This window comes from Bufo gargarizans, chromosome 1 (genome assembly GCF_014858855.1).
Source record: "Bufo gargarizans isolate SCDJY-AF-19 chromosome 1, ASM1485885v1, whole genome shotgun sequence".
NCBI classification, from domain to species: Eukaryota; Metazoa; Chordata; class Amphibia; order Anura; family Bufonidae; genus Bufo; species Bufo gargarizans.
Window position 1 is genome coordinate 266633545 of NC_058080.1, and position 72089 is coordinate 266705633.

General features: G+C 45.2%; 1 long non-coding RNA gene across 1 annotated transcript; it reads left to right on the plus strand.

The window, feature by feature from the left end:
- Positions 1–29078: 29078 nt before the first annotated feature.
- Positions 29079–29420, plus strand: LOC122925675. The gene is made up of 2 exons (XR_006387639.1): positions 29079–29125; positions 29233–29420. It is a non-coding gene; the product is annotated as an uncharacterized LOC122925675 (long non-coding RNA).
- The last annotated feature ends 42669 nt before the right edge of the window (positions 29421–72089 follow it).

Consider the following 72089-nt stretch of genomic DNA (forward strand, 5'->3'; position numbering starts at 1 on the left):
CACCTGCTCATAAAATGCACCTAGGTTTTAGAGGAGGAAAATAAGAAACAAAATATTTAGAACCAAAAGGTGTGCTTTTGGTGGGTTTTGCACTAATGGTTTTCTGTGGATGACACTATTATGGGGGATCTGTGGATGACACTGTTATGGAGGAGATCTGTGGATGATACTTTTATGGGGGATCTGTGGATGGCACTGTTATGGGGATCTGTAGATGGCACTGTTATGGGGGATCTGTAGATGGCACTTTTATGGGGAGGGGGATCTGTGGATGGTACTGTTATGGGGGATCTGTGGATGGCACTGTTATGGGGAGAGAGATCTGTGGATGACACTGTTATAGGGGATCTGTGGATGGCACTGTTATGGGGAGGCGGATCTGTGGATGGCACTGTTATGGGGAGGGGGATCTGTGAATGGCACTGTTATGGGGAGGAGAATCTGTGGGTGGAACTGTTATGGGGAGGGGGATCTGTGGATGACACATATATAGCATCTTATGTTATATTTGTGTCATCCACAGATCCCCCCCATCAGTGTCCTCCAATACATCGGGCCCCATCTCTCACAGCAGTATTCATATGTAAACTGTAATCCTTAACCTCTTCTTAACTTTAGTTAAAGTAGCGCTATCCCGTGTACTACTACTTACTATCAAGCTCCCATATCGTAGCAGGCAGAGCGGCCGACAGTGTAACCTCACTCACTCACGTCACGCGCCTTCATTCATAAAGTGGGAGGAGCATGCGCGGGACATGAGTGAGTGACGTTACAGCTGCCGGCCACTCTGCCTGCTACGGGAGCTTTATAGTAAGTAGTAGTACACGGGATAGCGTTACTTTAACTAAAGTTAAGGACAGGTTAAGGATTACAGTTTACATATGAATACTGCTGAATACTGCTATGAGCGGCGGGGCCCGGTGTAATAGTACAGTGACTGCACCTGGCACCACCTTGATTACAGCAGTTGTCAGCCTCCAGCCCCTCCCCCTGATACATCACCGCACTGTGCAGCATCGCAGCCGGCAATGTATCAGTATTAGCAATGTAAAAATGGCAGCATTTGCCCCATAAGACGCACTTCCATTTCACCCTCACTTTTGGGGGGGGTTCTTCTTATGGCGTGAAAAATACGGTATATATCCACGTTCACCGGCAATTGACTATATCTCTGGCACACAGTGTCAGTGCCAAGATACATCTGACCATAGACACGTGATCTAACAAACACGGGCAGGGAAGGTACATGACTTTTACTGCCCACTGGATGAACCTTCTGACGGCCGTCAAGCATGTAACCTGTGGCATCCATGTGGATATGGTGTTACCGCCACGGATTGCATGCAGACCTGCCTCTTCTTCTCCTCCTCCTACTCCATCCTCCGTCTTATCCTCAGCTGACTCCTCCTTTTTCACTGCCACTGCTTCTTCTGCTGCACCCCCCGAGCTCCCCAGAACCTATTCGACGTGCCAGGTAAGACTTTGCCATGCTGTGCTGCGAATGTTGTGCCTGAAAGCCAAGAGCCACACCGGTCCTGCACTGCTTTCAACTCTGCGGTCACAGGCCCATCAGTGGCTAACCCCGCTCAATTTGACAGTTGGTAAAGTGGTGTGCGACAATGGTGCCAATCTGCATGGCACACATCCTCAACTTAGTCGTGCATTGATTCGTTGCCAAATACCCCGGGGTCCAGGATGTCTTGCGGCAAGCCATGAAAATCTCTGGCCATTTTAGAATATCTTACATGGCCATGGCTCGCCTTGCGGATGTTCAGCGGCGACACCATCTGCCCGTCAGACGTCTAATTTGTGACAGCCCGACGCGTTGGAACTCCACCTTGTATATGCTTGATAGGCTGCTCCAGCAGCAACTTGCCGTTAACGACTACCTGTACGAACTCTGCAGCAGGACAGTTTCTGGTGAGCTTGGTTTCTTTTCACCGCGCCAGTGGCTGCTCATGCGTGACGCATGCATACTTCTGCAGCCATTTGATGAGATCACCAAACTGGTCAGTCGCAGCCAGGGCACCATCAGTAACATTGTACCTTACGCCTTCTTTCTGGAGCGTGCATTGCCTCGTGTTATTGATCGAGCTGTCGAGGAGCAGGAGCTGGAAGATGAGGAAGTCGCAATGCTGAATAAATTCCCAGAGGGGGCTACTCCATCTGAGACAAGTCAGTAGGAGTCTGAAGAGGAGTCAGAGGAGGATGGTGGCTGGGGGGAGGAGGATGAGGAACAAGATGAGCAGGTTTTGAGGGGGACTTTAAACTTTTCGGGGATCCCTGGTGTTGTCCGTGGTTGAGGGGAGGAGACCGAGGATGTCATTCTCCTGGGCAATGATCACTGCTTCCAATTTAGTGCAAATAGGGGCCTTCATGCTCCAGTGTTTGAAGAGGGCCCCCCAGACCCCCATATAAAAAGCTTAAAGGGCAAGGACCAGTACTGGGTGGGAACGTACTTAGACTCCCAAAATGGAGGACATGTTACCAGCATCACAGAGGGCTGTCTGAATGCAGCATTTCCAGGCCTTGCTGCGAGAGATGCTGCATTCTGCTGTTGCGGGTTCTGGAAGAGGAATTTCCACCCACAGCGAAACAGGTTCAGGTACCAATCCTACCGTGCCTGCAAGAAGAGGGCAGTTTGAAGATGTATTGGTCACTTCGGATATGAGATCATTCTTGCAGCCAACGCATCGAGAACCGCCCTCCGGATCCAGCATCAGGGAACGCCTAGACTGACAGGTATCCGACTACATCGGATTAACGGCTGATGGGGACACTCTGAGAACCGTGAACAGAGCTGGCACAATTTGCCATGGAACTCTTGGCTTGCCTTTCGTTGAGTGTCCTGTCCGAAAGGACGTTCAGCGCAGCAAGGGGGATCGTGACCGATAAGCGCACTCGCCTAGCTCACGACAGTGTGGACTACCTCACATTTATAAAAATGAATGAGGCATGTGTAATTGAATTTCCTCATGCCAGCCCACACATATTTTCCACTACCCAGAACAAATAATGGTCCTTGTCTTATGTATAAAAAAGGCCTTTTCTGTCAGGTGAATGCCTAATTTTGGGGGCCTGTACTGGCCTACAGTAAAATAGTTATCCAGTGACCGTCTAATATACCTCCAGCCACATAATCACTTGTTCTTTTCTGTCAGGTGAATGCCTAATTTTTGGGGCCTGTACTCCACTGGCCTACAGTAAAATTGTTATTCAGTGACCTCCTAATGTACCTCCACCAACATAATCACTTGTTATTTTCTGTCAGGCGAATGCCTAATTTTTGGGGCCTGTACTCCACTGGTCTACAGTAAAATTGTTATCCAGTGACCGGCAAATGTACCTCTGGCCACATAATCACTTGTTCTTTTCTGTCAGGTTAATGCCTAATTTTTGGGGCCTGTAGTCCACTGGCCTACAGTAAAATTGTTATTCAGTGACTGCCTAATGTACCTCTAGCCACATAATCACTTGTTCTTTTCTGTCAGGTGAATTACTAATTTTCGGGGCTTGTTCTCCACTGGCCTACAGTAAAATTGTTAATCAGTGACCGCCTAATGTACCTCCAGTCTCATAATCACTTGTTCTTTTCTGTCAGGTGAATGCCCAATTTTTGGGGCCTGTACTCTACTGGCCTACAGTAAAAAAAAATATTCAGTTACCGCCTAATGTTCCTCTAGCCACATAATCACTTGTTCTTTTCTGTCAGGTGAATGCCTAATTTTTTGGGCCTGAACTCCACTGGCCTACAGTAAAATTGTTATTCAGTGACCGTCTAATGTACCTCCAGCCACATAATCACTTGTTCTTTTCTGTCAGATGAATGCCTAATTTTTGGGGCCTGTACTCCACTGGCCTACAGAAAAATTGTTATTCAGTGACCGTCTAATGTACCTCCAGCCACATAATAACTTGTTCTTTTCTGTCAGACGAATGTCTAATTTTTGGGGCCTGTACTGGCCTACAGTAAAATTATTATCCAGTGACCGTCTATTATACCTCCAGCCAAATAATCACTTGTTCTTTTCTGTCAGGTGAATGACTAACTTTTGGGGCCTGTACTCCACTGGCCTACAGTAAAATTGTTTTTCAGTGACCGCCTAATGTACTCCTAGCCACATAATCACTTGTTCTTCTCTGTCAGATGAATGCCTAATTTTTTGGGCCTGTACTGGCCTACAGTAAAATTGTTATCCACTGGATAATCCCGGCCTATGTTTGTCCATCACTTATTATTGGCAGTTCTTTCCTAGAGAGAAAGGGAGAAAACTAGGTAGAAGACTGTCAATCACCAGCAGGTGGGTAGGGAGAGCAAGAATTTATGAATAACCATGACTCTTTTTAGGTGGCCGTGACTATTTTCTAGGCCCAGTCTGCAATGATTGTGATGTTGGTTCTCAACAACTATTTACTTTTGAATTTTAAATGACAGACCGCTAAAATCAACTCACCTGTCTCTACTTTATGCTGCCATAAGTATGGGCAGCATAAAGTAGATGACAGGTTCCCTTTAATGTTAGGTATACATCAGTGTGCAAGACAAGAGGTCAAGTGGCCCATGAATAGATGATGCAATGACCAGGCCCAGTTTACTTAAAAACAGATAAGTCTCTTTACTAAGGATGATAGGTGATGTAATACAAGCATATAAAGTAGTCAATGCTGAATATCAAATAGCTGACTTTGAGTCTCTTTCTAAATACACTTTGCAATCTTCCTGAATAAGCAAGGCATACAAAGCTCTGAAAAATGTGGTAGACACCAGAGTCTACAACCCATTCCAAATGCAAAAGTGTGGTGAGCACCAAAGACTACAACCCATTCCACATGCAGCAAAGTCGATGTTATCTTTTCTGTACCTGCACTCACCCAGTTCTAAAGAGTCTGTGAAACTTCTTTACTTCTTTCCTCTTAGAGCTTCAGGTAGAGTTCTTAAAAGCTTCCTAGGATGGTGTCTCTCACTGGATAGACAGGAGGAAGCCTCCTTCCAGCTCAGATGCATAGGCCAGACTCACTGACTGATGCAATCAGACTATATTAAACAGCACTTTAGATGGGGCAGTGTCTGCCTCCTGATTAGAGCACAATGATTAAGCTGTGTTCTCATATTCAGCTCTTGTAAGCACACAAATGGCATAGAAAAGTACATTAACCCTTTTAACAACAATTTACCCCTTAGCAGTGATCTATTGGGCCACTGCATTAACACACAAACAGTTGTATCGTTTATATCTTTTATTGAGCACTTTGAGCAAACATCCACAGGGCAGGAAAAAAATAAGTGAACAATTCAATTTAATAGCCTATATATATATATATATATTTATATATATATATATATATATATATATATAAAGACAAGAAATTCCACAGCACATCCAGTTGTAAAAAGTAAAAAAAGACGGCTTTATTCACCAGACACGCGACGTTTCGATCCGCTCAATGGGATCTTTTTCAAGCAGTGACAAAAGTGGGCAGTGCATAGTACATATTTATGCGGTTTAGGCATCATTAAACAATTAACAAATCAAAATACATTTATCACATATAATGTAGTGAAAACAACAGTAAAATAATGTTATCATTTGTGTTTGAACAATCAAAATCTGCAATTCAATCAGTGCATTGCAGTGGCATTAATCCTTCTTATACAGTATATCATAGCCATTAAAAATATGACATAATACATTAATTGTGATGATAGTGAATACAGGTGCAGATCTATCCAGTACCTTAATAACCTAAAGTGCACAGGTGCGTCTTCAGTTGGAGATGACATGGATCGCGGGAGTATATGGTGCAGTCAAACACACGTGGATCTCGGCGTATCAATCTATGCACTGCGCATGTCAGAGGACCTTTCCAAGTAATTCAGTCACATGATCGCGCGTACACCGGTCACGTAGTGCGCATGTCCAAGGACCTTGGAGCATGTGATCGCATCACGTGATCACGCACCCGGTCATGTGGCCCAATATGTCACGTCACAGAAAAGAAGGAAAGGAATCCTAGTTACTCCGTATCTCGCGCTGTCAATAGACAGCCGATCGTGTATCTGATCATATGTTCAAACACACGAACATCTCATCGTAAAGAGTATGTATATATAGAACACCTAGTGAGGTGGTATATTAATCTAAATACTGTCCGCATCCCAGCACAAGAGGATTCCACCCGCACCAGCATCCCATGATCACCGCATGTCAGTATTGGTTGCAATTGTCGGATCCAATATAGGAGGCAAATAAATATGGGTCAGTGGTTCATCAGGGAACTTAGCAGGCAACGTCTTAGACGGAAGTACCGTTGTTATAAAGACAGTGGACTTGATTTTACTTAATATGGAGTTTCTTCAAAAAGATCTGGCTGACACCACCGAAAAACAGGATGCTTTACAAGCAATATTATGCTCCCTGTTGCCTACAGATGAATATCAGGAATACTTATCTAAATTTCAACCGTTCCTGGATAAATTAAGGACTGAAATACAGGACACAAAGCGCAGCAAATGGCAGCGTGACTCATCCGATTACAATACAGGGAAGGTCTATAATTGGACAACGACTCATCAGCCGCCACAACAACGCACTCAAAAAGCCGGAAAGAAACCTCCTACCAGGGACTTATCCCAAACGCAACAAAACAACCTTGTCTCTGAGCCTTTTTTAGAGCAAACAGCAACTGTGTCAGGAAGAAACGAACGCGACGCGGAGGACGAAAACGCCACCGCTACCAATATAAAAACAAGGAGCAAGAGGCCATTTGTCAAAAAACGCAATTGAGTGATGCCAACATTGTGGTAAATATTTCATCACATGTCTTGTCAGATATGCAATTGAGTATGTTGGCCAGGGGTTTGAGTTTTTGTCCCAATAGTAATACAGATTGGTTACAACTTGAAGCGGACTTATATCAATTTTTCCGCAGACTTAAACTCAAAACCTGGTTTTCAACACATTCATCTATAGATAAAACTAGTACCCATACTGAATTGAAATTGAGTGATTATAACCTGTTTAACAAGAGTGATTTTGTTCCACCTGTTTCTTCTCCAGCAATTGAGTTATTCATTGATGCAGTGATTAAAGATGTAAATACATTGAAATCGAATGCTCATAGCAAATTTACACATCCTAACATGACAATATTGGAGTGGCGTGCTGTTGATGAGTTGGTCCATGACCACAGTCTCACCATTAAGCCTGCTGACAAAGGCGGTGCGATTGTGGTCATGGACACTCATCAATACATTGCAGAGGCCAACAGACAGTTGGACGATTGTGAGGTCTACCAAAAATTGAATACTGACCCCAGATGGGATATTGAACGTAAGATAAAAGTGTAATACAGGGAGCTAGCAATGCTGGCATTATTGATGACAAGCTTAGAGATTTTTTAATAATTTCATATCCCTTAACACCTTTTTTATATTTGTTGCCGAAGATCCACAAAAATCTTAAAACTCCACCTGGGAGACCCATCGTCTCGGGCCGTGGTTCCATTTTGTCCAATATTTCTATCTTTTTGGATAGGATATTGCGACAATACGCAGTATCAGCTCAATCTTACATTCAGGACACCTCAGATTTTTAAATAAACTGGCAGTGACCACCGTTCCACCGAATGCAATTTTAGCATCGTTGGACATTACCAGTTTATACACCTCAATCCGACACAATTTCGGGATTGAAGTAGTCACTAGGGCCTTGACCCAGTCGACTCTCAGCTGAATGCCAAGATTTCATTTTACAATTGTTACATTTGGTACTGACATGTAATTACTTTTTGTTTGGAGATTCTTTTTATCTTCAGAGGAAGGGGACCGCCATGGGGTCCAACGTGGCCCCTACGTACGCCAACATGGCGGTCTCCTTCCTCGAAGAGATGTACATCTATGTGTCGCCCCACTTCCGGCATGTCCTGAGGTGGTGGCGATACATAGATGACATTTTTTTGATTTGGACTGGGTCAGAGAATGCATTGATTGACTTTTTTCAATTTCTAAACACTATTGACATAGATATCAAATTTACATTAGAACATTCAAGTGAACAAATTCACTTCTTGGACACTGTTGTAACTATCAAAGAGGGTGTGCTGTCGACGAGCTTGTACTCCAAGCCCACTGATCGCAACACCTTATTGAGTTACAACAGTGCACATCCAAGAGCCATGGTGAAATCATTACCTTTGAGCCAGTTCTACCGAGCCAAACGTATTGTGAGTAATAATGATGAATTACCAGATACTCTCAAGCGTATGACACAGGCCTTTGTTGATAGAAACTATCCCTTGTCTCTACTAAAAGAACATCTTACCACGACACAGAGAAAATCACGTGACGATCTTCTCAAAAAGAAGGATAGGAATAACAATAAACATGCTAAGAGAATTCCTTAGTCACCACTTACACTGAAGATAGTACACAGATCAGACAAATTATATTAAAACACTGGCCGGTACTAAAGAGTGGACATGGGGGAATTGAAGAATTTCTTCTTCCTCCCCTCATGTCATACAAAGAGCTAGGAATCTCAAAGACAAAATAATACATACTGACATAGGTCCACAAAAAGAATCTGGCCAGACATTTCTACGTTGCCCTAAATTGGGAAGTTTATCCCTGCTTAAACTGTATAAATTGTCGCTACATGCAGAAAGGCAGCTCCTTTCTGCATCCATCGACACAGAAAAAATACCAAATTAAACACTATTTAACTTGCGAATCCTCATTCGTTGTATATGTTCTTTGGTGCCCATGTAAGTTGTTATACGTGGGGGAAACCTCACTGGATTTTAAAAGTCGAATCAACCAACATCGATATACCATCCGTAAAAAACGTATGGATCTTCCAGTTCCAAAACATTTCACTGACATGGGCCACAAAGAAAGGGACCTCAAATTTATGCTCATAGATCACATTCCTACTCCTCGTAGAGGTGGGAATAGACACACTTTACTTAAAAAATGTGAGATCCGATGGATCACTAGATTAAACACCTTGAAACCCGAAGGGTTAAATGTGGATTATAGGCCCTGGCTTTTGTCTTGAATGGTCACGTTGGGATTCTGCTCGCCTGTTTCAATTTGAGGTTATTTGTGGTAGTGTTCCTTGTTGAATCAACAGGGTAATTCTATATATTGTTTTTATTGTTCTCAGGGGATGGTGACAATGGATCTGGTTTTTGCCAGGGGATAACGGTGCAGGGTCAATCGACTGGATCTTCATGGGACCTGAACTAACCGTATTACGAATTTTCAATAATTTCTTTTCGATACATAATTTTTTTCTATACATTATTATTTATTCTATTTTTGAACATTGAGGTATATGATCTACTTTTCCGCACTGAGCGCATGAATTACTCCCATGCACAGCGTTTTCATGGGATGCCGACGATGTTCAGTAAGCGACCTGCATTCTCTGGCCGATTATGGAGGTTGCTTTTGGAGTCAGTGGTATCAGAGGGAGAGGCGACATTAGGAGTTCTTCAATAGGTGGTTCCTGCGATTGCCTCACAGTCTAGAGGATGACCCCGGACTGTTACACCGGATTTCCAGGAATGGGATCCTATGAACAGGGGGTTATTTCAACCTGGGACTGAGCGGTGACAACCGAGTCACTTTGGTTGTGTTCCTCGATATGACTGGAAGGCATTATAATGACCATTTTGAGCTGATAACTCGAATGGGTATCTGGCGGTACAACCGCATATTAGACACTGTCTTTATAACAACGGTACTTCCGTCTAAGACGTTGCCTGCTAAGTTCCCTGATGAACCACTGACCCATATTTATTTGCCTCCTATATTGGATCCGACAATTGCAACCAATACTGACATGCGGTGATCATGGGATGCTGGTGCGGGTGGAATCCTCTTGTGCTGGGATGCGGACAGTATTTAGATTAATATACCACCTCACTAGGTGTTCTATATATACATACTCTTTACGATGAGATGTTCGTGTGTTTGAACATATGATCAGATACACGATCGGCTGTCTATTGACAGCGCGAGATACGGAGTAACTAGGATTCCTTTCCTTCTTTTCTGTGACGTGACATATTGGGCCACATGACCGGGTGCGTGATCACGTGATGCGATCACATGCTCCAAGGTCCTTGGACATGCGCACTACGTGACCGGTGTACGCGCGATCATGTGACTGAATTACTTGGAAAGGTCCTCTGACATGCGCAGTGCATAGATTGATACGCCGAGATCCACGTGTGTTTGACTGCACCATATACTCCCGCGATCCATGTCATCTCCAACTGAAGACGCACCTGTGCACTTTAGGTTATTAAGGTACTGGATAGATCTGCACCTGTATTCACTATCATCACAATTAATGTATTATGTCATATTTTTAATGGCTATGATATACTGTATAAGAAGGATTAATGCCACTGCAATGCACTGATTGAATTGCAGATTTTGATTGTTCAAACACAAATGATAACATTATTTTACTGTTGTTTTCACTACATTATATGTGATAAATGTATTTTGATTTGTTAATTGTTTAATGATGCCTAAACCGCATAAATATGTACTATGCACTGCCCACTTTTGTCACTGCTTGAAAAAGATCCCATTGAGCGGATCGAAACGTCGCGTGTCTGGTGAATAAAGCCGTCTTTTTTTACTTTTTACAACTGGATGTGCTGTGGAATTTCTTGTCTTTATATTGTTGGAGGTGGATCGCCTCCTCAGCCGCTGGCACTCCAACCGTACCGTCCAGACAGCTGTGCTGCCCACATCCTTCTATCTACACTATATATATATATATATATATATATATACAGACGTGGACAAAATTGTTGGTACCCTTTGGTCAATGAAAGAAAAAGTCACAATGGTCACAGAAATAACTTTAATCTGACAAAAGTAATAATAAATTAAAATTCTATAAATGTTAACCAATGAAAGTCAGACATTGTTTTTCAACCATGCTTCAACAGAATTATGTAAAAAAATAAACTCATGAAACAGGCATGGACAAAAATGATGGTACCCCTAGAAAACACAGAACATAATGTGACCAAAGGGACATGTTAATTCAAGGTGTGTCCACTAATTAGCATCACAGGTGTCTACAACCTTGTAATCAGCCATTGGGCCTATATATATGGCTCCAGGTAATCACTGTGTTGTTTGGTGATATGGTGTGTACCACACTCGACATGGACCAGAGGAAGCAAAGGAAAGAGCTGTCTCAAGAGATCAGAAAGAAAATTATAGACAAGCATGTTAAAGGTAAAGGCTATAAGACCATCTCCAAGCAACTAGATGTTCCTGTGAGTACAGTTGCACATATTATTCATAAGTTTAAGATCCATGGGACTGTAGCCAACCTCCCTGGACGTGGCCGCAGGAGGAAAATTGATGACAAATCTAAGAGACGGATAATCCGAATGGTAACAAAAGAGCCTAGAAAGACTTCTAAAGAGATTCAAGGTGAACTTCATGCTCAAGGAACATCAGTGTCAGATCGCACCATCCGTCGTTGTTTGAGCCAAAGTGGACTACATGGGAGACGACCAAGGAGGACACCATTGTTGAAAACGAATCATAAAAAAGCAAGACTGGAATATGCCAAACTACATGTTGACAAGCCACAAAGCTTCTGGGAGAATGTCCTGTGGACAGATGAGACAAAAATCGAAGTTTTTGCCAAGGCACATCAGCTGTATGTTCACAGACGAAAAAATGAAGCATATCAAGAAAAGAACACTGTCCCTACTGTGAAACATGGAGGAGGCTCTGTTATGTTCTGGGGCTGCTTTGCTGCGTCTGGCACAGGGTGTCTTGAATCTGTGCAGGGTACAATGAAATCTCAAGACTATCAAGGAATTCTAGAGAGAAATGTACTAGCCAGTGTCAGAAAGCTTGGTCTCAGTCGCAGGTCATGGGTCTTGCAACAGGACAATGACCCAAAACACACCGCTAAAAACACCCAAGAATGGCTAAGAGGAAAAAATTGGACTATTCTAAAGTGGCCTTCTATGAGCCCTGACCTCAATCCTATTGAGCATCTTTGGAAGGAGCTGAAACATGCAGTCTGGAAAAGGCACCCTTCAAACCGGACACAACTGGAGCAGTTTGCTCATGAGGAGTGGGCCAAAATACCTGCTGAGAGGTGCAGATGTCTCATTGACAGTTACAGGAAGCGTTTGATTGCAGTGATTGCCTCAAAAGGTTGCGCAACAAAATATTAAGTTAGGGGTACCATCATTTTTGTCCATGCCTGTTTCATGAGTTTATTTTTTTACATAATTCTGTTGAAGCATGGTTGAAAAACAATGTCTGACTTTCATTGGTTAACATTTATAGAATTTTAATTTATTATTACTTTTGTCAGATTAAAGTTATTTCTGTGACCATTGTGACTTTTTCTTTCATTGACCAAAGGGTACCAACAATTTTGTCCACGTCTGTATATATATATGTTATTATTTAACAGCAATCAATTCCACCAAGCATTTCCTGTAAATACTATTTGTACAATGTTGAGGGAAAAGTTTGGATCATTCCACCCTGCAAATGTATTTCAATTCATCACGATTTCTAGGGTGCCATGAGTGCACAGATCTCTTCGAGTCAGGACTCTGATGTGGCCATTCCAAGACAGAGTTTCTTTTCAACCATTCTTTAGTTGAATTACTAAAGTGCTTTGATGTGCTTTAAGTAATTGTCTAGGTACAAATCTTATTCCAATGTCTCTTCAGCTTGAGAGCATGGACTGCTGCCCTTACATTCTCTTGTAAAATATTTTTATACACCTTAAAATTCATTGTTCCCTCAATGATCTCAAGGCGTCTATGCTGTGAGGCAGCAAAGCGGCCCCAAGCCATGATACTCCTTCACCACCCTTTACAGTTGTGACAAGGATTTGGTGTTGGTATAAATTGTTCTTTTCCTTCCAAACATAGTCTTATAAAGAAAGGTGCTGCTGTCCACTTAGATATTCTAAGGGCAGATGTGACAAAAGTGGATTATACAGGGAGTGCAGAATTATTAGGCAAGTTGTATTTTTGAGGATTAATTTCATTATTGAACAACAACCATGTTCTCAATGAACCCCAAAAAATCATTAATATCAAAGCTGAATATTTTTGGAAGTAGTTTTTAGTTTGTTTTTAGTTTTAGCTATTTTAGGGGGATATCTGTGTGTGCAGGTGACTATTACTGTGCATAATTATTAGGCAACTTAACAAAAAACAAATATATACCCATTTCAATTATTTATTTTTACCAGTGAAACCAATATAACATCTCAACATTCACAAATATACATTTCTGATATTCAAAAACAAAACAAAAACAAATCAGTGACCAATATAGCCACCTTTCTTTGCAAGGACACTCAAAAGCCTGCCATCCATGGATTCTGTCAGTGTTTTGATCTGTTCACCATCAACATTGCGTGCAGCAGCAACCACAGCCTCCCAGACACTGTTCAGAGAGGTGTACTGTTTTGCCTCCTTGTAAATCTCACATTTGATGATGGACCACAGGTTCTCAATGGGGTTCAAATCAGGTGAACAAGGAGGCCATGTCATTAGATTTTCTTCTTTGATACCCTTTCTTGCCAGCCACGTTGTGGAGTACTTGGACGCGTGTGATGGAGCATTGTCCTGCATGAAAATCATGTTTTTCTTGAAGGATGCAGACTTCTTCCTGTACCACTGCTTGAAGATGATGTCTTCCAGAAACTGGCAGTAGGACTGGGAGTTGAGCTTGACTCCATCCTCAACCCGAAAAGGCCCCACAAGCTCATCTTTGATGATACCAGCCCAAACCAGTACTCCACCTCCACCTTGCTGGCATCTGAGTCGGACTGGAGCTCTCTGCCCTTTACCAATCCAGCCATGGGCCCATCCATCTGGCCCATCAAGACACCACCCTCTCATTTCATCAGTCCATAAAACCTTAGAAAAATCAGTCTTGAAATATTTCTTGGCCCAGTCTTGACGTTTCAGCTTGTGTGTCTTGTTCAGTGGTGGTCGTCTTTCAGCCTTTCTTACCTTGGCCATGTCTCTGAGTATTGCACACCTTGTGCTTTTGGGCACTCCAGTGATGTTGCAGCTCTGAAATATGGCCAAACTGGTGGCAAGTGGCATCTTGGCAGCTGCACGCTTGACTTTTCTCAGTTCATGGGCAGTTATTTTGCTCCTTGGTTTTTCCACACGCTTCTTGCGACCCTGTTGACTATTTTGAATGAAACGCTTGATTGTTCGATGATCACGCTTCAGAAGCTTTGCAATTTTAAGAGTGCTGCATCCCTCTGCAAGATATCTCACTATTTTTGACTTTTCTGAGCCTGTCAAGTCCTTCTTTTGACCCATTTTGCCAAAGGAAAGGAAGTTGCCTAATAATTATGCACACCTGATATAGGGTGTTGATGTCATTAGACCACACCCCTTCTCATTACAGAGATGCACATCACCTAATATGCTTAATTGGTAGTAGGCTTTCGAGCCTATACAGCTTGGAGTAAGACAACATGCATAAAGAGGATGATGTGGTCAAAATACTCATTTGCCTAATAATTCTGCACTCCCTGTATATCATACTAGCTGAAGGACCCAGCTTTGCTTGGGTATATTTAATCTATTTAATGTTTGTGTGTGTCGTTAAAAGATTTCAACACTATCCACTATAACAGTGACATCTACAGCACCCTGCCCCCAAAACAGTGACCTGCACAGCCCCCCACCCCTTAACACTGACCCCCAACAGTGCCCTATCCCTTAAAATTGGACCTTCGCAGCAGGCCACCCCCTTAACTTTGACCTTTACAGCAGCCTTCGTCCTTAACAGTGGCCCTTACTGGATCGGGGGCGTGTCCTTTTGAACAGCTCACTCTAAGACAGCAGCACTGAACTGAGTGTGAGCTGCAGGGAGAAAGTCAGCCTTCCTCCCACCTCTGCATCTGACAGAAGTTGATTTTTACCTTCATTTTTTCAATCCCTATCGACTCAGGAGTGGGAGGGGGCGTGGCGGAACCAGATCAGGGGCATGGCTTAGCGGGACCAGGGGGCGGAGTGTTAAGTCTTTTGAGGGTGGACACATTGTTGCAGGGGGCGTGCCTGGGCTCTTTCCTGCAAGAGTGATGCCCCTCTGGGCACCTTACTGGCTCCTTTGCATATCAAATAAACTGGATTTTCAGAGGATAAAAACATCTATTGCTGGAACAAAGGCACATCTTGAAATAAGGTACTAAGTGCTATTAGGCAATGGCTTTACTTCAATAGCGATTATCCTGGTGACAGATTTACTTTAAAGCTCTCCTACAGCAGTGAAGATAAATGGCTGGGTTGTTATGGAAACCTGGAGTAAAACTGTGTATGTGGAGGCTGGAGGACCTATGAGCTTCTATTGGCTGATAAGGGTCACGTGACCAAGCTCTATTGGCTAATGCATTTTTTTTTTATATCTCAGGGACGGTACGTCCTAGGGAGCTGAGACCTGATCTAAAACCTTACCGGACACCTGATATACCTGTGCGCCAAATTTCGTGATTACAAATGCAATGTTGCGGATTCGTTTAGCGGAAATACATACATACATAGATAATGTAAAGTTATACAATCTTCCAATATACCATACCTCCTGTATTAATGCCTCATAATTTTCAAGATCTTTGGTTGCAAGACCCTTTGTTGTTTGCACACCTTGACATACATTATGTGCATTGTCACCTCTCCTCCCAAAAATGGAATGAAAATGTATCAAAAGGTCATATGTATTGTACACCAAAACAGTAGTAATAAAAAGTATGGTTCACTCCACAAAAAAAAACTCTCACATAGGTCTATTAATGTAAATATTAAAAAGTTATTGGTGTCAAAATATGTCAACACAACACAGGCATGTGAGAGCACAAAACAAGGAAGTGCTGCACTTCCGGATCTGGAAAAGCTCCCCAAGCGAGGGCCTTTTGGGGGAGCAGTTCATTGTCTTTGAAAGGCCCGGACCTGCTGAGGCTCCAATTCATTTTACAGCAATATTCCAAAGTAGGCCAGCAGGTAGCAGCACTGTATTAGAATATACCAATCTTTGTATTTTGTAATGGATAAAATTCCATAACTTTATGCAAAAAAGTAATACAAATTTTAAAATATAAAAAAAATGAAGTTCAAATCACCCACTTTCCCCAAAATGAAGATAAAAATAAAGAAATAATAAAAAAATAAACATTATAAGCATTGCCACGTAAGAACTGTATTATTAAAATATTTAAACAAAATGTGTCCCATATAGTGAATAGCGCAATGGAAAAAAAAATTCTAAATGGTCAATTCACAGTTTTTTTGCATTGCTTCTTCCACCCCTAAAATTTAATAAAAAGTGGTTACCCATAATGATATCAGAAAAAGTACAGATCACCCCACAAAAAATGAGCCCCCACACAGCTCCTTAGATGTAACTATTAAAAGGTTATGGGGGTCAGAATATGGCAATATAAGTTAGTTTTTTCTAGTATTAAAACATAGGAAATACTATAATATGTGGTAACACCGTAATCATACTGACATGGAGAATAAAGAGCACAAGTCAGTTTTACCGCATAGTGAATCCCGTAAAAACAAAACCCATCTGAAATTTTGTTTCCAGCTTCCTACTTAATCCTATGCAATATTAAATTATGCCATTAGAAAGTATAACTTGTCCTGCAAAAAACAAGCCCCCCAACGGCTATGTGAATGAAAAATAAAAAGGTTATGGTTCCAAAAAAAGCAGGGAGCAAAGAACAAAAATGAAAAATTGAAAAATCACCCAGGGTAGAAGGGGGTAATGTAGTAACACTATAAATATTTGTTAATGCCATAATTGTACTGACTCACAAATTTAGCTTTTCACATCATTTCTTTTCCGAATTATATGCCATAAAATGAAGCTCATAAAAATGGTGGAATAGCATTCTTTTGCAAATCACATTGTATAGTGCCCTTATAAACTACAACTCGCCCTGCAAAAAAAAGAGGCTTCTATAATTCTTGGAAGGTCCTTCAAAGACAGGGAGGAAAAAGTGAAAATGTCATTGACAAAATTGGCTTCTTCCTGGAGGGGTTAAAAGTCAGAGGTCTAATAACTGCACTTGAAAAACCTGTATTTGCTGAAACAGTAATACAGTATTCATTATTATCCTGTTACTTTTATAAATATCTGTGCTGTGTTTTAATCCATAGCTCAAATTCTCTGCTCAGTATCCACAGCTTATCTTGCCAAGTGTAAAAATTCACACGTCATGCTGCTAGTGGATGCAGATTTTACCTTCTGTCCTTTAGCCACTGAAACCATCACAAATCTCCAAGTAGGCAGCAGATATTGAGCATCAAGTTCTGAGCTTTGATCCCTATATACCATATTTTTCAGACTACAAGACGCATTATTTAGCAAGAATAAATCTTGTTATAAAGTCCATGTGCTTTATAGTCTGGACTCAAAGATGCAGAGAGACGTTGAGCTTAGCCAGTGAAAGAACCAGCCACCAACCTACACCTCAGGGGCCTGATCCAACCACTGTACATTATGGGTGAAATTTATCAAAGACTTTGATATCCCCTGTGCCACCACAGGATGCGCTTAATTTATGACAAGCTGCAGGCCACATCATAAATTAGGCGTATTCTCTGGAAGTCCATGCGCCTAAAATGAAATCTAGATTTCAGTCATCATTTTTGCTACACTCTGCCCCACCATGCCCTCTTTTTAGTAGCTAGTTCACCAAAATGATACTTGCGCCTAGGTTTATGAGCAGGGGCATTTAAAAAGTCGCAATTTTTTTTTGGGTGGGGAGGGGGGTGACAAATTCTCCATTACATCTGTGGTCTCCTCATGCTGCCAGACTGGACTACCTGCTGCTCTCCTGCTTTGGAGGCCTCACAGGGAAGAAGCTGCACACAATGAATAGTGTATTATATGGGGCTGCTTTCATAGATACACAGTGGCTACTATGTAACCTTCAGCACAATCTTTAATTTATTTCATTTTAGATGCAATGGAGCAATAACATAGATTTGGTTGCAAAGGTGGACATAGCATGTAAATGTTTTCTGTCTAGTGGTGCCTTGCATTGACATTTTTATCTAACTGCAGTAGTGTCTCTCCATTCTCTAACAATCCAAGTAGACCCTGAAGGCATGGGCTGTCTGTATATAATTGTACACAAATTGTGTGATAGAACAATCACAAACAATTCTCTTTATTTACTCAAAAATGGCTATGCCTTCAACTTCCTCATATGGCTTATACAGGAAGAGCAGCTCTAAAGCATAATATTCTATAGCAAGAGAAATAATATTGTGTGGACTACAAACCTGCGGCTCTCCAGCTGTTATAAAAGTACAACTTCCACCATGCTCTGCTGTAGGGTGATAGCTGTAGGCAGACTGGCCATGCTGGGAGTTGTAGTTTTGCAACACCTGGAGAGCCGCAGGTTGGCCATCCCTGCTGTATTGTATAGTGTTTTTAAAACTACAATTTCTTTTGTCATTTAAAGTGATTCTTCTATTAACCTCATGTAATTTTATCTCCATAATTCTATGCTAACTAATACCTTATAATATCATAGTAGGGACTACAGCAATGTTCTTCACATAAAATGCTATGACTCTTCTGCATAGACAGATTTAAAAGTGCTAGGTGCGCAGCTGACTGCATAGTGCCTTCTTATTGACGTCAAAGAGCAGCAAGCGTCTTAGTACATTCTAGTGGTAGATGTAGGCAGCTAGAATACAGGGTGCACAGGTGAGTGTTCAATGTCACAAACTGTGCCAAATTTTGGCACAATGTGTTGCAACTTGACTCAATTGTGTGCATTTCTGGTGTAAACTGGTACATCTACTTTTAAAAAACAGGACCCCACTGATCAGCTGTTTGAGAAGGCAGTGGCGCTTGCAGTAGTTCCACAGCCATAGGCTAAGTATGGGTAGGAAATAGGTAACTGGGAGTCCTTAGAAATAGTTGCTGGGTAGTGGTATGGACCCGTTTTCCAAGGCTGCAGAGTCTTCAGGTAAGCAAGCTAGACATAAGACTAGTTTGGTGTGTGCTGCTGCCAAGTAGGCCAACACAGAACCCTTCTCCAGGAAGACACCATTCCTGGAAGTGAAAATGCCAGAAAAGCAACTTTTGCTGGGAACTAACTTTCAAAGGAAAGAAGCATTGAATTGTTGCAGACAGTTGATGAGCATTTAACCCCCTTGGCAGCCTCTGTCGCACCCCTAGGCTGATCGCATACATTTAACCACAGCATCTGAGTGGTGTAGAAGCGAGAGCCGTGTGCTCCCGCAACAGTGTTCCTCAGCTGAGACCGGGGAAGCTGTAATATACTAGTAATGGCTCAGAGCCTCAAGCAGATATATACCAATACAGGCCACCAGGTGGCAGCACTGTATTAGTATATAGTAAATGGTGTGTTCTTTGATGGATATACAGGGTGGGCCATTTATATGGATACACCTTAATAAAATGGGAATGGTTGGTGATATTAACTTCCTATTTGTGGCACATTAGTATATGTGAGGGGGGAAACTTTTCAAGATAGGTGAAGATATGCTGTGAAGATACGATATGTGCAGCGCCTGAAACTACGGATACTGGAAGCCTGTGCTAGCATTTCTCCTGCGGTGTTGCTATCAGTGTGTGAAGAGTGGGAGAAGAGGGTTGCATTGACAATCCAACACAATGGGCAGCACACTGAACACATTTTATAAGTGGTCAGAAACTTGTAAATAACTCATGAAAGAATAAAGTTACGTTAAAACCAAGCACACCATTGTTTTTCTTGTGAAATTCCCAATAAGTTTGATGTGTCACATGACCCTCTTCCTATTGAGAAAAACAATTGGAATCAAAATGCTTGACTTCAAAATGGCCACCATGGTCACCACCCATCTTGAAAAGTTTCCCCCCTCACATATACTAATGTGCCACAAACAGGAAGTTAATATCACCATCCATTCCCATTTTATTAAGGTGTATCCATATACAAAGTAAATGGCCCACCCTGTATAACCATCACATAACACAATTGGCAATCTAATGCCTAATAAACAATAAAAAACACTGCTATCAAAATATAACAATATTTATACTATATGGTGAATGGCAAAACAGAAAAAAATTCTAAATGGCCAATTGGCCATTTTTTGTCACTTCACCTCCCCCAAAATGTTATAAAAAGTGATCAAAAAGTCACACACACTTCAAAATTGTATCATTGAAAAGTGCAGATAGCACCGTAAAAATGAGCCCTCATACAGCTCTGTACACATAACTAGGAGTTAGAATATGGCGATGAAAAAAATATATATTTTGTTCAAGGTTTTTATTTTGTTTTCAGTATTAAAACACAATAAAAATTATACAAGTGTCTTTGTAATCGTACTTACATGGAGAATGCAGGTAACAGGTCAATAACGCATAGGGAACATTATAAAGAAACAAAACATAAAACCGTGGCAGAATTTACCTTTTTTTACAGTTCCACCCCATTTGGATTTTTTTCCCAGCTCCCCACTATATCATATGCAATATTAAATAGTGCCATTAAAAAGTACAACTTATCCCACAAAAAACTAACCATTGTAATACTATGTGAACAGAAAAATAAAAAAAAGTTATGGCTCTGGAAAACCAGGAAGTGAAAAACGAAAACGCAAAAAAATGAATTTCGCAAGGTCCTCTAAGGGTTAAAGGCCATGCTTGGACAAAGTCATTAAAGGTAATACATGCATAAGGGTTTAGACTTTACTGCATATGGTTTGGGTTATATTTCTTTTAATGCCAAAACACAACTGAGACGGACTGGTCATTCGCTCTAGGACTGCACCCTGCAGTTGGATTGCAGAGAAATATTCAGAGTGATTGCTCTCCTTTGGTCAATTAGGAAGAGTTCTAGTATCTATCAAGAGAGATTCATGGAGGAACCATCATAGCTACCTCCTATAAACAGTCCTTGGTAAAAGCCTACTCTGTGTAATACTTGAGAGCTATGCTTACTGCAATTATTTGTTGTGAGAACCCCATCATCTATTCAGTAAAGGAGAGACTTTATTTTATTATAATCAAGAAAACCCGGTCATCCTGGTCATCCCCTAGCCACCTCCATACAGGAGACCTGGAAGTCCAGGGTGTGACCCAAGGGGAAGAAGAGTTTCACCCTTCCACTCCGATGCTCTTACGGCCTAGGAGAGCACTGGAGCAGGGTTACCCACCATGATGACTATGACTACCTTCATTGCCACCCCACCACTCTCATCCTCTCCACTACTCCTACGCCATCCCTCTGTTGCCAGCATGCTGACATCAGCCCCTAGATAGGTCTAGAAAGCAGGCCTACAGGATTGGTAAATCTGCCCCATTATGTTTTATTTCTATATAAAATATATAAAACAACATGGATCCTGTAAAAAACAGATTTGAGTCATTTCTGTCAGAGATCAATTTTTTTTTACGGAAAAAAGTACCGTATGAAGGACTTTTTATCTATCTAAGGCTACTTTCACACTTGTGTTTTTGCCTGATCCGGCAGGGTTCAGCAAAAACGCTTTCATTACTGATAATACAACCATCTGCATCTGTTATGAACTGATCCAGTTGTATTATCTTTAACAAAGCCAAGAACTCCATTGAAAATCAATGAGAGACGGATCCGTTTTCTATTGTGTCAGATTGTGTCAGAGAAAACGGATCTGTCTTGCTCTGCCCTCTATGACCACTTGCTGCGGTTTTCTCTCCGTTATGGGAATGAAACCAAAGAGAACAGAATGCATTTTGGAGCACTCCATTCTCTTCAGTTACGTTTTGTCCCCATTGAAAATGAATGGGGACAAAATGGAAGTGTTTTTTTTTTTCGGTATTGAGATCCCATGAAGGATCTCAATACCGGAAAATAGAAACACTAGTGTGAAAGTAGCCTAAAAAAATGGATCTCAGACCAGACATGGCCTCTCAGACCAGAAAGGTATGCCCAAATTTCGACAGTATCAGTTTTTTTATAGGATGCAGTTTTTTTTTTCTGTTCTTCTGATGGATCAGAAGAACGGAAAATGAAACAGAGATGTGAAGTCTCCCTAACTTTTTTGTTGCTGGCAAAGTGACTACTTGAACTGAATCGTTTCACCTTGAGTGTACAGTATACATGTATGGTTTGTACATATGCTTTTTTACTATCTAAGGAACCTAGTGATTAAGGAAAGTCTCCTACCACAGGTTGAGTTTGTACTTACAAAGATAAATCCTCCACTGTGCATTAATATTAAAAAACTGTGAAAAGTTCAAATATTAGACTTTCTGTTCAGGTTCCTTGGTTGCAGATGTGCCAAGGTCAACACCAAGATAGTGGAGAGTTCATATTTCTGTCTCGACTGTGGTGTGCTGCTGAAATAGAACATGCATGCGAGTGACCAAAATCTTAAAGTTTAAAGTTATTGCCACACAGATTAATACGTTTATAAAAATGTATGCAGTTTTCCACAATAATAAATATCCAATCCTATAGATAATTTTGTATAGGAGATAATGAGAAGCTTTTTATTTGCTTTTCTGCTTAAAAATAGAATAATTTTTTTTTTTTTACAATGTTAGATGTAGATTTCTGTTTGAAAATAGGGTCAAAAGATTTACAGGGGTTCTCCAGGAATAAACATTTTTTAGCAAGTGCCTGCAGCCTTCCTCTCAAAACAGAAGATTCACACTTACCTGCTCCGCGCTGCACTGCCTCCACTGTGTCCATGTTCAGGTCCCCACAGTGTTGATATCCGGCACAGCATGGACATGGTCACATGCTCCCCTGCAGCCAATGATTGGCTTTAGCGGTAATGTGTTGCATGTTGCCAGGTCAAATGTCAGAAAAATCCATTTTAATTCCAGGTTGTTATGCAACAGAACAGAAAAAACACCAAGGAAGCTGAATACTTTTACAAGGCACTGTATACCTATTTTTTTTATGACATTTGCCCATATTAATTATTACAGCTAGAGATGCTTTAATAGTTTGTGCAATAAAAATTGCAGTACAGTGTGGTACTCTCCATAAAAATATGTAGTTCTAACATAACGTCACCTAGCTGCACTACAGTCCATCACTGGTAATAATTTTGGTATTCATGGAGAGCTTGCCTTATCCCTTTTATTTAAACTGGCTGATCAAAAATTTCACCAGAGAGTATTTTGTCTGAAGGCTCATCAGATGTGAACCGATGCTGACATACACTTGAGAAGAAATGCAAATAATTGACTGAGTTCTCCATTTAGTGCGAACAGCCTACAGGTATCAGCCTACAGCAGAGCATTGTGGGAGTTGTAGTTTTACAACATCTGGAGGGCCGCAGTTTGACCCTGGGTTCACACCTGAGCGTTCGCGTTCGCGATGGAGCACTCTGTATGTGCGATTGTACCGGCGTTTGCAATCGCGCATACAGAGCCAAGCGAACGCCCATCGTTCCCGAAAGTCTATGTACGGGAACGCGCGACAAGACGCCCCAAAGAAGCTCATGTACTTCTTGGGGCGTTGGGCGTTTTACAGCGTGATCGTACGCGCTGTAAAACGCCCAGGTGAGAACCATTCCCATAGGGAAGCATTGGTCTCTCCTTGTTGAGCGTTTTACAGCGCGTAGGAACGCGCTGTAAAACGCTCAGGTGTGAACCCAGGGTGAGGATGCCTGCCATAGATTCTCAATTGGATTGTGGTCTGGGCTTCGACTACGCTGTTTGAAGACCTGTTTCCTCTTAAAGGGAACCTGTCATCAACTATATGCTGACCTCACTGAGGGTAGCATAAAAAAGTGACAGAAATGCTGATTTCAGCGGTGTGTCAGTCATGAGCTAAAAGTAAGTGGTTGCTGAGAACCAGCATCATAATCATTGCAGCACAGGCCTTGAAGAGAGTCACATCTACCTGAGAAGAGTCATGGTTATTCCTAATCTCCTGCACTCTCACCCATCTGCTGATGATTGGCAGCTCTCTCCTAGAGAGAAAGGGAGAAAACTAGGTAGAAGACTGTCAATCATCAGTAGGTGGGCAGGAGAGCAGGAATTCATGAATAACCAGGACTCTTCTCAGGTGGCCGTGACTCTTTTCCAGGCCGAGTCTGCAATGATTGTGATGTTGGTTCTCGGCAACTACTTACTTTTAACTTATAAATGACAGACCGTTAAAATCAACTCACCTGTCTCTACCTTATACTGCCGTTAGTATGGACAACATAAAGGTGATGAGAGGTTCCCTTTAAACCACTGAAGTGTAGCTTTTACAGTATGTTTAGGGTCATGGTCCTGCTGGAAAATGAACCTCTGACCCAGTCTCATATCTTTGTCAGAGTGAAATAGGTTTTCATTAAGAACTGACCTCAATTTACTGCCATCCATCTTTCACTCAGTCCTGACCAGTTTTAGGGTCCTTGCTGAAAAAAAAACCCCCAAAAAAAAAACCCCTACAGCATGATATTGACACCATCAAGCTTCAGTATGGAAATTGTGCCCTTGAGGTGATGGAAAGTGTTTGGTTTTTATAAGCTAACCCATGATGGCCTAAAAGTTCATTTTTAGTTCTATCTGACCAGAGAACCTTTTTTCGAAGAGTTCGAGTAGTCTGTCACACCAAACATGTTTTTTGTTTTTCTTTAAGTCATGTTTTTTTTTTTATGGCCACTATTCCATAAAACCCCACTCTGTGTAATGTAGTGACAGCCCTGCTATTCTGCTCACCTGTTTCAGCTGAGGTGGCATGGACCCACCTCCCCTCCGCTTCACGATGGGCCCAGCCAACATGGTAGCTCTGTCCCTCCACTCAGGCTGCAGCCTGCCTGCCAGCTCAGCCTTTCTCTGTCTGCCCAGAGGGTACGTGTGTGCTCCTCCATACCTTAAAGGGCCAGCATGCATGCACTACAGTCTTATTCAGATAATGGCTGGAAACTTTGGAGTACTAAGGCACCTTCCCCTGGGGAAGGTGTCTGAGCAATAGGTTCCCAGCTTGCTAATATCCTGCTAAGGTGAGCTGTATTTGTCATTTGCCTGTGTACCAACTTTTGCCCATTTTCTGTATATTGACCCTCCACTATTTAACCTGTTCTGTGCCTAATCTCCATATTGGCCTTCACTTCCTGCCCTGACCTCAGACAGTTTACTGGATTTCACGTACACTGCCTGCCCGGAACTCAGCCTGTCCCTGACTTTGGTTTAGCCTGATTCCTTATGCCAGGATAATGCCCTTAGGAGTAGCCCCAAGTCAAATCTGTTGGGGTGATACAGTGGTTCTACATCCACTGCTTGACAATATGGCGTAGACTGGCCCTATGAACAGATACTTCCATCTCCACTGTGGATCTTGGAACTCCTTCAGTGTTATTTTAGGTCTCTTTATTGTAGCCTTCTCTTGTCAGGTTTGTAGTTTTGCCATAGTATTTCCATTTTAATATAATGGATTTAATAGTGCTTCATAGGATGTTCAAGGTTTGGGATACTTTTTAAAATCCAACGCTATACTTCAACCATGTTGTCCCTGACCTATTTGGCCAGCTTCTTGGCCTTCAAGTTGCTACTTATTAGAATCACAGACTTTATTCAACTAACTACATGATTTAGGAAGGGGTGAATACATATACCCTCAAAACTTTTCTGCTTTATCATTACACTGTAGCATATTGGACTAATCGTCAGGTCCATTACATAAAATTCAAATGAAAAACCATTTTAATTCCTGGTTGTAGTGTGACAAAACAGGAAAACACCAAGAGGTGAATACTTTTGCAAGGCACTGTATAATCTATTCATAAATTGAATCTATCAAATCAGTTCTTTTGAGCTAGTTGGTCTAAATGTTCATATTGAAGGTGAATGTAGATCTTTTTTTGCTGTCGGTTTAGCTTTAAATTTCTGTTTTATATTTGATTTTTACATATATTCTAATACTCAGGTACCAAAGAAAGTACTGCATTCATATGGGTCAAGAGCAATAAGAGTTGAAGAGACAGTTGGACCATCCCATCTGATGCTGCATTTCTCAAAGCTGACTGCATGTTTCAGCAGAAGGTACAGCCAAGGCACTAAGCCTGATTATGCCCCAATTACCCATTACACTTATCAAGATTACCTTATTACTGAGCAATAGTATTAAATAATCACTGATAATAATGGAGAAGGTGAATTATAAAACTATTGATTATTATGTATTGTCAGTTGTCACACAATCAAAATGATCACGACTACATCTTGTAGCCCACTACTTTAGGGGAACTGTCCCATCTCACCTAATTCCTGGGATTTGAATAACCCACAGTAAGCGCTGGCCTGGGGAGGCAGAATTACAGAAACAATGTGGCTTTCTGTGCTACACTCTTTGTGTAGCCCCCATTCAGTATTACAGAGTGCAGTGGAGGCAGGCTGCTCAGATGTTGCCATATTTTCAGTCACCCCAGGCTGGCATGCACTGTGGGTTATTCCCATATCAGCCATGAAAGGCCAAAATGGGACAACCCCTTTTAATCTCCATCAACAAATAATACTACTAAATGACTAAATATGACCATCATGCCATAACAGGATAATACCACCTTAATTTACTAAATAATACCACTATAGCACCACTGGATAATACCACTATACCATGACTTAATAACACTACCATACAGTTACTAAATAATACCTCCATGTACCTCCCACACTTACCCTAAGTTCACACCTGAGCGTTTTATAGCGCGTTCCTACGCGCTGTAAAACGCTCAACACGTGAAAACCAATGCTTCCCTATGGCCCTGGTTCACACTTGAGCGTTTTACAGCGCGTTTGAACGCGCTGTAAAACGCCCGACGCATAAACAAGTTCTTGAGCTTTTTTGGGGGCGTTTGTCGCGCGTTTTGGCCCATAGACTTCAATGGAGTTTGCAACATGCAGGAAAAGGCCCAACACCAGGTGCAAAGCACAGTTTTGTGGAGAGAATCCAGCATGGAGGAGTCTCTGTGTGACACCGAGAACCTCATCAGGCTGGTGCAAGGCAAACACTGCCTGTATGACACACAGGATGCCAACTACAAAAATCGGAGGAGCAGGCAGCAGGCCTGGGAGGATATTGGCAAAAGCATCTGGCTAGATAGGCGAAGTTTCACCAAGACAGTGAAACAGGGAAAAGGTATTTCCATGTGTGTTCTAATGTGAAAAGTAAACTCCTTGTGTGCAGTGGTGTACCAACTATATGTAATAGCCCTGGCCAGCTCTACCTGCAGCCCTCCAGCTGTTGTCAAACGCCACCTCCACAAATGCTGGCCTGTATTTTACTTGCTGGAGCCTGTGCAGGCATGCATGGACTTGGATTTTAGCAACAGCTAGAGGGACGCAGCATCACCATCCCTGATCTTGTATATGGGCACTCAGTGGCCTTAGTTTACAAAGAATGATGTGCACATTACATTTTGTAATAGTGTCCCCTCGCCCCTTTAGTTTTTAGTACTGTCCTGGTTCACCCTCCCCCACATTCTGGTACAATGCAATGGCCCGGTATGTTCAATTTGCAGTGGTTCCACTATCTTGTGCCAGACTGCGCTCTTTCAATCCGCAAATGTAGTGGCATTTTGAAACGTAGGCCTAAGTTTGGGTTGAGGGATTTGAATACGAAGTTGTTATTGATATTGTGTACTTTTTAGAATTAGACTGTTTGTGGGCTATGGGTGGCCAGGCATATGTTAGGTGCTTCGGTTTCTAACGTGCCAGTATTGGGCACCTTGATGGGATCCGTTATTTCACCCACATTGGCTTTTATTCTACTGGGCGAGTATTGGGCACTTAAATGGGACACATGATTTCGCCCACATTTTTAACCCTTGTTAATGTGCGACTATTGATGGCCACTATAGGGGCATCCTCAAGGGGCACTATATAGGTGAAAAAACCGAAAGGCACAAAAGATCATTAGAAATGTTGTAATTTAGCCCTAGTAATAAACATCAAAATCTGACAATAAAATAATATTCAAGCACTCTTTTCCGCATAAAAATATAAATTGTAATAAACTTAGATGGCTTCCAATTGCCAGGGTAACGCCCCATGTGGTGACAAAAAATATGCGGTGAAGTGGTCCCGGACAGCCGCACCGTGTCTGGTCCCACGCACACCGCTCGGAATAGGACTCTCCAAGGAATGGCTGAGGGAATCTTCAAAATTAAAGCCATCCCGGACACGGGCAAAATTATGCAGAGCACACGCTGCCTTCACGGCCGAGATGGCGGTCTCCAATTTTAAATGAATCGGAGAATGGAGAAAGCACCATTTGTTGGCTAAAATGCCGAAGGCGCACTCCACCACCCTGCGTGCCCTTGTCAGCCGGTAATTAAATACCCGCCTGGCAATGGAGAGTCCCCGGCTGGAGTAAGGCCTCATCAGATGCTCCCCCAGCGCAAAGGCCTCGTCCCCCACGAAAACAAAGGGCATAGCCGGATAAGTGGTCCCAGGCAGTGTGGTTTTCCCTGGGAGGTCCAGCTCATTATTATTGAGCATTTGCCCAAAGGCAGAATGCCCGAAAACAGCAGAGTCTGAGCTGCTGCCGTAGGACCCCACGTCAATGTATCTGAAGCAATAGTTTGCGTCACACACTGCAAAAAGAACAAAGGAGAAAAAAAAATTATAATTTAAAAATTGACTCCCGCTCCTGATGGGCTTCTTAACGCGGATATGCTTCCCGTCTATTGCGCCGACACAGTTCGGGAAATTGCAGGCTTCTAAAAAATTATCCGCAATTTGCAGCCAGTCCTCCTTCTGTGGTTGGGCCATCACAGCAGGATGAAGGACGTCCCAAATTGCCACGCAGGTTGCGGGACGATCATACTGGCTGTGGACTTCCCGATGAAAAAGGCGAAGTGTAGACTGGCCAATGACTGTCCGGTAGCTAAATACCTGAAACAAATGTAAGAAAATAAAGAGACATTAACGGATGCTTTTTATTTCATTTTTTTAAGTCAACACTATCAAAGGCAAATGGAAAAGCCTGAAAGACGCCTTTATCCGCCATAGGCGCAAAGAAAGGGAGCAGAGGAGCGAATCGTCCCCAGGCACACGCTCCAGTTACGTACATGCCCAACAGATGTCATTTTTGATACCGTGCACGGAAATGCGGAGGTGAGTCAAGGGCATACACATTGAGGAGAGGATGTGGTATGACATGAGTCTGACATACATTCAATTTCATATGGGGAACATAATTACCTATATTTTCCACTTCACAGCACCGATAGTAGCTGGGAACCCAGCCAGGCGCAAGATGACGAGGAAGAGGACGAGGGCACAACCATGGACAGTGAGCCCGGACCATCTATGGGGCCAATGAGTCCTCCAGGCCCCCCACCCACTCCGAGTTTGGTGAGCCCCATGCAGACTGTCCCAGCCGTCCCAGAGGCAAGTCGGCAGCCCCGACCAGGGCCGTCTTTAATATTGATTGGACCCCGGGCAAAAATTTACTTGGGCCCCCTGGATCCCACCTTCCCACACCTTAGCAGGCAATCACGCCCTCCACCACAACACACACACAAAAAAAATCCACACATCTGGTAGAGTACAGTGAATGACTGTAAATACTTCTAGTTCTGAAGACTCCAGCAGCTCAGGAGCAGTGCTCTGGGCAGCTGGGCTCAGGCTGGAAGTGGGCACCGCTCTGCAGGAAGGAGACCAGGGCTCGGCTCACCCTAGTGTTACAGTGCACCCTAGCACCCCACAGTATGCAGTATAGCACCCTATAGTATACAGCACCACACAGTATGCAGTTTAGCACCCCACACTATACAGTACCCCACAGTATATAGTAGAGCAGTATAGCAGCCCACAGTATACAGCACCTCACGGTATACAACACCTCATTGTATACAGCACCCCAAACTATACACGATACAGCCCCCCACACTATACAGTACAGCAGTATAGCACTCCACACTATACCACACCCACAGTATACAGTATACAGACCCCCACAGTATACAGTACAGCAGTATAGCACTCCCCCCCCCCACTATACAGGCCCTCCCACACAGTATACAGGCCCCCACACAGTATACAGGGCACCCTCCCCCCCCCACACACAGTATACAGCCCACCACACAATATACAGCCCATTACACAATATATAGCCCACCAAACAATATACAGCCCACCACACAATATACAGCCCACCACACAGTATACAGCACCCCACTATACAGTAGTTTACAGTATATTAACATAACAGCCCCTGTCACCTTTTTCTCATGTAATCTTTACACAAAAAAGCTCCACAGTTAACTTCTGTAGGACCTGTGATGACCTCATAGCAATGTGACCAGTAATTGCTAGGTTACTGGTCACATGGTAATGATGTCATTAAGGTCCTAAAGCAAAACTCATTAAGGTCCTAGAATTAAGATCATTAGCACAGCCATGATCATGATGCCTGTGTAGCCGACAGCCTGACACCCGGGGCAGTAGCTAGCAGGGCTCAAGAGGCAGCTGCCTTGGGCCCCCCAGGAGCAACTGGGCCCAGGGCAGCTGCCCCTTTTGCCCCTTGGTAAAGACGGCCCTGGCCCCGACATAAAAGGAGGAGAACAGAGAGGCATGAGGACAGGCTAATAGGCTACCTGGATGCCCTGGCACATCCTGTGCCAAAACTTTCCAGTGATGCACATTTTCTCCTCAGTCTAGAGGAGAAAATGCTACATGTGCCCAGAAATCTGGTCACAAAAGTAAGGGATGAGTTGTCTAAGACCATTGATAAGTATTGCATCCCTTATGAGATCCCAACGTCTATCAGTGCCCCACAGCAGGCCCCACAGCAGTCCCCACAGCAGCCAGCACAATATGGGCAACAATATGGGCCCCAATATTTCCCCCAATATGGGCCACAATATGGGCCACAATATCCCCAACATGCACAACAACACCCTCACACATACCCAGCACACACATACACACAAAGTAACATACAACACCCTCTTGACACATGGCAGACACAACACACATCATACCCATATCCCTCTACAAGCACGGGCCCAAGCACCTCCACCACCACCAACACTGAAATGCCACCCGCCAATCAGTCTCGCAGAGCCAGAGAGACACGGCGGGATCCCGAGGCGGAGTTTTCAGGGCCGCAATATGAAACCCTTTGAAAATTATAAGAGGGAAATTCTCAGGCTCAAGGTTTTTGGAGACAAAAGGTCACATATATAGGAAAAGTTTCCTAATATTTTTATGTTATTTTAAAAAAAGGTGCTCCTTTGTTTGTTAAACAGATTTAACATATTTTATTTGGAAATGTATGATGTTAATACATTCACCAAAGATAAAAATATTTAAGCTAATGTTTGGACTATTTTTTGAAAGTGAGGGGGAAAACATGGGCAAATGTGGATACATGAGGCATGTATGGGATATCTATGCCACACGTTGACAACATACACATCACATACCCCCGCACAAACACTCAATATGTCACAAACAACAAGAGAAACACTGCGAAACTCTGATCCTGCCCCAACACACTGCAAATGGTTTAAATGGCCACAATAATAGGCTACTTACCGCAAAGTTATGACCAGTCTTTCCACTGGTGGTATGCAGTCCCGCATGAAGGTGTCCTGACGCTGCAAATGAGGGGACAACAGCACCAGGAGCTCGTCAAAGCTGGGAAACAATAAAATGTTCATGGTTAACTATACAAAAAGCACTAAAAACTTTGCTTAATCATTGAAAAGACATTGCAACCACGTATACGTACTAACCTGTGGATGGACATCCTGGTGTAGTCAAAAAACTTGTCCTCATGGGCACGGAGGTTCGCATACAGTGCCCAGAACTGGCCCCTCTCCTGTCTATCGGCAATCACAGGATGGACCCAGAAACGTCGCCTGCTGTCCCGCCTTCTCCTCAAGCGTTCCAGCTCGATAGCTGCAACAAGTGCCGCAACACGTCGCCGTCTATAGCATTCCATTGCTCAAAACCACACACTCTATCAACACACATGGAATTTCACACCTACAATGCCCTATGATTGGCCAAACTTCATATAGACAGGGATATTTGCTCATTGGACAACACTGCAGTCAATCACACAAACGCGTGTCAAACGCGCGTTTACTATTGCAAAAAACGTGCATAAAAACACGCGTAAAACACGCGTATTAACGCCCGTTTGAGAAACGCTCAGGTGTGAAAGCAGGGTTAGGGCTTGACACTGACCTTAATTAGGGAAATCTCCAGTATATAGAAATGGCATTCCAATGCAAAGCATCCCTCTTTTTCCCCCTGAACTTCACAAGGTCAAATACCTGAATATGTACTGCTTGGGGAATGTCCTAGCAGTAGCACTACTGTTTTCAGCTTTTGTGAGCCCCAGGATGTCTAGGACATTTATCATGTGCTATCCCCTGCCTACAAGCAGTGACTGTTCCCATTGCCACTAAGATGTACCACACTGTTTAGGTTACGTACTGTAGACATGCAGCTTAGGGTTCTTTCACACTTGCATTGTGAAGATCTGGCAGGCAGTTCCGTTATCGGAACTGTCTGCTGGATCCGGAAATCCGTATGCAAACGGATATCATTTGTAGACAGATCCGGATGCGGATCCGTCTGACAAATGCATTGAAATTCTGGATCTGTCTTTCCGGTGTCATCCGGAAAAACGGATCCGGTATTTATTTTCTTCGGTCTTTTAAAGGTCTGCGCATGCGTAGACTGGGAAACCGGATGCGGCATTAATACATTTCAATGGAAATTAATGCCGCAGCTGCGGTATTTTCTCCGGCCAAATATCATAAGTGGGACTGAACTGAAGACATCCTGATGCATACTGAATGGAATGCTCTCCATTCAGAATGCATTAGGATAAAACTGAAGCGTTTTTTCCCCGGTATTGAGCCCCTAGGACGGAACTCAACACCGGAAAAGAATAACGCTACTGTGAAAGTACCCTTGATCATTCAACCCTCATTCAGCTCTTCCCACCAGTAAGCATTCAGCAGCGTAGTCCTGCAACCTACGTATGCAGAGAATGGATGTGCAGGGAGCAAACAGATCACTTGTATTCCTCCTATTATAGAGCTCCCACATTGCCAAAAACTCATAGTATATGGATTTCCCTGAGCTAGCGCTGCCACCACCTACCTCTGCCCTAGGAACTAGTGCAAAATAAAACCCTGAATGTAACTACATATATCATGACACTTTAAAATGTTCTTACACTTACCTTTAGTTGTCCACTAAACTTTGATGCTAAACATGACACCTCCAAGTGTAGTCTGCAAACCTATGAGTTTTGAATTTTTAATTACAAATAACATTTATGAACAATATGGCCATAATATACATGTTACAAAGTAACAATCACGCAAATTAGGACAGATTTATAGTGTATGCTAATGATGTCCCGAACTATTCGCCGGCGCATAGTTCCCGCCGAACATAGCTTGTTCGCGGTCGCCGCTGCGGGGCGAACATATGCGATGTTCGGTCCGCCCCCTATACATCATCATTGAGTAAACTTTGACCCTGTACCTCACAGTCAGTAGACACATTCCAGCCAATCAGCAGCAGACCCTCCCACCTCCTGGACAGCATCCATTTTAGATTCATTCGGAAGCTGCATTCACAGTGAGAGGAGGGACAGTACTGCTGCTGATTCAATAGGGAAGGCGTTAGCTAGGGCATTGTTCTGTGTCCACAGACTCATCTGCTGTAAGGACAGCGTCCTGACAGCACCCCAAAAAGCCCTTTTCAGGGCTGGTACATCAGTCTGCTTTTTTTGTATTTTATATATATATATATATATATTGCAGTTGCCTGGCTGCCCTTGTGGGAGAGGCTGCAGGCTCAGTCACAGAAAGCACGTGCACACCATTCATACAGGGTGTGACAGAAAATACCTCGCAGATAAAAAAAAAATTATATTTAATTTTTTTTTTTCTGTGACATAATCACATTTGCAAGCCCGTGTGTGTCAGGCCCACACAGACTGTATTGTGGCTAGTGGCTAGTGGCTCGTTCGGCCTGCACTCATACCGCTACAGGGTGTCATTTGCCCAAATACCTTGCATAAAAAAAATTCTATTTACATTTTTTCTATGATATAATCACATTTGCAAATTGCAAGCCCGTGTGTGTCAGGCCCACACAGACTGTATTGTGGCCACTGGCTAGTGGATAGGCCTCCACTCATACCGTTACAGGGTGTCATTCACTCAAATACCTTGCAAATAAAAAAATTCTATTTAAAAATTTTCTGTGATATAATCACATTTGCAAGCCCGTGTGTTTGTCAGGCCCACACAGACTGTATTGTGGCCACTGGCTAGTGGCTAGGCCTCCACTCATACCGTTACAGGGTGTCATTCACTCAAATACCTTGCAAATAAAAAAAATTATATTTAAAATGTTTCTGTGATATAATCACATTTGCAAATTGCAAGCCTGTGTGAGTCAGGCCCACACAGACTGTATTGTGGCCACTGGCTAGGCCTCTACTCATACCGTTACAGGGTGTCATTCACTCAAATACCTTGCAAATAAAAAAAATTCTATTTAAAATTTTTCTGTGATATAATCACATTTGCAAATTGCAAGCCCGTGTGTGTCAGGCCCACACAGACTGTATTGTTGCCACTGGCTAGGCCTCCACTTATACCATTACAGGGTGTAATTCACTCAAATACCTTGCAGATAAAAAAATTCTATTAAAAAAATTTCTGTGATATAATCACATTTGCAAATTGCAAGCTCGTGTGTGTCAGGCCCACACATACTGTATTGTGGCCACTGGCTAGGCCTCCACTCATACCGTTAAACGGTGTCATTCACTCAAATACCTTGCAAATAAAAAAGTTATATATAAAATTTGTCTGTGAGATAATCACATTTGCAAGCCCGTGTATTTGTCAGGCCCACACAGACTGTATTGTGGCCACTGGCTAGTGGCTAGGTCTCCACTCATACTGTTACAGCGTGTCATTCACTCAAATACCTTGCAAATAAAAAAAATTATATTTAAAATTTTTCTGTGATATAATCACATTTGCAAATTGCAAGCCCGTGTGTGTCAGGCCCACACAGACTGTATTGTTGCCACTGGCTAGGCCTCCACTTATACCATTACAGGGTGTAATTCACTCAAATACCTTGCAGATAAAAAAATTATATTAAAACAATTTCTGTGATATAATCACATTTGCAAATTGCAAGCTCGTGTGTGTCAGGCCCACACAGACTGTATTGTGGCCACTGGCTAGTGGCTAGGCCTCCACTCATACCGTTACAGGGTGTCATTCACTCAAATACCTTGCAGATAAAAAAAATCCTAATAAAAAAAATTCTGTGATATAATCACATTTGCAAATTGCAAGCCCGTGTGTGTCAGGCCCACACAGACTGCATTGTGGCCACTGGCCACTGGCTAGGCCTCCATTCATACCGTTAAAGGTTGTCATTCACTCAAATAACTTGCAAATAAAAAAAATTATATTTAACATTTTTCTGTGATATAATCACATTTGCAAGCCCGTGTGTGTGTTAGGCCCACACATACTGTATTGTGTCCACTGGCTAGGCCTCCACTCATACCGTTACAGGGTGTCATTCACTCAAATACCTTGCAAATAAAAAAAATCTTTTTAACATTTTTCTGTGATATAATCACATTTCCAAGCCCGTGTGTGTCAGGCCCACACAGACTGTATACTGGCTAGTGGCTACTAGGCCTCCACTCATACCGTTACAGGGTGTCATTCACTCAAATACCTCGCAGATAAAAAAAAAATCTGTGATATAATCACATTTGCAAGCCCGTGTGTGTCAGGCCCACACAGACTGTACTGTGCCCACTGCCCACCACTTATATAGGTTGGCACAGTACCTTGCACGCATAGTACCAGTTCACATAAAAAAAAAAATGACAGGCAGTGGCAGGCCACCCCGCAGGGGCCGTCATGGTGCTGTGATTTCCACTGGCCCTGGAATAATGCCCAGTGTTCAGAGGCCACGTACCCTGAACCCAAAAAATTTTGAGAAAATAGTTGACTAGCTTACACAGGACACCCAATCTTCAACAGCTTCCGCTAAGAACCTTGACGCACCATCCTCCTCCAGCTCAGCTTTGGTCACCTGCTCTCAAGTTACCACTCTCCCGCCCGCCACCACCACCACTACCACCACAGCCACCACAGTCGCTTCACTTGATCCCTCAGAGGAGTTATTTACACATCAATTGGATGAAATTAGTGATGCGCAACCATTATTGCCAGGGGATGTAGATAACAGGGAAATGTCTCAGTCAGGCAGCATTACACACATGGACGTACAGTGTGATGATGATGATGATGTTGTACCCGCTGCTGCTTCCTTTGCTGAGGTGTCAGATACAAGTGAAGCGGTTGTGTCATGCCCCACTCTGACGTTGTACGGAGGTCGGCCAGGATTGCAGCACAAGTTTAGTGGTTGCTTTGGAGCCGTGCTGGATCCGCCTCTAGGGATGAGCGAACTCGAACTGTATAGTTCGGGTTCGTACCGAATTTTGGGGTGTCCGTGACACGGACCCGAACCCGGACATTTTCGTAAAAGTCCGGGTTCGGGTTCGGTGTTCGTCGCTTTCTTCGCGCTTTTGTGACGCTTTCTTGGCGCTTTTTGAAAGGCTGCAAAGCAGCCAATCAACAAGCGTCATACTACTTGCCCCAAGAGGCCATCACAGCCATGCCTACTATTGGCATGGCTGTGATTGGCCAGAGCACCATGTGACCCAGCCTCTATTTAAGCTGGAGTCACATAGCGCCGCCCGTCACTCTGCTCTGATTAGCGTAGGGAGAGGTTGCGGCTGCGACAGTAGGGCGAGATTAGGCAGATTAACTCCTCCAAAGGACTTGATTAACTGATCGATCTGCAGCTGTGGATCATTGAGCTGCTGATCCTCAATTGCTCACTGTTTTTAGGCTGCCCAGACCGTTTGTCAGTCACATTTTTCTGGGGTGATCGGCGGCCATTTTGTGTCTTGTGGTGCGCCAGCACAAGCTGCGACCAAGTGCATTTAACCCTCAATGGTGTGGTTGTTTTTTGGCTAAAGCCTACATCAGGGTGAAGCTGTCACACCAAGTGCATTTAACCAGCAATAGTCTGTTTATTTTTTGGCCATATACTACATCAGGGGCAAGCTGCGCCTGTCACCAAGTGCATTTAACCCTCAATGGTGCGTTTGTTTTTTGGCTAAAGCCTACATCAGGGTGAAGCTGTCACACCAAGTGCATTTAACCAGCAATAGTCTGTTTATTTTTTGGCCATATACTACATCAGGGGCAAGCTGCGCCCGTCACCAAGTGCATTTAACCCTCAGTAGTGTGGTTAGTCAAGCTATCACACCAAGTGCATTTAACCAGCAATAGTCTGTTCATTTTTTGGCAATATACTAAATCAGGGGCAAGCTGCGCCCGTCACCAAGTGCATTTAACCAGCAATAGTCTGTTCATTTTTTGGCCATATACTACATCAGGGGCAAGCTGCGCCCGTCACCAAGTGCATTTAACCCTCAGTAGTGTGGTTGGTCAAGCTGTGACACCAAGTGCATTTAACCAGCAATAGTCTGTTCATTTTTTGGCCATATACTACATCAGGGGCAAGCTGCGCCCATCACCAAGTGCATTTAACCAGCAATAGTGTGGTTATTTTTTGGCCATATCCCAGTCTAATTCTGTCACTAAATCCATACCGGTCACCCAGCGCCTAAATACTAGGCCTCAAATTTATATCCCGCTAAATCTCTCGTTACCGCTGTCCTGTTGTGGCTGGGAAAGTTATTTAGTGTCCGTCAAAGCACATTTTTTGTTCTGGGTTGAAATACAATTCCCAATTTAGCAATTTAAAAATTTAGTGGTTTCTGCTGTATCAGAGCTATTTGAAATCTATCCCTAAAAGGGTATATAATATTCAAGGTGCACATAGGGTCATTCAGAATAACTTCACACACCCGCTACTGTGCATTTCCAAGTCTAATTCTGTCACTAAACCCATACCTGTCACCCAGCGCCTAAATACTAGGCCTCATATTCATATCCAGCTAAATCTGTCGTTAGTGCTGTAGCTGGGCGAGTTATTTAGTGTCCGTTCAAGCACATTTCTTGTTCTGGGTTGAAATACAATTCCCAATTTAGCAATTTCATAATTTAGTGGTTTCTGCTATATCAGAGCTATTTGAAATCTATCCCTAAAAGGGTAGATCATATTGAAGGTGCACATAGGGACATTCAGAATAACTTCACACACCCGCTACTGTGCATTTCCAAGTCTAATTCTGTCACTAAACCCATACCTGTCACCCAGCGCCTAAATACTAGGCCTCAAATTTATATCCAGCTAAATCTGTCCTTAGTGCTGTAGCTGGGCGAGTTATTTAGTGTCCGTTCAAGCACATTTCTTGTTCTGGGTTGAAATACAATTCCCAATTTAGCAATTTCATAATTTAGTGGTTTCTGCTATATCAGAGCTATTTGAAATCTATCCCTAAAAGGGTAGATCATATTGAAGGTGCACATAGGGACATTCAGAATAACTTCACACACCCGCTACTGTGCATTTCCAAGTCTAATTCTGTCACTAAACCCATACCTGTCACCCAGCGCCTAAATACTAGGCCTCAAATTTATATCCAGCTAAATCTGTCCTTAGTGCTGTAGCTGGGCGAGTTATTTAGTGTCCGTTCAAGCACATTTCTTGTTCTGGGTTGAAATACAATTCCCAATTTAGCAATTTCATAATTTAGTGGTTTCTGCTATATCAGAGCTATTTGAAATCTATCCCTAAAAGGGTATATAATATTCAAGGTGCACATTGGGTCATTCAGAATAACTTCACACACACCCGCTACTGTGTATTTCCAAGTCTAATTCTGTCACTAAACCCATACCTGTCACCCAGCGCCTAAATACTAGGCCTCAAATTCATATCCAGCTAAATCTGTCGTTAGTGCTGTAGCTGGGCGAGTTATTTAGTGTCCGTTCAAGCATATTTCTTGTTCTGGGTTGAAATACAATTCCCAATTTAGCAATTTCATAATTTAGTGGTTTCTGCTATATCAGAGCTATTTGAAATCTATCCCTAAAAGGGTATATAATATTCAAGGTGCACATTGGGTCATTCAGAATAACTTCACACACACCCGCTACTGTGTATTTCCAAGTCTAATTCTGTCACTAAACCCATACCTGTCACCCAGCGCCTAAATACTAGGCCTCAAATTCATATCCAGCTAAATCTGTCGTTAGTGCTGTAGCTGGGCGAGTTATTTAGTGTCCGTTCAAGCACATTTCTTGTTCTGGGTTGAAATACAATTCCCAATTTAGCAATTTCATAATTTAGTGGTTTCTGCTATATCAGAGCTATTTGAAATCTATCCCTAAAAGGGTATATAATATTCAAGGTGCACATTGGGTCATTCAGAATAACTTCACACACACCCGCTACTGTGTATTTCTAAGTCTAATTCTGTCACTAAACCCATACCTGTCACCCAGCGCCTAAATACTAGGCCTCAAATTTATATCCTGCTAAATCTCTCGTTAACGCTGTCCTGTTGTGGCTGGGAAAGTTATTTAGTGTCCGTCAAAGCACATTTTTTGTTCTGGGTTGAAATACAATTCCCAATTTAGCAATTTCATAATTTAGTGGTTTCTGCTATATCAGAGCTATTTGAAATCTATCCCTAAAAGGGTATATAATATTCAAGGTGCACATTGGGTCATTCAGAATAACTTCACACACACCCGCTACTGTGTATTTCTAAGTCTAATTCTGTCACTAAACCCATACCTGTCACCCAGCGCCTAAATACTAGGCCTCAAATTTATATCCTGCTAAATCTCTCGTTAACGCTGTCCTGTTGTGGCTGGGAAAGTTATTTAGTGTCCGTCAAAGCACATTTTTTGTTCTGGGTTGAAATACAATTCCCAATTTAGCAATTTCATAATTTAGTGGTTTCTGCTATATCAGAGCTATTTGAAATCTATCCCTAAAAGGGTATATAATATTCAAGGTGCACATTGGGTCATTCAGAATAACTTCACACACACACGCTTCTGTGCATTTCCAAGTCTAATTCTGTCACTAAATCCATACCGGTCACCCAGCGCCTAAATACTAGGCCTCAAATTTATATCCCGCTGAATTTGAATACAATACATTGGGCCAAATAATATATTTGTTGTTGTGGTGAACCATAACAATGAGAAAAACATCTAGTAAGGGACGCGGACGTGGACATGGTCGTGGTGGTGTTAGTGGACCCTCTGGTGCTGGGAGAGGACGTGGCCGTTCTGCCACATCCACACGTCCTAGTGTACCAACTACCTCAGGTCCCAGTAGCCGCCAGAATTTACAGCGATATATGGTGGGGCCCAATGCCGTTCTAAGGATGGTAAGGCCTGAGCAGGTACAGGCATTAGTCAATTGGGTGGCCGACAGTGGATCCAGCACGTTCACATTATCTCCCACCCAGTCTTCTGCAGAAAGCGCACAGATGGCGCCTGAAAACCAACCCCATCAGTCTGTCACATCACCCCCATGCATACCAGGGAAACTGTCTCAGCCTCAAGTTATGCAGCAGTCTCTTATGCTGTTTGAAGACTCCGCTGGCAGGGTTTCCCAAGGGCATCCACCTAGCCCTTCCCCAGCGGTGAAAGACATAGAATGCACTGACGCACAACCACTTATGTTTCCTGATGATGAGGACATGGGAATACCACCTCAGCATGTCTCTGATGATGACGAAACACAGGTGCCAACTGCTGCGTCTTTCTGCAGTGTGCAGACTGAACAGGAGGTCAGGGATCAAGACTGGGTGGAAGACGATGCAGGGGACGATGAGGTCCTAGACCCCACATGGAATGAAGGTCGTGCCACTGACTTTCACAGTTCGGAGGAAGAGGCAGTGGTGAGACCGAGCCAACAGCGTAGCAAAAGAGGGAGCAGTGGGCAAAAGCAGAACACCCGCCGCCAAGAGACTCCGCCTGCTACTGACCGCCGCCATCTGGGACCGAGCACCCCAAAGGCAGCTTCAAGGAGTTCCCTGGCATGGCACTTCTTCAAACAATGTGCTGACGACAAGACCCGAGTGGTTTGCACGCTGTGCCATCAGAGCCTGAAGCGAGGCATTAACGTTCTGAACCTGAGCACAACCTGCATGACCAGGCACCTGCATGCAAAGCATGAACTGCAGTGGAGTAAACACCTTAAAACCAAGGAAGTCACTCAGGCTCCCCCTGCTACCTCTTCTGCTGCTGCCGCCTCGGCCTATTCTGCTGCTGCCGCCTCGGCCTCTTCCTCCGCCTCTGGAGGAACGTTGGCACCTGCCGCCCAGCAAACAGGGGATGTACCACCAACACCACCACCACCACCTCCGTCACCAAGCGTCTCAACCATGTCACACGCCAGCGTTCAACTCTCCATCTCACAAACATTTGATAGAAAGCGTAAATTCCCACCTAGCCACCCTCGATCCCTGGCCCTGAATGCCAGCATTTCTAAACTACTGGCCTATGAAATGCTGTCATTTAGGCTGGTGGACACAGACAGCTTCAAACAGCTCATGTCGCTTGCTGTCCCACAGTATGTTGTTCCCAGCCGGCACTACTTCTCCAAGAGAGCCGTGCCTTCCCTGCACAACCAAGTATCCGATAAAATCAAGTGTGCACTGCGCAACGCCATCTGTAGCAAGGTCCACCTAACCACAGATACGTGGCCCAGTAAGCACGGCCAGGGACGCTATATCTCCCTAACTGCACACTGGGTAAATGTAGTGGCAGCTGGGCCCCAGGCGGAGAGCTGTTTGGCGCACGTCCTTCCGCCGCCAAGGATCGCAGGGCAACATTCTTTGCCTCCTGTTGCCACCTCCTCCTTCTCGGCTTCCTCCTCCTCTTCTTCCACCTGCTCATCCAGTCAGCCACACACCTTCACCACCAACTTCAGCACAGCCCGGGGTAAACGTCAGCAGGCCATTCTGAAACTCATATGTTTGGGGGACAGGCCCCACACCGCACAGGAGTTGTGGCGGGGTATTGAACAACAGACCGACGAGTGGTTGCTGCCGGTGAGCCTCAAGCCCGGCCTGGTGGTGTGTGATAATGGGCGAAATCTCGTTGCAGCTCTGGGACTAGCCAATTTGACGCACATCCCTTGCTTGGCGCATGTGCTGAATTTGGTGGTGCAGAAGTTCATTCACAACTACCCCGACATGTCAGAGCTGCTGCATAAAGTGCGGGCCGTCTGTTCGCGCTTCCGGCGTTCACATCCTGCTGCTGCTCGCCTGTCTGCGCTACAGCGTAACTTCGGCCTTCCCGCTCACCGCCTCATATGCGACGTGCCCACCAGGTGGAACTCCACCTTGCACATGCTGGACAGACTGTGCGAGCAGCAGCAGGCCATAGTGGAGTTTCAGCTGCAGCACGCACGGGTCAGTCGCACTACAGAACAGCACCACTTCACCACCAATGACTGGGCCTCCATGCGAGACCTGTGTGCCCTGTTGCGCTGTTTCGAGTACTCCACCAACATGGCCAGTGGCGATGACACCGTTATCAGCGTTACAATACCACTTCTATGTCTCCTTGAGAAAACACTTAGGGCGATGATGGAAGAGGAGGTGGCCCAGGAGGAGGAGGAGGAGGAGGAAGAGGGGTCATTTTTAGCACTTTCAGGCCAGTCTCTTCGAAGTGACTCAGAGGGAGGTTTTTGGCAACAGCAGAGGCCAGGTACAAATGTGGCCAGCCAGGGCCCACTACTGGAGGACGAGGAGGACGAGGATGAGGAGGAGGTGGAGGAGGATGAGGATGAAGCATGGTCACAGCGGGGTGGCACCCAACGCAGCTCGGGTCCATCACTGGTGCGTGGCTGGGGGGAAAGGCAGGACGATGACGATACGCCTCCCACAGAGGACAGCTTGTCCTTACCCCTGGGCAGCCTGGCACACATGAGCGACTACATGCTGCAGTGCCTGCGCAACGACAGCAGAGTTGCCCACATTTTAACCTGTGCGGACTACTGGGTTGCCACCCTGCTGGATCCACGCTACAAAGACAATGTGCCCACCTTACTTCCTGCACTGGAGCGTGATAGGAAGATGCGCGAGTACAAGCGCACGTTGGTAGACGCGCTACTGAGAGCATTCCCAAATGTCACAGGGGAACAAGTGGAAGCCCAAGGCCAAGGCAGAGGAGGAGCAAGAGGTCGCCAAGGCAGCTGTGTCACGGCCAGCTCCTCTGAGGGCAGGGTTAGCATGGCAGAGATGTGGAAAACTTTTGTCAACACGCCACAGCTAACTGCACCACCACCTGATACGCAACGTGTTAGCAGGAGGCAACATTTCACTAACATGGTGGAACAGTACGTGTGCACACCAATCCACGTACTGACTGATGGTTCGGCCCCATTCAACTTCTGGGTCTCTAAATTGTCCACGTGGCCAGAGCTAGCCTTTTATGCCTTGGAGGTGCTGGCCTGCCCGGCAGCCAGCGTTTTGTCTGAACGTGTATTCAGCACGGCAGGGGGCGTCATTACAGACAAACGCAGCCGCCTGTCTACAGCTAATGTGGACAAGCTGACGTTCATAAAAATGAACCAGGCATGGATCCCACAGGACCTGTCCGTCCCTTGTCCAGATTAGACATTAACTACCTCCCCATAACCATATATTATTGGACTCCAGGGCACTTCCTCATTCAATCCTATTTTTATTTTCATTTTACCATTATATTGCGAGGCTACCCAAAGTTGAATGAACCTCTCCTCTGCCTGTGTGCTAGGCCTAAATATATGCCAATGGACTGTTGCAGTGGTGGCTGACATGAAGCCTGATTCTCTGCTATGAAATGCAGACTAATTCTCTGCTGACATGAAGCCAGATTGTCTGTTACGGGACCTCTCTCCTCTGCCTGGGTGCTGGGCCTAAATTTATGACAATGGACTGTTGCAGTGGTGGCTGACGTGAAGCCTGATTCTCTGCTATGACATGCAGACTGATTCTCTGCTGACATGAAGCCAGATTGTCTGTTACGGGACCTCTCTGCTCTGCCTGTGTGCTAGGCCTAAATATATGCCAATGGACTGTTGCAGTGGTGGGTGACGTGAAGCCTCATTCTCTGCTATGACATGCAGACTGATTCTCTGCTGACATGAAGCCAGATCGTCTGTTACGGGACCTCTCTGCTCTGCCTGTGTGCTAGGCCTAAATATATGCCAATGGACTGTTGCAGTGGTGGGTGACGTGAAGCCTCATTCTCTGCTATGACATGCAGACTGATTCTCTGCTGTCATGAAGCCAGATTGTCTGTTACGGGACCTCTCTGCTCTGCCTGTGTGCTAGGCCTAAATATATGCCAATGGACTGTTGCAGTGGTGGGTGACGTGAAGCCTCATTCTCTGCTATGACATGCAGACTGATTCTCTGCTGACATGAAGCCAGATTGTCTGTTACGGGACCTCTCTCCTCTGCCTGTGTGCTAGGCCTAAATATATGCCAATGGACTGTTGCAGTGGTGGCTGACGTGAAGCCTCATTCTCTGCTATGACATGCAGACTAATTCTCTGCTGACATGAAGCCAGATTGTCTGTTACGGGACCTCTCTCCTCTGCCTGGGTGCTGGGCCTAAATTTATGACAATGGACTGTTGCAGTGGTGGCTGACGTGAAGCCTGATTCTCTGCTATGACATGCAGACTGATTCTCTGCTGACATGAAGCCAGATCCTCTGTTACGGGACCTCTCTCCTCTGCCTGTGTGTGTGCTGGGCCTAAATATATGCCAATGGACTGTTGCAGTGGTGGCTGACGTGAAGCCTCATTCTCTGCTATGACATGCAGACTGATTCTCTGCTGACATGAAGCCAGATTCTCTGTTACGGGACCTCTCTCCTCTGCCTGTGTGTGTGCTGGGCCTAAATATATGCCAATGGACTGTTGCAGTGGTGGCTGACGTGAAGCCTCATTCTCTGCTATGACATGCAGACTAATTCTCTGCTGACATGAAGACAGATTCTCTGTTACGGGACCTCCCTCCTCTGCCTGGGTGCTGGGCCTAAATATATGCCAATGGACTGTTGCAGTGGTGGCTGACGTGAAGCCTCATTCTCTGCTATGACATGCAGACTAATTCTCTGCTGACATGAAGACAGATTCTCTGTTACGGGACCTCCCTCCTCTGCCTGGGTGCTGGGCCTAAATATATGCCAATGGACTGTTGCAGTGGTGGCTGACGTGAAGCCTCATTCTCTGCTATGACATGCAGACTGATTCTCTGCTGACATGAAGACAGATTCTCTGTTACGGGACCTCTCTCCTCTGCCTGTGTGTGTGCTGGGCCTAAATATATGCCAATGGACTGTTGCAGTGGTGGCTGACGTGAAGCCTCATTCTCTGCTATGACATGCAGACTGATTCTCTGCTGACATGAAGCCAGATTCTCTGTTACGGGACCTCTCTCCTCTGCCTGTGTGTGTGCTGGGCCTAAATATATGCCAATGGACTGTTGCAGTGGTGGCTGACGTGAAGCCTCATTCTCTGCTATGACATGCAGACTGATTCTCTGCTGACATGAAGCCAGATTCTCTGTTACGGGACCTCTCTCCTCTGCCTGTGTGTGTGCTGGGCCTAAATATATGCCAATGGACTGTTGCAGTGGTGGCTGACGTGAAGCCTCATTCTCTGCTATGACATGCAGACTAATTCTCTGCTGACATGAAGACAGATTCTCTGTTACGGGACCTCTCTCCTCTGCCTGTGTGTGTGCTGGGCCTAAATATATGCCAATGGACTGTTGCAGTGGTGGCTGACGTGAAGCCTCATTCTCTGCTATGACATGCAGACTGATTCTCTGCTGACATGAAGCCAGATTCTCTGTTACGGGACCTCTCTCCTCTGCCTGTGTGTGTGCTGGGCCTAAATATATGCCAATGGACTGTTGCAGTGGTGGCTGACGTGAAGCCTCATTCTCTGCTATGACATGCAGACTGATTCTCTGCTGACATGAAGCCAGATTCTCTGTTACGGGACCTCTCTCCTCTGCCTGTGTGTGTGCTGGGCCTAAATATATGCCAATGGACTGTTGCAGTGGTGGCTGACGTGAAGCCTCATTCTCTGCTATGACATGCAGACTAATTCTCTGCTGACATGAAGACAGATTCTCTGTTACGGGACCTCCCTCCTCTGCCTGGGTGCTGGGCCTAAATATATGCCAATGGACTGTTGCAGTGGTGGCTGACGTGAAGCCTCATTCTCTGCTATGACATGCAGACTAATTCTCTGCTGACATGAAGACAGATTCTCTGTTACGGAACCTCTCTCCTCTGCCTGGGTGCCGGGGCCTAAATATCTGAGAATGGACTGTTCCAGTGGTGGGTGACGGGAAGCCAGATTCTCTGCTATGGAACCTCTCTCCAATTGATTTTGGTTAATTTTTATTTATTTAATTTTTATTTTAATTCATTTCCCTATCCACATTTGTTTGCAGGGGATTTACCTACATGTTGCTGCCTTTTGCAGCCCTCTAGCTCTTTCCTGGGCTGTTTTACAGCCTTTTTAGTGCCGAAAAGTTCGGTTCCCCATTGACTTCAATGGGGTTCGGGTTCGGGACGAAGTTCGGATCGGGTTCGGATCCCGAACCCGAACATTTCCGGGATGTTCGGCCGAACTTCTCGAACCCGAACATCCAGGTGTTCGCTCAACTCTATCCGCCTCTCATCAGGTGCACTGGGTGGGGTCATTAGTTTAAATAGCACACTGCCCAGTGCCCTGAGCAGATTATACTGTTCATTCTTGTCTGGGAAGCTTGGAGGGAAGGTTGGCTGTCAGTTCCTGCTCTCAGAGATAAGTGTCATTTCTAGTTCGGTTGTTTGTGTCTTCTATTCCATCCAGGTTCTGTGTGAGCAGACTGCTCCTATCTCCCCACTTCACCATCTTAGGGAGTTCAGGGTTTTGTCAGCCCAGGCTGGAGGACACTAGCACACCGACCTTCAAGGTCTGCTGTGGGCTGAGCAGTGCAGGGAAAGAGGTCAGGGATAAGCTAGGAGGTGACCCTTCCCCTGTCTCTCGTCCAGAGCCTGGTTGGTGTGTTATCTTTTGTACAAAGTGTACGTCCGCCGTGACAGGTTGATGATGGCGATGTGTCCGTGGATGCCACGTGGGTGCCTGCTGGAAGAGAAGAAGAAGAGGGGGAAGTTCAGAAGGTTAGACAGAGAGAAGGAGGAGACGAGTTGGAAGCAGGGGGAGGTCGTGGCAAGGAGCTAGTGGCACAGTCAGACAGTATGAGCACCCGGGGTCAGCCAGACAGCACGCCAATCAACGCATGCTGTTGCCACCACCAGGATGCCTTCAATGCAAAGCTTAGCAGTGTGGCATTTTTTTTGTGCGTCTGCCTCTGACAACAGCGATGCCATTTGCAACCTGTGCCAAAAGAAACTGAGTCGTGGGAAATCCAACACCCACCTAGGTACAACTCCTTTGCGAAGGCACATGATCGCACATCACAAACGCCTATGGGATCAACACATGATGACGAGTAGAAGCAGCACACAAGCTCAAAGCCACCATCCTCCTCCTGGTCCAGCATCTTCAGCCACGTCAACCACTGCTGTCCTCCTTGCCCCGTCTCCACCACCCGCCACTCCGCCTCTCACCTTCAGCAGTTCCATCTCATCTGCCCACAGTCAGGTGTCTGTAAAGGAAATGTTTGAGTGTAAGAAGCCAATGTCACAGAGTCACCCCCTTGCCCGGCGTCTGACAGCTGGCTTGACAGAACTCTTAGCCCGCCAGCTTTTACCATACCAGCTGGTGGAGTCTGAAGCCTTCAAAAAATTTGTCGCTATTGGGACACCACAGTGGAAGGTACTCGGACAAATTTTTTTTTTCAAATAAGGCAATCCCAAACCTCTACTCAGTGATTGAAAAGGAAGTCATGGCATCTCTGGCATACAGTGTTGGGGCAAGGGTCCATCTGACCACTGATACCTGGTCTGCAAAGCACGGTCAGGGCAGGTATATCACCTACACTGCGCATTGGGTCAACCTGCTGACGGCTGCCAAGCATGGAATGCGTGGCTCTGCAGCGGAGTTGGTGACACCGCCACGACTTGCAGGGAGGCCTACTGCCACCTCCTCTACTCCTCCTACTCCATCCTCTTCCATAACCTCCTCGGCTGAGTCCTCTTCTGCTGCGGCGTCTGGCTGCACATCAACTGAATCCCCCCAGCTCCCCAGGGGCTATTCCACATCCCGGATACGACAGTGTCACGCTGTCTTGGGGTTGACTTGCCTGAAAGCAGAGAGCCACACCGGAACAGGACTCCTGTTCGCCCTGAATGCACAGGTGGATCAGTGGCTGACCCCGCACCAACTGGAGATCGGCAAAGTGGTGTGTGACAATGGAAGCAATTTGTTGGCGGCATTGAATTTGGGCAAGTTGTCACATGTGCCGTGCATGGCACATGTGTTGAATCTCATCGTACAACGCTTTGTGTCTAAGTACCCAGGCTTACATGACGTCCTCAAGCAGGCCAGGAAGGTTTGTGGCCATTTCAGGCGTTCCTACACGGCCATGGCGCACTTTTCAGACATTCAGCGCCGAAACAACATGCCAGTGAGGTGCTTGATTTGCGACAGCCCGACACGTTGGAATTCAACACTCCTAATGTTCGACCGCCTGCTCCAACAAGAAAAAGCCGTCAACGAGTATTTGTATGACCGGGGTGCTAGGACAGCCTCTGCGGAGCTGGGAATTTTTTTGCCACGTTATTGGACGCTCATGTGCAATGCCTGTAGGCTCATGCGTCTTTTTGAGGAGGTGACAAACCTAGTCAGTCGCACTGAAGGTACCATCAGCAACCTCATCCCATTTGTTTTCTTCCTGGAGCGTGCCCTGCGAAGAGTGCTGGATCAGGCTGTAGATGAACGTGAAGAGGAAGAGTTGTGGTCACCATCACCACCAGAAACAGCCTTGTCATCATCGCTTGCCGGACCTGCGGCAACGCTGGAGGAGGAGTATGAGGAAGAGGAGTCAGAGGAGGAATGTGGCTTTGAGGAGGAGGAAGACCAACCACAGCAGGCATCCCAGGGTGCTCGTTGTTGTCACCTATCTGGGACCCGTGGTCTTGTATGTGGCTGGGGGGAAGAACAGACCGTCAATGACATCAGTGAGGACGAGGAACGGGAAATGAGTAGCTCGGCATCCAACCTTGTGCAAATGGGGTCTTTCATGCTGTCATGTCTGTTGAGGGACCCTCGTATAAAAAGGATGAAGGAGAACGACCTGTACTGGGTGGCCACGCTACTAGACCCCCGGTATAAGCAGAAAGTGGCCTTCATTAAGATGAATGAGGTATGGATCCGGAAGGGACTGACAGTGGGGGATACGTTTGACTAACAAAAGGCCTGATGACATGCCTTGGCCTCAAAATGGTCCCCTTGCTGCTGTATTTAATGTCTGCATACCATATGACTTTCGTGAATTCTCCGCCACCAACTAGGGTTCAAGCCGCAATGTTTTAGTCACCTTTCTGCCTGGAAAACATTTTTCCGGCTGCTGCTACAGCAGCGGCTGCAACAATACCTAATTTTTCAGGCATGTGTACATGCTTAATTTTTCTGGCCTCTAGTGCTGCACTGTGGCTGCAAAAACAAAACAAAAAAAGGCACATACATGTGTCAATTCCCCTTCGTGATCGGTACCTTGTTGTGGTGAAGGGGCTTGCGTATCATAATATGAAGCGATCATCACCTCTATGAGTGTGTTGGCAATGTTGCCACACCCCAGATAAGGCCATTGCTTCATTATGATCAGACTAAAAGCGATCGGCTGGATAATTTTTCATAGAAAAAACATTACTTTTCTTTTTCTTTTTTTTTTTTTTAAGTTGTATGGGTTTTTAATACATAAAATAAACTATTAAGAGACTTTATTATGATTTTTTTTATTAGAAATAATGCAGACAATTTAAAAAATCCCCATCAATTCCAGAACAAAATTATTTCAGGATGTCGTTAATTCGACAATGATTAATCAATTCGACACACGTCCCCGGATAGGGAACGTAACAGGGATTAAACTGATGAGAATAGTACTACAGAAAATACCACTCATATCGGGTGTGACAGTAAATTGCACGGCGCAGACGCAGTGACCGTGGTGTGGATTCAAACAAAGGGGAGGGAGCCAGCGTTTTTTTAACTATCTCCCCGTTCGAAAAATCTATTCAATTCACCTTTCGGGGACCCTTGGTGTTGTACGTGGCTGGGTAGAGGAAGAAACCTTCAATGACATCAACGGGACATGGCTAGCTTGGTATCCAACCTTGTGCAAATGGGAAGTTTCGGGTGACCAAATGGACTGTTTGCGGTTGTTTGCAGTGCATTAAAAGGGGAGTTTGGTCTGTCAATGTCTGGGAAGCGGGCGTAACCCTTACACTACCTGATCGATACAACATCATACCTGATCGTATACACACACTGGATGTTTTAAACCACATTGTTCAAAAAATGTAGGATTGTTAGGATTGTTAGGTGATTAAAATCCAACTCTGCGTCAACTATGTAATTTTTCATGAGAGTTTTGCCATGGATCCCCCTCCGGCATGCCACAGTCCAGGTGTTAGTCCCCTTGAAACAACTTTTCCATCACTACTGTGGCTAGAAAGAGTCCCTGTGGGTTTCAAAATTCGCCTGCCTATTGAAGTCAATGGCGGTTCGCCCAGTTTGCCCGTTCGCGAACATTTGCAGAAATTCGTGTTCGCCGTTCGCGAACAGAAAATTTTATGTTCGCGACATCTCTAGTGTATACTAGGCATGCTAGACATTTTTTCTCTTTTCTATATCAACCTCATGGCTGTTGCACTTTTACACCAAAATATGTTGTTAATATATTTGTACCATGCTAAATCTAATCAGCTATGGTCTTTATCTAAAACTTGTCCATTGTTCTCAAACCTAATAGCATTTCATATACACTATATTATGAGTGTAATTTTGGTGTTCCATGTTTTGTTTCATTTAGCACACGGGCAGAGTACAATACCAAATAAATGGTGTAATTTGGAGGACTTTATATATGTAACATTCCAGAATGTTTTCCATCTGTGATAAGGACGAAGCACTCTGTAGTAGTAACCACATTATTACAGGAACAACTGAAATGGATAATGATACTCACTCTTATAACCTACATTCTCAAGCAGGCGAGTATCCATGGTCAACCAAATTGTTGATAGAACTGGAGACTTGCTAAGGCTACTTTCACATTTGCGTTCGGGGCTCCGCTTGTGAGTTCCGTTTGAAGGCCCCGAACGGATCCGTCCAGCCCTAATGCATTCTGAGTGGATGCGCTCAGAATGCATCAGTCTGGCAGCGTTTGGGCTCCGCTCAGCAGGCAGACACCTGAACGCTGCTTGCAGTGTTCGGGGGTCCGCCTGGCCGTGCGGAGGCAAACGGATCCGTCCAGCCCTAATGCATTCTGAGTGGATGCGCTCAGAATGCATCAGTCTGGCAGCGTTTGGGCTCCGCTCAGCAGGCAGACACCTGAACGCTGCTTGCAGTGTTCGGGGGTCCGCCTGGCCGTGCGGAGGCAAACGGATCCGTCCAGACTTACAATGGAAGTCAATAGGGGCGGATCCGTTTGAATTTGACACAATATGGCTCAATTTTCAAACGGATCCGTCCCCCATTGACTTTCAATGTAAAGTCTAGACGGATCCGTCTGCGGCTACTTTCACACTTAGAATTTATTTTACAATATAATGCAGATGGATCCATTCTGAACGGAACCATCATCTGCATTATATGAGCGGATCCGTCTCAGATGGATCCGCTCTGAACGCAAGTGTGAAAGTAGCCTAAGTTGTTGTAAACCCTTCTGTGTCAGCAGATGAATTCGGTGGTCTTAAAATCTATGGTGTTTTCTCTGTCAGCACCAAATGCCACTATTTTTGTAATAAAACCATTTTTATTTTCTACAGACATAGGTTTGAATCATGGAGTGGTCCTTAGATTTTAATATCTTTTTTTTCAGTGGACCAAATCTCCATCAGAAGCTTACACTATGGACAGGACAAGGCTGAAATATGTTTTTTATAAGTCAACAGCTTACTAGGAGGTTCCTGTGTAGGACTGTCCTTTTCAGGGTAACAATTCATAATAGGGCTATGTTAAGGTCAGTGGTATCAGTACTTTACACCCCTTGTGTACTCACTAGTCTCCTAAAACTCTACCATTATAGGATTTATGAGGATTGGCAGTCCTCTGTTAAGTCTCATTCTCACGTCCATGTCCGTGCTCAAATCCACGGACAGTGATGCAGTCAGTGATGCATCCAGGAAGCTGTCCGTGAAGTATCCGCATTGGGTCCATGTGTCCGTTTTTTGCTGTCTGTGTTGCATCCGTGTTTGCGGTGCTTTTGATGGTGAATTCATTATGTTTTCATTTGTCAGCCATTTAGTGATAGTAACATAGTACATAAGGCCGAAAAAAGACATTTGTCCATCCAGTTCGGCCTATTATCCAGCAAGTTGATCCAGAGGAAGGCAAAAAAAAAAACTGTGAGGTAGAAGCCAATTTTCCCCACTTTAGGGGAATAAAAAATTCCTTCCCGACTCCAATCAGGCCATCAGAATAACTCCCTGGATCAACGACCCCTCTCTAGTAGCTATAGCCTGTAATATTATTACACTCCAGAAATACATCCAGGCCCCTCTTGAATTCCTTTATTGTACTCACCATCACCACCTCCTCAGGCAAAGAGTTCCATAGTCTCACTGCTCTTACCGTAAAGAATCCTCTTCTATGTTCGTATGTACAAACCTTCTTTCCTCCAGATGCAGAGGATGTCCCCTCGTCACAGTCACAGTCCTGGGGATAAATAGATGATGGGATAGATCTCTGTACTGACCCCTGATATATTTCTACATATTAATTAGATCTCCCCTCAGTCGTCTTTTTTCTAAAGTGAATAACCCTAATTTTGATAATCTTTCAGGGTACTGTAGTTGCCTCATTCCAGTTATTACTTTAGTTGCCCTCCTCTGGACCCTCTCCAGCTCTGCTATGTCTGCCTTGTTTACAGGAGCCCAGAACTGTACACAGTACTCCATGTGAGGTCTGACTAGCGATTTGTAAAGTGGTAGGACTATGTTCTTATCACGGGCATCTATGCCCCTTCTGATGCAACCCATTATCTTATTGGCCTTGTCAGCAGCTGCCTGACACTGTTTTTTGCAGCTTAGTTTGCTGTTTATTAAAATTCCTAGATCCTTTTCCATGTCAGTGTTACCGAGTGTTTTATCATTTAGTATGTACAGGTGACTTGTATTATTCCTAGTCCATGTGCATAACTTTACATTTCTCAATGTTTAACCTCATCTGCCACTTATCTTCCTAAGCCTCCAATCTATCCAGATCCCTCTGTAGTAGTATACTGTCCTCTGTAGTATATATACAGTATACTGTCCTCTGTAGTATATATACAGTATACTGTCCTCTTCAGTGTTAATTACTTTACACAGTTTAGTGTCATCTGCGAAAATTGATACTTTACTATGCAAGCCTTCTACAAGATCATTAATAAATATATTGAAGAGAATAGGGCCCAATACTGACCCCTGAGGTACCCCACTAGTGACAGTGACCCAATCTGAGTGTATACCGTTAATAACCACCCTCTGTTTTCTATCACTGAGCCAGTTACTTACCCACATACAGACGTTTTCTCCCAGTCCGAGCATTCTCATTTTATATACTAACCTTTTATGTGGTACAGTGTCAAATGCTTTGGAGAAGTCCAGATATACGACATCCATTGATTCGCCGCTGTCAAGTCTAGAACTTACCTCCTCATAGAAACTGATTAAATTAGTTTGGCATGAACGATCCCTCACGAAGCCATGCTGATATGGCGTTATTTGCTTATTTCCGTTGAGATACTCTAAGATAGCATCTCTCAGAAAACCCTCAAACAGTTTACCCACAGCAGATGTTAAACTTACCAGCCTATAGTTTCCAGTCTCTGTTTTTGGACCCTTTTTGAATATTGGCACCACATTTGCCATGCACCAATCCTGTGGGAGATTCCCTATCAGTATAGAGGCTCCAAATCTCAGAAATAAGGGTCTGGCTATGACATTACTTAATTCCCTTAGGATACGGGGGTGTATGCCATCTGGTCCTGGCGATTTGTCTATTTTAATCTTTTTAAGTCGCTGATGTACTTCTTCCTGGGTCAGACAGGACACTTTTAGTGGGGAATTTATTTTTACATTCTGCATGTCATCTGACAGTTTATTTTCCTCAGTGAATACATTGGAGAAAAAAATATTTAACAGCTTTGCTTTCTCCTCGTCGCTCTCTGCGACTCCCCCGTCATTACTCTTAAAGATTTATACTTTTTAACATTTATATAATTGAAGAACATTTAAGGGTTAGTTTTACTCTCTTTGGCAACTAATCTCTCGGTCTAGTTTGGCCGCTTTTTTTTTTTTTACATGTTTTATTTTTTCCTTATAGTTTTTCAGTGCTTCCGTGCTACCCTCCTGTTTTAGTGATTTATATGCTTTCTTTTTGTCATTTATTGCTTTCTTTACAGTTCTATTTATCCACATTGGTTTCTTTTTGTTCCTTAACTTTTTATTCCCATACGGTATATACCTCTCACAATGAGATTTTAGGATGTTTTTAAAGATATCCCATTTTGTGGCTGTATTTTTATTTTTGAGGACTTTGTCCCAGTTAGTTAAGCCTATGGCCTCTCTTAGTTGGCTAAATGTAGCTTTTTTGAAGTTTGGTATTTTTATTCCTCCCTGTAGAAACGCTCTTTTGAATGATAATTGGAAGGTTATTACTTTGTGGTCACTATTTCCCAGGTGTCCACCAACCTGCACGTCTGTTGTTCTGTCAGGCCTATTGGTTAATACTAAGTCCAGTATGGCCGTCCCTCTAGTCGGGTCCTGAACCAGTTGGGAGAGGTAATTGTCTTTGGTTATTGCCAAGAACCTGTTTCCCTTCTGAGATATACAAGTTTCAGTTTCCCAGTCTATATTTGGGTAGTTGAAGTCCCCCATAATAACCACCTCACTATGATTTGCTGCCTCGTCTATCTCGTTTAGTAGTAGATTTTCTGTGGAGTTTGGTATATTAGGTGGTTTATAGTAAACTATTAGTAATCTATTGTTGTTTTTAGCTCCATGTATCTCTACCCACAGTGACTCCACATGTTCATGTCCCTCACTTATATATTCCCGGAGTGTGGGCTTTAGACAAGACTTTACATAAAGGCAAACCCCTCATCCTCTCCGGATTTGATGATCCTTTCTAAACAGACTGTAACCTTGTACATTAACTGCCCAGTCATAGCTATCATCCAGCCATGTCTCAGTTATTCCCACTATGTCATAGTCCTCCTCACACAACACTAATTCCAGCACCCCAGTTTTATTAGTCAGGCTTCTGGCATTAGTATGCATACATTTGAGAGGTTTATGTATATTTTTTACCCTACACCTTTCCTTCTGAACTGTTCTAGTCCCTCCTTCCATTCCTCCCACAGTCCCACTACCTTTCCCCCGGTCTCTATCTGCACCATCTTCCCCTCCTATAGTGTAATTTCCCTCCCCCCCAGTCCCTAGTTTAAACACTCCTCCAACCTTCTAGCCATCTTTCTCCCCAGCACTACTGCCCCATTTCCTATCTAATAAAATTAGCATATTTCATCTGACCAATAAAAGAAAAGTGTTTTTAATACAAAAAAGTCAACATTCAAATAATTATGTTCAGTTTTGCACTCAATACTTGGTCGGGAATCCTTTTGCAGAAATGACTGCTTCAATGCGGTGTGGCATGAGGCAATCAGCCTGTGGCACTGCTGAGGTGTTATGGAGGCCAAGGATGCTTCGATAGCGGCCTTAAGCTCATCCAGAGTGTTGGGTCTTGCGTCTCTGAACTTTCTCTTCCCAATATCCCACAGATTCTCTATGGGGTTCAGGTCAGGAGAGTTGGCAGGCCAATTGAGCCCAGTAATACCATGGTCAGTAAGCCATTTACCAGTGGTTTTGACACTGTGAGCAGGTGCCAGGTCATGCTGAAAAATGTAATCTTCATCTCCATAAAGCTTTTCAGCAGATGGAAGCATGAAGTGCTCCAAAATCTCCTGATAGCTAGCTGCATTGACCCTGTCCTTGATAAAACACAGTGGACCAACACCAGCGGCTGACATGGCACCCCAGACCATCACTGACTGTGGGTACTTGACACTGGACTTCAGGCATTTTGGCATTTCCCTCTCCCCAGTCTTCCTCCAGACTCTGGCACCTTGATTTCCGAATGACATGCAAAATTTGCTTTCATCCGAAAAAAGTACTTTGGACCACTGAGCAACAGTCCAGTGCTGCTTCTCTGTAGCCCAGGTCAGGCGCTTCTGCCGCTGTTTCTGGTTCAAAAGTGGCTTGACCTGGGGAATGCGGCACCTGTAGCCCATTTCCTGCACACGCCTGTACACGGTGGCTCTGGATGTTTCTACTCCAGACTCAGTCCACTGCTTCCGCAGGTCCCCCAAGGTCTGGAATCGGTCCTTCTCCACAATCTTCCTCAGGGTCCGGTCACCTCTTCTAGTTGTGCAGCGTTTTCTGCCACACTTTTTCCTTCCCACAGACTTCCCACTGAGGTGCCTTGATACAGCACTCTGGGAACAGCCTATTCGGTCAGAAATTTCTTTCTATGTCTTACACTCTTGCTTGAGGGTGTCAATGATGGCCTTCTGGACAGCAGTCAGGTCGGCAGTCTTACCCATGATTGCCGTTTGGAGTAATGAACCAGGCTGGGAGTTTTTAAAAGCCTCAGGAATCTTTTGCAGGTGTTTAGAGTTAATTAGTTGATTCAGATGATTAGGTTAATAGCTCGTAGAGAACCTTTTCATGATATGCTAATTTTTTTAGATAGGAATTTTGGGTTTTCATGAGCTGTATGCCAAAATCATCAATATTAAAACAATAAAAGGCTTGAACTACTTCAGTTGGTGTGTAATGAATCTAAAATATATGAAAGTCTAATGTTTATCAGTACATTACAGAAAATAATGAACTTTATCACAATATGCTAATTTTTTTAGAAGGACCTATACATAGCCACCTCTTTATTCATTCTCTTGCTGGGTGTGGTGGGTGGTAGTTGCCTTAATAGGTGGAATAGATATCTGGGGACCCCTGTTCTGAAGTATGTTCACAGACGCACAACTAAAGATTCATAGGTGTGATTGTTAATAATTATAATTCTTGCAGATTAAAAGAGTTAGATCCTGTTTTTGGTGGACAGCTACTTTAAGGTGTGAGTATGATTGTCTACTTTCAAGTCTTAAATTGTTCAATACAGTACTAACTCTTGGGATCAATTTTTCCAATGTACTTTACCACAATTAATGGTTTAAAGTGAATTCCCATTCTTCTGTTATGAGTTAAACAATCTACACCATGTTTGAATTCTATGGTTTTATATATCAGGGCATAATAAAAAAAATCGGTCCCTTAAAGGTCATACAATTAGGTAAATACAACCTCAGACAAACAACAGCAGATGACAACTTACACCATGTCCTTATTTATTTACCAAAAACTAGGCTAAAATGCAGAAGCTGTGTGTGAAAAATTAAGTAACCCTCACTGCTTCCTTAGATATTAAGGGGTAGGGTAAGAAGGGTAAGAAGCACCCAGGTGCTGCTAATGAAGTGTCCTTCATTAATTGATTATGAGAAAGTGTGACTACCTCTATAAAAGCAAAGTTTTTGGCAATTTGCTGGTCTGGACCATTCAAGTGTGTTTTAACAAGTAGGAAAGACATCAACAATGATCTTAAAGAAGCATTTTTGCATGGTTATAAGTAGAGTTGAGCGAACACCTGGATGTTCGGGTTCGAGAAGTTCGGCCGAACATCCCGGAAATGTTCGGGTTCGGGATCCGAACCCGATCCGAACTTCGTCCCGAACCCGAACCCCATTGAAGTCAATGGGGACCCGAACTTTTCGGCACTAAAACGGCTGTAAAACAGCCCAGGAAAGGGCTAGAGGGCTGCAAAAGGCAGCAACATGTAGGTAAATCCCCTGCAAACAAATGTGGATAGGGAAATTAATTAAAATAAAAATTAAATAAATAAAAATTAACCAAAATCAATTGGAGAGAGGTTCCATAGCAGAGAATCTGGCTTCCCGTCACCCACCACTGGAACAGTCCATTCTCAGATATTTAGGCCCCGGCACCCAGGCAGAGGAGAGAGGTCCCGTAACAGAGAATCTGTCTTCATGTCAGCAGAGAATTAGTCTGCATGTCATAGCAGAGAATGAGGCTTCACGTCAGCCACCACTGCAACAGTCCATTGGCATATATTTAGGCCTAGCACACAGGCAGAGGAGAGAGGTCCCGTAACAGAGAATCTGGCTTCATGTCAGCAGAGAATCAGTCTGCATGTCATAGCAGAGAATGAGGCTTCACGTCAGCCACCACTGCAACAGTCCATTGGCATATATTTAGGCCCAGCACACACACAGGCAGAGGAGAGAGGTCCCGTAACAGAGAATCTGGCTTCATGTCAGCAGAGAATCAGTCTGCATGTCATAGCAGAGAATGAGGCTTCACGTCAGCCACCACTGCAACAGTCCATTGGCATATATTTAGGCCCAGCACACACACAGGCAGAGGAGAGAGGTCCCGTAACAGAGAATCTGGCTTCATGTCAGCAGAGAATCAGTCTGCATGTCATAGCAGAGAATGAGGCTTCACGTCAGCCACCACTGCAACAGTCCATTGGCATATATTTAGGCCCAGCACACACACAGGCAGAGGAGAGAGGTCCCGTAACAGAGAATCTGGCTTCATGTCAGCAGAGAATCAGTCTGCATGTCATAGCAGAGAATGAGGCTTCACGTCAGCCACCACTGCAACAGTCCATTGGCATATATTTAGGCCCAGCACACACACAGGCAGAGGAGAGAGGTCCCGTAACAGAGAATCTGTCTTCATGTCAGCAGAGAATTAGTCTGCATGTCATAGCAGAGAATGAGGCTTCACGTCACCCACCACTGCAACAGTCCATTGGCATATATTTAGGCCTAGCACACAGGCAGAGCAGAGAGGTCCCGTAACAGACAATCTGGCTTCATGACAGCAGAGAATCAGTCTGCATGTCATAGCAGAGAATGAGGCTTCACGTCACCCACCACTGCAACAGTCCATTGGCATATATTTAGGCCTAGCACACAGGCAGAGCAGAGAGGTCCCGTAACAGACAATCTGGCTTCATGTCAGCAGAGAATCAGTCTGCATGTCATAGCAGAGAATGAGGCTTCACGTCACCCACCACTGCAACAGTCCATTGGCATATATTTAGGCCTAGCACACAGGCAGAGCAGAGAGGTCCCGTAACAGACAATCTGGCTTCATGACAGCAGAGAATCAGTCTGCATGTCATAGCAGAGAATGAGGCTTCACGTCACCCACCACTGCAACAGTCCATTGGCATATATTTAGGCCTAGCACACAGGCAGAGCAGAGAGGTCCCGTAACAGACAATCTGGCTTCATGTCAGCAGAGAATCAGTCTGCATGTCATAGCAGAGAATGAGGCTTCACGTCACCCACCACTGCAACAGTCCATTGGCATATATTTAGGCCTAGCACACAGGCAGAGCAGAGAGGTCCCGTAACAGACGATCTGGCTTCATGTCAGCAGAGAATCAGTCTGCATGTCATAGCAGAGAATCAGGCTTCACGTCAGCCACCACTGCAACAGTCCATTGTCATAAATTTAGGCCCAGCACCCAGGCAGAGGAGAGAGGTCCCGTAACAGACAATCTGGCTTCATGTCAGCAGAGAATTAGTCTGCATGTCATAGCAGAGAATCAGGCTTCATGTCAGCCACCACTGCAACAGTCCATTGGCATATATTTAGGCCTAGCACACAGGCAGAGGAGAGGTTCATTCAACTTTGGGTAGCATCGCAATATAATGGTAAAATGAAAATAAAAATAGGATTGAATGAGGAAGTGCCCTGGAGTCCAATAATATATGGTTATGGGGAGGTAGTTAATGTCTAATCTGGACAAGGGACGGACAGGTCCTGTGGGATCCATGCCTGGTTCATTTTTATGAACGTCAGCTTGTCCACATTGGCTGTAGACAGGCGGCTGCGTTTGTCTGTAATGACGCCCCCTGCCGTGCTGAATACACGTTCAGACAAAACGCTGGCTGCCGGGCAGGCCAGCACCTCCAAGGCATAAAAGGCTAGCTCTGGCCACGTGGACAATTTAGAGACCCAGAAGTTGAATGGGGCCGAACCATCAGTCAGTACGTGGAGGGGTGTGCACACGTACTGTTCCACCATGTTAGTGAAATGTTGCCTCCTGCTAACACGTTGCGTATCAGGTGGTGGTGCAGTTAGCTGTGGCGTGTTGACAAAAGTTTTCCACATCTCTGCCATGCTAACCCTGCCCTCAGAGGAGCTGGCCGTGACACAGCTGCCTTGGCGACCTCTTGCTCCTCCTCTGCCTTGGCCTTGGGCTTCCACTTGTTCCCCTGTGACATTTGGGAATGCTCTCAGTAGCGCGTCTACCAACGTGCGCTTGTACTCGCGCATCTTCCTATCACGCTCCAGTGCAGGAAGTAAGGTGGGCACATTGTCTTTGTAGCGTGGATCCAGCAGGGTGGCAACCCAGTAGTCCGCACAGGTTAAAATGTGGGCAACTCTGCTGTCGTTGCGCAGGCACTGCAGCATGTAGTCGCTCATGTGTGCCAGGCTGCCCAGGGGTAAGGACAAGCTGTCCTCTGTGGGAGGCGTATCGTCATCGTCCTGCCTTTCCCCCCAGCCACGCACCAGTGATGGACCCGAGCTGCGTTGGGTGCCACCCCGCTGTGACCATGCTTCATCCTCATCCTCCTCCACCTCCTCCTCATCCTCGTCCTCCTCGTCCTCCAGTAGTGGGCCCTGGCTGGCCACATTTGTACCTGGCCTCTGCTGTTGCAAAAAACCTCCCTCTGAGTCACTTCGAAGAGACTGGCCTGAAAGTGCTAAAAATGACCCCTCTTCCTCATCCTCCTCCTCCTCCTCCTGGGCCACCTCCTGTTCCATCATCGCCCTAAGTGTTTTCTCAAGGAGACATAGAAGTGGTATTGTAACGCTGATAACGGTGTCATCGCCACTGGCCATGTTGGTGGAGTACTCGAAACAGCGCAACAGGGCACACAGGTCTCGCATGGAGGCCCAGTCATTGGTGGTGAAGTGGTGCTGTTCTGTAGTGCGACTGACCCGTGCGTGCTGCAGCTGAAACTCCACTATGGCCTGCTGCTGCTCGCACAGTCTGTCCAGCATGTGCAAGGTGGAGTTCCACCTGGTGGGCACGTCGCATATGAGGCGGTGAGCGGGAAGGCCGAAGTTACGCTGTAGCGCAGACAGGCGAGCAGCGGCAGGATGTGAACGCCGGAAGCGCGAACAGACGGCCCGCACTTTATGCAGCAGCTCTGACATGTCGGGGTAGTTGTGAATGAACTTCTGCACCACCAAATTCAGCACATGCGCCAAGCAAGGGATGTGCGTCAAATTGGCTAGTCCCAGAGCTGCAACGAGATTTCGCCCATTATCACACACCACCAGGCCGGGCTTGAGGCTCACCGGCAGCAACCACTCGTCGGTCTGTTGTTCAATACCCCGCCACAACTCCTGTGCGGTGTGGGGCCTGTCCCCCAAACATATGAGTTTCAGAATGGCCTGCTGACGTTTACCCCGGGCTGTGCTGAAGTTGGTGGTGAAGGTGTGTGGCTGACTGGATGAGCAGGTGGAAGAAGAGGAGGAGGAAGCCGAGAAGGAGGAGGTGGCAACAGGAGGCAAAGAATGTTGCCCTGCGATCCTTGGCGGCGGCAGGACGTGCGCCAAACAGCTCTCCGCCTGGGGCCCAGCTGCCACTACATTTACCCAGTGTGCAGTTAGGGAGATATAGCGTCCCTGGCCGTGCTTACTGGTCCACGTATCTGTGGTTAGGTGGACCTTGCTACAGATGGCGTTGCGCAGTGCACACTTGATTTTATCGGATACTTGGTTGTGCAGGGAAGGCACGGCTCTCTTGGAGAAGTAGTGCCGGCTGGGAACAACATACTGTGGGACAGCAAGCGACATGAGCTGTTTGAAGCTGTCTGTGTCCACCAGCCTAAATGACAGCATTTCATAGGCCAGTAGTTTAGAAATGCTGGCATTCAGGGCCAGGGATCGAGGGTGGCTAGGTGGGAATTTACGCTTTCTATCAAATGTTTGTGAGATGGAGAGCTGAACGCTGGCGTGTGACATGGTTGAGACGCTTGGTGACGGAGGTGGTGGTGGTGGTGTTGGTGGTACATCCCCTGTTTGCTGGGCGGCAGGTGCCAACGTTCCTCCAGAGGCGGAGGAAGAGGCCGAGGCGGCAGCAGCAGAATAGGCCGAGGCGGCAGCAGCAGAAGAGGTAGCAGGGGGAGCCTGAGTGACTTCCTTGGTTTTAAGGTGTTTACTCCACTGCAGTTCATGCTTTGCATGCAGGTGCCTGGTCATGCAGGTTGTGCTCAGGTTCAGAACGTTAATGCCTCGCTTCAGGCTCTGATGGCACAGCGTGCAAACCACTCGGGTCTTGTCGTCAGCACATTGTTTGAAGAAGTGCCATGCCAGGGAACTCCTTGAAGCTGCCTTTGGGGTGCTCGGTCCCAGATGGCGGCGGTCAGTAGCAGGCGGAGTCTCTTGGCGGCGGGTGTTCTGCTTTTGCCCACTGCTCCCTCTTTTGCTACGCTGTTGGCTCGGTCTCACCACTGCCTCTTCCTCCGAACTGTGAAAGTCAGTGGCACGACCTTCATTCCATGTGGGGTCTAGGACCTCATCGTCCCCTGCATCGTCTTCCACCCAGTCTTGATCCCTGACCTCCTGTTCAGTCTGCACACTGCAGAAAGACGCAGCAGTTGGCACCTGTGTTTCGTCATCATCAGAGACATGCTGAGGTGGTATTCCCATGTCCTCATCATCAGGAAACATAAGTGGTTGTGCGTCAGTGCATTCTATGTCTTTCACCGCTGGGGAAGGGCTAGGTGGATGCCCTTGGGAAACCCTGCCAGCGGAGTCTTCAAACAGCATAAGAGACTGCTGCATAACTTGAGGCTGAGACAGTTTCCCTGGTATGCATGGGGGTGATGTGACAGACTGATGGGGTTGGTTTTCAGGCGCCATCTGTGCGCTTTCTGCAGAAGACTGGGTGGGAGATAATGTGAACGTGCTGGATCCACTGTCGGCCACCCAATTGACTAATGCCTGTACCTGCTCAGGCCTTACCATCCTTAGAACGGCATTGGGCCCCACCATATATCGCTGTAAATTCTGGCGGCTACTGGGACCTGAGGTAGTTGGTACACTAGGACGTGTGGATGTGGCAGAACGGCCACGTCCTCTCCCAGCACCAGAGGGTCCACTAACACCACCACGACCATGTCCACGTCCGCGTCCCTTACTAGATGTTTTTCTCATTGTTATGGTTCACCACAACAACAAATATATTATTTGGCCCAATGTATTGTATTCAAATTCAGCGGGATATAAATTTGAGGCCTAGTATTTAGGCGCTGGGTGACCGGTATGGATTTAGTGACAGAATTAGACTTGGAAATGCACAGAAGCGTGTGTGTGAAGTTATTCTGAATGACCCAATGTGCACCTTGAATATTATATACCCTTTTTGGGATAGATTTCAAATAGCTCTGATATAGCAGGAACCACTAAATTATGAAATTGCTAAATTGGGAATTGTACTTCAACCCAGAACAAAAAATGTGCTTTGACGGACACTAAATATCTTGCCCAGCAACAACAGTACAGCGGTGGGTAACGAGAGATTTAGAGGGATTTAAATTTGAGGCCTAGTATTTAGGCGCTGGGTGACAGGTATGGGTTTAGTGACAGAATTAGACTTGGAAATACACAGTAGCGGGTGTGTGTGAAGTTATTCTGAATGACCCAATGTGCACCTTCAATATTATATACCCTTTTTGGGATAGATTTCAAATAGCTCTGATATAGCAGGAACCACTAAATTATGAAATTGCTAAATTGGGAATTGTACTTCAACCCAGAACAAAAAATGTGCTTTGACGGACACTAAATATCTTGCCCAGCAACAACAGTACAGCGGTGGGTAACGAGAGATTTAGAGGGATTTAAATTTGAGGCCTAGTATTTAGGCGCTGGGTGACAGGTATGGGTTTAGTGACAGAATTAGACTTGGAAATACACAGTAGCGGGTGTGTGTGAAGTTATTCTGAATGACCCAATGTGCACCTTCAATATTATATACCCTTTTTGGGATAGATTTCAAATAGCTCTGATATAGCAGGAACCACTAAATTATGAAATTGCTAAATTGGGAATTGTACTTCAACCCAGAACAAAAAATGTGCTTTGACGGACACTAAATATCTTGCCCAGCAACAACAGTACAGCGGTGGGTAACGAGAGATTTAGAGGGATTTAAATTTGAGGCCTAGTATTTAGGCGCTGGGTCACCGGTATGGATTTAGTGACAGAATTAGACTTGGAAATGCACAGAAGCGTGTGTGTGAAGTTATTCTGAATGACCCTATGTGCACCTTCAATATTATATACCCTTTTAGGGATAGATTTCAAATAGCTCTGATATAGCAGAAACCACTAAATTATGAAATTGCTAAATTGGGAATTGTACTTCAACCCAGAACAAAAAATGTGCTTTGACGGACACTAAATATCTTGCCCAGCAACAACAGTACAGCGGTGGGTAACGAGAGATTTAGAGGGATTTAAATTTGAGGCCTAGTATTTAGGCGCTGGGTCACCGGTATGGATTTAGTGACAGAATTAGACTTGGAAATGCACAGAAGCGTGTGTGTGAAGTTATTCTGAATGACCCTATGTGCACCTTCAATATTATATACCCTTTTAGGGATAGATTTCAAATAGCTCTGATATAGCAGAAACCACTAAATTATGAAATTGCTAAATTGGGAATTGTACTTCAACCCAGAACAAAAAATGTGCTTTGACGGACACTAAATATCTTGCCCAGCAACAACAGTACAGTGGTGGGTAACGAGAGATTTAGAGGGATTTAAATTTGAGGCCTAGTATTTAGGCGCTGGGTCACCGGTATGGATTTAGTGACAGAATTAGACTTGGAAATGCACAGAAGCGTGTGTGTGAAGTTATTCTGAATGACCCTATGTGCACCTTCAATATTATATACCCTTTTAGGGATAGATTTCAAATAGCTCTGATATAGCAGAAACCACTAAATTATGAAATTGCTAAATTGGGAATTGTACTTCAACCCAGAACAAAAAATGTGCTTTGACGGACACTAAATATCTTGCCCAGCAACAACAGTACAGTGGTGGGTAACGAGAGATTTAGAGGGATTTAAATTTGAGGCCTAGTATTTAGGCGCTGGGTCACCGGTATGGATTTAGTGACAGAATTAGACTTGGAAATGCACAGAAGCGTGTGTGTGAAGTTATTCTGAATGACCCTATGTGCACCTTCAATATTATATACCCTTTTAGGGATAGATTTCAAATAGCTCTGATATAGCAGAAACCACTAAATTATGAAATTGCTAAATTGGGAATTGTACTTCAACCCAGAACAAAAAATGTGCTTTGACGGACACTAAATATCTTGCCCAGCAACAACAGTACAGCGGTGGGTAACGAGAGATTTAGAGGGATTTAAATTTGAGGCCTAGTATTTAGGCGCTGGGTCACCGGTATGGATTTAGTGACAGAATTAGACTTGGAAATGCACAGAAGCGTGTGTGTGAAGTTATTCTGAATGACCCTATGTGCACCTTCAATATTATATACCCTTTTAGGGATAGATTTCAAATAGCTCTGATATAGCAGAAACCACTAAATTATGAAATTGCTAAATTGGGAATTGTACTTCAACCCAGAACAAAAAATGTGCTTTGACGGACACTAAATATCTTGCCCAGCAACAACAGTACAGCGGTGGGTAACGAGAGATTTAGAGGGATTTAAATTTGAGGCCTAGTATTTAGGCGCTGGGTGACAGGTATGGGTTTAGTGACAGAATTAGACTTGGAAATACACAGTAGCGGGTGTGTGTGAAGTTATTCTGAATGACCCAATGTGCACCTTCAATATTATATACCCTTTTTGGGATAGATTTCAAATAGCTCTGATATAGCAGGAACCACTAAATTATGAAATTGCTAAATTGGGAATTGTATTTCAACCCAGAACAAGAAATGTGCTTGAACGGACACTAAATAACTCGCCCAGCTACAGCACTAGGGACAGATTTAGCTGGATATAAATTTGAGGCCTAGTATTTAGGCGCTGGGTGACCGGTATGGATTTAGTGACAGAATTAGACTGGGATATGGCCAAAAAATGAACAGACTATTGCTGGTTAAATGCACTTGGTGTGACAGCTTCACCCTGATGTAGGCTTTAGCCAAAAAACAACCACACCATTGAGGGTTAAATGCACTTGGTGACAGGCGCAGCTTGCCCCTGATTTTGTATATGGCCAAAAAATGAACAGACTATTGCTGGTTAAATGCACTTGGTGTGACAGCTTCACCCTGATGTAGGCTTTAGCCAAAAAACAACCACACCATTGAGGGTTAAATGCACTTGGTGACAGGCGCAGCTTGCCCCTGATTTTGTATATGGCCAAAAAATGAACAGACTATTGCTGGTTAAATGCACTTGGTGTGACAGCTTCACCCTGATGTAGGCTTTAGCCAAAAAACAACCACACCATTGAGGGTTAAATGCACTTGGTGACAGGCGCAGCTTGCCCCTGATTTTGTATATGGCCAAAAAATGAACAGACTATTGCTGGTTAAATGCACTTGGTGTGACAGCTTCACCCTGATGTAGGCTTTAGCCAAAAAACAACCACACCATTGAGGGTTAAATGCACTTGGTCGCAGCTTGTGCTGGCGCACCACAAGACACAAAATGGCCGCCGATCACCCCAGAAAAATGAGACTGACAAACGGTCTGTGCAGCCTAAAAACAGTGAGCAATTGAGGATCAGCAGCTCAATGATCCACAGCTGCAGATCGATCAGTTAATCAAGTCCTTTGGAGGAGTTAATCTGCCTAATCTCGCCCTACTGTCGCAGCCGCAACCTCTCCCTACGCTAATCAGAGCAGAGTGACGGGCGGCGCTATGTGACTCCAGCTTAAATAGAGGCTGGGTCACATGGTGCTCTGGCCAATCACAGCCATGCCAATAGTAGGCATGGCTGTGATGGCCTCTTGGGGCAAGTAGTATGACGCTTGTTGATTGGCTGCTTTGCAGCCTTTCAAAAAGCGCCAAGAAAGCGTCACAAAAGCGCCAAGAAAGCGACGAACACCGAACCCGAACCCGGACTTTTACGAAAATGTCCGGGTTCGGGTCCGTGTCACGGACACCCCAAAATTCGGTACGAACCCGAACTATACAGTTCGAGTTCGCTCATCCCTAGTTATAAGTAGAGTTGAGCGAACACCTGGATGTTCGGGTTCGAGAAGTTCGGCCGAACTTCCCAAAAATGTTCGGGTTCGGGATCCGAACCCGATCCGAACTTCGTCCCGAACCCGAACCCCATTGAAGTCAATGGGGACCCGAACTTTTCGGCACTAAAAAGGCTGTAAAACAGCCCAGGAAAGGGCTAGAGGGCTGCAAAAGGCAGCAACATGTAGGTAAATCCCCTGCAAACAAATGTGGATAGGGAAATGAATTAAAATAAAAATTAAATAAATAAAAATTAACCAAAATCAGTTGGAGAGAGGTCCCATAGCAGAGAATCTGGCTTCCCGTCACCCACCACTGGAACAGTCCATTCTCAGATATTTAGGCCCCGGAACCCAGGCAGAGGAGAGAGGTCCCGTAACAGAGAATCTGGCTTCATGTCAGCAGAGAATTAGTCTGCATGTCATAGCAGAGAATGAGGCTTCACGTCAGCCACCACTGCAACAGTCCATTGGCATATATTTAGGCCCAGCACCCAGGCAGAGGAGAGAGGTCCCGTAACAGACAATCTGGCTTCATGTCAGCAGAGAATCAGTCTTCATGTCATAGCAGAGAATCAGGCTTCACGTCACCCACCACTGTAAGAGTCCATTTTCATAAATTTAGGCCCAGCACCCAGGCAGAGGAGAGAGGTCCCGTAACAGAGGATCTGGCTTCATGTCAGCAGAGAATCAGTCTGCATGTCATAGCAGAGAATCAGGCTTCACGTCACCCAACATTGGAACAGTCCATTGGCATATATTTAGGCCCCGGCACCCAGACAGAGGAGAGGTTCATTCAACTTTGGGTAGCCTCGCAATATAATGGTAAAATGAAAATAAAAATAGGATTGAATGAGGAAGTGCCCTGGAGTCCAATAATATATGGTTAAGGGGAGGTAGTTAATGTCTAATCTGGACAAGGGACGGACAGATCCTGTGGGATCCATGCCTGGTTCATTTTTATGAACGTCAGCTTGTCCACGTTTGTCTGTAATGACGCCTCCTGCCATGCTGAATACACGTTCAGACAAAACGCTGGCCGCCGGGCAGGCCAGCACCTCCAAGGCATAAAAGGCTAGCTCTGGCCACGTGGACAATTTAGAGACCCAGAAGTTGAATGGGGCCGAACCATCAGTCAGTACGTGGAGGGGTGTGCACATGTACTGTTCCACCATGTTAGTGAAATGTTGCCTCCTGCTAACACGTTGCGTATCAGGTGGTGGTGCAGTTAGCTGTGGCGTGTTGACAAAAGTTTTCCACATCTCTGCCATGCTAACCCTGCCCTCAGAGGAGCTGGCATTGACACAGCTGCCTTGGCTACCTCTTGTTCCTCCTCTGCCTTGGCCTTGGGCTTCCACTTGTTCCCCTGTGACATTTGGGAATGCTCTCAGTAGCGTGTCTACCAACGTGCGCTTGTACTTGCGCATCTTCCTATCACGCTCCAGTGCAGGAAGTAAGGTGGGCACATTGTCTTTGTAGCGTGGATCCAGCAGGGTGGCAACCCAGTAGTCCGCACAGGTTGAAATGTGGGCAACTCTGCTGTCGTTGCGCAGGCACTGCAGCATGTAGTCGCTCATGTGTGCCAGGCTGCCCAGGGGTAAGGACAAGCTGTCCTCTGTGGGAGGCGTATCGTCATCGTCCTGCCTTTCCCCCCAGCCACGCACCAGTGATGGACCCGAGCTGCGTTGGGTGCCACCCCGCTGTGACCATGCTTCATCCTCATCCTCCTCCACCTCATCCTCGTCCTCCTCGTCCTCCAGTAGTGGGCCCTGGCTGGCCACATTTGTACCTGGCCTCTGCTGTTGCCAAAAACCTCCCTCTGAGTCACTTCGAAGAGACTGGCCTGAAAGTGCTAAAAATGACCCCTCTTCCTCCTCCTCCTCCTCCTGGGCCACCTCCTCTTTCATCATCGCCCTAAGTGTTTTCTCAAGGAGACATAGAAGTGGTATTGTAACGCTGATAACGGCGTCATCGCCACTCGCCATGTTGGTGGAGTACTCGAAACAGCGCAACAGGGCACACAGGTCTCGCATGGAGGCCCAGTCATTGGTGGTGAAGTGGTGCTGTTCTGTAGTGCGACTGACCCGTGCGTGCTGCAGCTGAAACTCCACTATGGCCTGCTGCTGCTCGCACAGTCTGTCCAGCATGTGCAAGGTGGAGTTCCACCTGGTGGGCACGTCGCATATGAGGCGGTGAGCGGGAAGGCCGAAGTTACGCTGTAGCGCAGACAGGCGAGCAGCAGCAGGATGTGAACGCCGGAAGCGCGAACAGACGGCCCGCACTTTATGCAGCAGCTCTGACATGTCGGGGTAGTTGTGTATGAACTTCTGCACCACCAAATTCAGCACATGCGCCAAGCAAGGGATGTGCGTCAAATTGGCTAGTCCCAGAGCTGCAACGAGATTTCGCCCATTATCACACACCACCAGGCCGGGCTTGAGGCTCACCGGCAGCAACCACTCGTCGGTCTGTTGTTCTATACCCCGCCACAACTCCTGTGCGGTGTGGGGCCTGTCCCCCAAACATATGAGTTTCAGAATGGCCTGCTGACGTTTACCCCGGGCTGTGCTGAAGTTGGTGGTGAAGGTGTGTGGCTGACTGGATGAGCAGGTGGAAGAAGAGGAGGAGGAAGCCGAGAAGGAGGAGGTGGCAACAGGAGGCAAAGAATGTTGCCCTGCGATCCTTGGCGGCGGAAGGACGTGCGCCAAACAGCTCTCCGCCTGGGGCCCAGCTGCCACTACATTTACCCAGTGTGCAGTTAGGGAGATATAGCGTCCCTGGCCGTGCTTACTGGTCCACGTATCTGTGGTTAGGTGGACCTTGCTACAGATGGCGTTGCGCAGTGCACACTTGATTTTATCGGATACTTGGTTGTGCAGGGAAGGCACGGCTCTCTTGGAGAAGTAGTGGCGGCTGGGAACAACATACTGTGGGACAGCAAGCGACATGAGCTGTTTGAAGCTGTCTGTGTCCACCAGCCTAAATGACAGCATTTCATAGGCCAGTAGTTTAGAAATGCTGGCATTCAGGGCCAGGGATCGAGGGTGGCTAGGTGGGAATTTACGCTTTCTCTCAAATGTTTGTGAGATGGAGAGCTGAACGCTGCCGTGTGACATGGTTGAGACGCTTGGTGACGGAGGTGGTGGTGGTGGTGTTGGTGGTACATCCCCTGTTTGCTGGGCGGCAGGTGCCAACGTTCCTCCAGAGGCGGAGGAAGAGGCCGAGGCGGCAGCAGCAGAAAAGGTAGCAGGGGGAGCCTGAGTGACTTCCTTGGTTTTAAGGTGTTTACTCCACTGCAGTTCATGCTTTGCATGCAGGTGCCTGGTCATGCAGGTTGTGCTCAGGTTCAGAACGTTAATGCCTCGCTTCAGGCTCTGATGGCACAGCGTGCAAACCACTCGGGTCTTGTCGTCAGCACATTGTTTGAAGAAGTGCCATGCCAGGGAACTCCTTGAAGCTGCCTTTGGGGTGCTCGGTCCCAGATGGCGGCGGTCAGTAGCAGGCGGAGTCTCTTGGCGGCGGGTGTTCTGCTTTTGCCCACTGCTCCCTCTTTTGCTACGCTGTTGGCTCGGTCTCACCACTGCCTCTTCCTCCGAACTGTGAAAGTCAGTGGCACGACCTTCATTCCATGTGGGGTCTAGGACCTCATCGTCCCCTGCATCGTCTTCCACCCAGTCTTGATCCCTGACCTCCTGTTCAGTCTGCACACTGCAGAAAGACGCAGCAGTTGGCACCTGTGTTTCGTCATCATCAGAGACATGCTGAGGTGGTATTCCCATGTCCTCATCATCAGGAAACATAAGTGGTTGTGCGTCAGTGCATTCTATGTCTTTCACCGCTGGGGAAGGGCTAGGTGGATGCCCTTGGGAAACCCTGCCAGCGGAGTCTTCAAACAGCATAAGAGACTGCTGCATAACTTGAGGCTGAGACAGTTTCCCTGGTATGCATGGGGGTGATGTGACAGACTGATGGGGTTGGTTTTCAGGCGCCATCTGTGCGCTTTCTGCAGAAGACTGGGTGGGAGATAATGTGAACGTGCTGGATCCACTGTCGGCCACCCAATTGACTAATGCCTGTACCTGCTCAGGCCTTACCATCCTTAGAACGGCATTGGGCCCCACCATATATCGCTGTAAATTCTGGCGGCTACTGGGACCTGAGGTAGTTGGTACACTAGGACGTGTGGATGTGGCAGAACGGCCACGTCCTCTCCCAGCACCAGAGGGTCCACTAACACCACCACGACCATGTCCACGTCCGCGTCCCTTACTAGATGTTTTTCTCATTGTTATGGTTCACCACAACAACAAATATATTATTTGGCCCAATGTATTGTATTCAAATTCAGCGGGATATAAATTTGAGGCCTAGTATTTAGGCGCTGGGTGACCGGTATGGATTTAGTGACAGAATTAGACTTGGAAATGCACAGAAGCGTGTGTGTGAAGTTATTCTGAATGACCCAATGTGCACCTTGAATATTATATACCCTTTTTGGGATAGATTTCAAATAGCTCTGATATAGCAGG